Source organism: Crocuta crocuta, unplaced genomic scaffold (assembly GCF_008692635.1).
Source record: "Crocuta crocuta isolate KB4526 unplaced genomic scaffold, BGI_CrCroc_1.0 scaffold364, whole genome shotgun sequence".
Lineage (NCBI taxonomy): Eukaryota > Metazoa > Chordata > Mammalia > Carnivora > Hyaenidae > Crocuta > Crocuta crocuta.
In genome coordinates this window covers 1,633,673-1,704,801 of record NW_027532603.1, presented here as the reverse complement: position 1 = coordinate 1,704,801, position 71,129 = coordinate 1,633,673, and the positions used below count along the sequence as shown (strand labels likewise).

At 45.1% G+C, this 71,129-nt stretch overlaps 2 protein-coding genes, 1 long non-coding RNA gene and 1 other non-coding gene across 8 annotated transcripts; 1 reads left to right on the top strand and 3 right to left on the bottom strand.

The window, feature by feature from the left end:
* Window positions 1-17,360: 17,360 nt before the first annotated feature.
* On the bottom strand, window positions 17,361-30,203 carry PGLYRP3 (peptidoglycan recognition protein 3). The gene is made up of 8 exons (XM_077780161.1): window positions 30,155-30,203; window positions 28,910-29,017; window positions 27,874-28,075; window positions 25,390-25,508; window positions 23,827-23,979; window positions 22,421-22,619; window positions 18,834-18,952; window positions 17,361-18,154 (listed from the first exon to the last, which is right to left on the bottom strand). Exons 1-8 carry the CDS (start codon window positions 30,201-30,203, stop codon window positions 17,976-17,978), a joined length of 1,128 nt encoding a protein of 375 aa, XP_077636287.1. The 3' UTR covers window positions 17,361-17,975.
* An 8,145-nt stretch (window positions 30,204-38,348) lies between these two features.
* Window positions 38,349-58,609, bottom strand: LOC144244817 (peptidoglycan recognition protein 4-like). 5 transcript variants are annotated; one of them, XM_077780144.1, is made up of 15 exons: window positions 58,582-58,609; window positions 57,961-58,102; window positions 54,193-54,483; window positions 52,196-52,402; window positions 51,890-51,944; window positions 50,221-50,414; window positions 49,984-50,072; window positions 49,062-49,169; window positions 48,095-48,296; window positions 46,555-46,673; window positions 45,881-45,958; window positions 45,177-45,329; window positions 43,470-43,668; window positions 40,172-40,290; window positions 38,349-39,142 (listed from the first exon to the last, which is right to left on the bottom strand). In XM_077780144.1, exons 7-15 carry the CDS (start codon window positions 50,030-50,032, stop codon window positions 38,964-38,966), a joined length of 1,206 nt encoding a protein of 401 aa, XP_077636270.1. In that variant the 5' UTR covers window positions 50,033-50,072; window positions 50,221-50,414; window positions 51,890-51,944; window positions 52,196-52,402; window positions 54,193-54,483; window positions 57,961-58,102; window positions 58,582-58,609; the 3' UTR covers window positions 38,349-38,963. The 5 variants fall into 5 exon arrangements, with proteins under 5 accessions (XP_077636270.1, XP_077636271.1, XP_077636269.1 ...); XM_077780145.1 differs by lacking the exon at window positions 58,582-58,609 and adding an exon at window positions 58,257-58,323 and having other exon boundaries at window positions 50,209-50,414; XM_077780143.1 differs by lacking the exon at window positions 58,582-58,609 and adding an exon at window positions 58,257-58,323.
* A 715-nt stretch (window positions 58,610-59,324) lies between these two features.
* On the bottom strand, window positions 59,325-59,487 carry LOC144244853 (U1 spliceosomal RNA). Its single transcript, XR_013339085.1, has one exon. It is a non-coding gene; the product is annotated as a U1 spliceosomal RNA (small nuclear RNA).
* Window positions 59,488-59,819: 332 nt separating this feature from the next.
* LOC144244830 (uncharacterized) lies at window positions 59,820-61,382 on the top strand. Its single transcript, XR_013339081.1, has 2 exons — window positions 59,820-60,290; window positions 61,046-61,382. It is a non-coding gene; the product is annotated as an uncharacterized LOC144244830 (long non-coding RNA).
* Window positions 61,383-71,129: the final 9,747 nt, after the last annotated feature.

Sequence of the window (71,129 nt, the reverse complement as noted above, 5' to 3'; positions counted from 1 at the left end):
TGAGGTGCCTATAGGAAATGGCCTTCTGCGTGGTCCTAATATATTGTTGTTATCTTGACGCTAACCTAACCGCTAACACCGCAGGCCTTCCAGACTCTTTATCTCTCACACATGAGTTAATAATTACTATTTTATTGTTTCTTTCTGCACATCCATCATGTATGTAAGCTTTCATGATCCTCATAAGTATGGAGAAAGGAATCCTACTCAGGGCTCTTGTCTCCCCATAGACATTAGCCTCTCTCATATTCAATTCTGCGTCTGCTCTCTTGGTGGACAAGAGAGAACTCCAGACTAATAGTCTGCGATACAGCTCCTCTAGAAAGAATGTATGCCAATTCTTCCAATCCCCTGGGATTACTACTAACCCGTAATCGCTTTCAATTTTTTAATCACATTGATAGCATGCATTCAGATCACAAACTCACATGAATTCTAGCTGGTACTTACAAGTTCTGAAAGGAGTTTTCTTCTTGATACCTACTATGAATTTTCAATAAGATATTTTGTTCTCCTCTGCCGGATGGGTTTATTCCTCATTCACCTTTATACTGAAGGAGTAGTCCTTTGGGATCTATGCTAGTTAGTTTGAAGTATTTACTTGGCCATGCTATAGGATCCACTTATTTCATCAACCACTAATCTATGTATTGCTGGAAAGGTATTTCGTAGATATAGCCATCATCTAAAATCAATTGACTTAAAGTACAGGAGATCACCCTTGATAATGTGGGTGGGCCTTCTTGGGGATTTTTTTCTTTATTCTTAAAGATTCTTCCAGCTAGCCCAAGAATTAAATTAGTTATCTTAATAACTAGCAAGAGAAAAAAACCCACAAAGTTTAATTACATGTATGTGGAAACTAAATGATAAACTTGAGACCTAAAGAAATGACCAAGTCATGTAGCATTTATACATTTTAGACAAGAGACATAAGTCTCTGAAGAATTGACAGGACAAAGAAACCTTACATTTGGGAGCTTAAAATAGTAAGAAATCCTAAACAGGATTTGGGCCTGGGGTAGTAAATTAGTAAAAGTACAAAGTTTATTTAGAGGGCTTTCTTGGCCCTGTACCCCCTATTTCTGATGATCAGGATGTCTCTTTACCTTCTGTTACAGAAAGGGTACTTTTCATATGGGAGATCTATTTACTGCTTTTTGGAGACAAAGGAGGGCCAGAATGTTCTTCCTGCTCTGGCTGTTTCTTAAGTAACTTTAACTTAAAATAATCAATATGCCATTGTGTCCCTTCTCAGGGCAAGGTCCCCTAGGCCCCTAGAGCTCATACAATCAGTCAATTGAGCAAAAACTGAGATTTATTTGGAAAGAAGAAATCCTACCTTAAGATTGTAATGCAGCAATTCTGCCTGAATTTCCTGTCCTATAGATTTCACACTTATCAGCCCTTACAATCACATGAACTAATTTCTTAAGATAAATATTCCTCCCTCTACCCCCACCCACCTTTCTCACCTACTTGTTATCTTTCTCTGAAGAACCTTGATACATTTATGTTATCATCAAAGCAGATGCTCAGTACCTCCATCTTTGAGCAGAAACCCTTAAGGCAAAAGCTAGCCTTCTCACTCAGATTTCTCCCATTTACTGTTTTCACTTGACTTTTAATATTCTGCAGCTTTCTTGGTTTTGTACCTGTTCAAGGCTGTGCTTTGACAAGTTTTCCTTTTAATTGTTGCAAGCATTTTACTTGGTTCAGTTCAAAGGGTCATTCAGAGTATATAATCTGACATAGTGACAGATATATGGAAGCTTATTGGATGCTGTTATTATCTCCATTTTACAGGGAATCTGAGACTTAAAAGAGTAACTTGCCTAAATTCACATCCATAACCACTAAGCATATTTCCTCTGGTTGAGTAATTAAAAATACCAAAAAAATATGAGAAGACTTTGTCAAGGAGGAAGAATTCTTGCACCCTTCAAGGTCTCTCTAGCTGGACTAAAAATCAAATTGACGTGAGGCAGATTAATAGAAGAAAATCAAATGTAATATCATATGTACAGGGAATCCCATACTGACATGGAAATTCCAAAGATAGTCAGGCAAATTAAGGTATACATGTGATCTAAAGAGAAGGGGGTAAGGGTCTGTAACTTTTAACTTCAAAGGGAAGGAATGCAAAACACAGGACAACATAAAGAAGAGAATATGTTTAATAATTAGATGTTTGCCCTGCCATACAGTTGGGTCACTCAGATAAAATATACCTCTGGTAATGCCCATTATTCTGGAAAGACCCTCAATTTAGATTCTTCTATACAGCAAAAGTTTCTCTTGAGCCCACAGGGTCTTGATTGCCTTCAGTTCAAAATAATCTTTGCCCATCTTGGAACAGCCTGCCCTTGACCCCTACAACTTCTATCAGAATGAGTAGAAGGAAGGGAGGCATCCTAGATTTGTGGTTGGAGGTGATAGGTTCCAAATATAGCTCTGTCACTTATCCTCAATATCTTTATTATTGAAGAGTTGAAATATAGAGACCATGTTTGATACTATTTAATGCTTGTTTACTGAATGACATGAGGGCCTAAGGGTATCCTGTATTATTTTGAGAGAGTGGGAAAGATTATTGGAGGAGAAGATTCCTGTATACCCATCAATACTCAGTAGATTTTATTCTTCCAACCTTTCAAGGCAATGCCAATCCTCATTTAGAATTCTTCCTATCATTTGGTTAAAATAGCTTTCTTTTTTGAACCAGTGAGTTTCCTCTTAAAAATCATCTTCTGAGCTCTCTCACTACACTGACTATTGGAGTTAGAACTAAAGACTTTTAGGAAAACCTTTCCAAGAATTTGGTTCTTAGACAACATGGCTACTGGAGTTTTTCAATGCAGAGGAGAGGCTAACTTAGAAGTCTTTCCTGAACTGTGCTAATTCTACCCCACACTTCAATTCTAAAGCCACAGCCTCTGACTCCATTTGTTTTGCCTCCATTTTCTGCTGAAAGCAAAATCTATTTTCATTGACTATGGATAAAAGAGGATGAACACACAGACACATATACACACGCATTCACACAGCTCAAGTTCAGCTCTTCTTGTCATTTTCTTACTTCACTGTGTCTAAAAGCATTCACTTGGAATGCATTTATTTATTTATTTATTTATTTATTTGTCTGTCTACTTTTCTCTTGGTCTCTTGTGCTGTGTCCAGAGCTCTCATTTCAGATACACAATAATGTAATAACAACAATGTCAAGGGGCGCCTGGGTGGCTTAGTCGGTTAAGCGTCCGACTTTCGCTTAGGTCATGATCTCGCGCTTCGCGGGTTCAAGCCCCGCGTCGGGCTCTGTGCTGACTGCCAGCCCAGAGCCTGGAGCCTGTTTCAGTCTGTGACTCCCTCTCTCTCTGACCCTCCCCTGCTCACGCTGTCTCTCTCTCTCTCTCCTAGAAATAAATAAAAATATTAAAAAAAAAAAAAAAAAATGTCAATTTACAAAGTGCCTTCCATGGTTGCATCCTATTTGACTTTTCACTCCTGTGAAGTAGACAGAGTGGAAATTATGCCATCTTACCAATGAAGAAACTGAGACCCAGAATAGTTAAGCTCATTTAGCTAATGTCACTGCTCAGGGCCAGAGTCAAACCTAGAGCAGTGGGTGAGGTGATCTGGGAGACACAAATCTCAGTGCAAAGTTAAATGAAAGTCACATGTCCTCATACAACTTGCTTGGTGTCATCTCTGAACCTAAATGTCCTAGTTGTTAAAAAAAAAAAAAAAAAAGTCGGGGGTGGGGGAGTAAACTAATCAGTGCCCTCTAAATCTTTGTGTGCATATAAAAATTACCTGGAGTGCTAATTTTAGGTACATATTCCCAATTTTCACCTCTCAGAGAGTCTGTACACCTGAAATCGAACCTAGGAATTTACATTTTAATGATTACCCAAGGTATTTCTAATGCAGGTGGTCTAAAATGCATTCTTTGAAAAAAAGAATGATATTTTATCTGAGTCCCTCCAGCTCTGACAATAAGTTCTATGATATGACCATCACAGGGCAGGGCTATAAGTTGTACTAGTGTTTTGTGATTTGGTGGCCAGTTAGTCAGACACAGAGAACAGCACCCTGAACATACCAATTTCCCTAAATTCTATGTTTTCCTTTTTCACACACAAAATGTAGATAATATTCTTATGTGGGGACAGGGAGTGGGGTGGGGACTGAAAACTCCAACCCTCTGTAGCCACATGGTTTGTTTCCCTGGCAACCTGCCCCCATCCTCAGGTGCCTCCCAAATGTTGCCTCATTAACACATTACAAAAGACAACTTTATAGGTCTCTTCATAGTAAATTCCAAGAGTTTTAAGAGCTCTGTGCCAGAAAAAAGTATGAAGACCAAACATATATTACTTATAATTGACAACACCATAGAATATGACCTTATACTAATTGCCATCTAGACTGCTGTGGACTGAATTATATCCCTCCCAAATTCATATATTGAAGCCCTAGACCTCAGTATGATAATATTTAGAGTGGGGCCTTTGGGAGAGAATTAGATTTAGATGAGGTCATGAGAATGGGCCCTCATGATGGGATTAGTGCCCTTAAAAGAAGAGATATGTTCTCTTTCTCCCCGCTATGTGAAGACACAGCAAGAAGGAAGCTGCCTGAAAACCAGGAAGAGGCTCTCATCAGAACCCAACACTGCTGGCACCCTGATCTGACTGCCAGACTCCATAACTATGAGAAAATAACTATCTGTTGTTTAAGCCACACAGTCTATGATATTTAGCCCAAGATGACCAAGACATGGATTTTTTGACTACTCAGTAGATAACTAGCATATATTTGATTAAAAAAAAAAAAAAAGCCTTCTCTAAATTCTGCAACCAGACCCAGAAGAAGCAGCAGTGCCTGAACTGTTTCATTCAAAGTTGCTCTATCAATCCGTGAGCATGAAATGCTTTTCCATTCCTTTGTGTCCTCTTCAATTTCTTTCATAAATTTTCTATAGTTTTCAGAGAAAGATCCTTTACCTCGTTAGTTAAGTTTATTCCTAGGTATCTTGTTGTTATTGGTGCTATTGCAAATGGGATTAATTGCTTGATTTCTTTTTCTGCTGCTTCATTATTAGTGTATAGAAATGCAACAGATTTCTGCAAGTTGATTTTATATCCAGAGACTTTGCCGAATTCGTGTATTAATTCTAGCAATTTTTTGGTAGAGTATCTTGAGTATCATGTCATGGTTTAGAAGAACAAACATTGTTAAAATGTCTCTACTACCTAAAGTAATCTACACATTTAATGCAACCCCTATCAAAACAAAACCAGCATTTTTCACAGAGCTAGAACAAACAATCCTAGAATTTGTATACAATCACAAAAGACCCCAAATAGTCAAAGAAATTCTGAAAAACAGAACTGGAGGCATAATGGTTCCAGATTTCAAGCTATCTTAATGACATATGAATTTGGGAGGAATACAATTCAGTCCACAGCAGTCTGGATGCCAATTAGTATAGTTATATCTTGTGGTATATTACAAAGCCGTAGTCATCAAGTCAGTATGGTTCTGCCACAAACACAGACACATAGATCAACTGAACTGGATAGAAATCCCAGAAATGGACCCACCACTATATGGTCAACTCATCTTTGAAGAAGCAGGAAAGAATATCCAGTAGATAAAAGACAGTCTCTTCAACAAATGATGTTGGGAAAACTGGATGGTGACATGCAGAAGAATGAAACTGGACCACTTCCTCACACCATACCCAAAGATAAATTCAAAATGGATGAAAGAAGTAAATGTGAGACAGGAAACCATCAAATTCCTACAGGAGAAAACAAGCAATAACCCCTTTGATCTTGGCCAGAGCAACTTCTTATTAGACATGTCACTGACAGCAGGGGGAACAAAAGCAAATATGAACACTGGGACTTCCTCAAGATACAAAGCTTCTGCACAGCAAAGGAAACAATCAACAAAACTAAAAGGCAGCCTATGAAATGGGAGAAGATATTTGCAAATGACATCAGATAAAGGGTTAGTATCCAAAATATATAAAGAACTCATCAAATGCAACACCTAAAACCCAAATAATCTGGTTAAGAAAAGGGCAGAAGACATGAATAGACATTTTTCCAAAGAAGACATCCAGATGGCTAACAGACACATGAAAAGATGCTCAACATCATTCATTATCAAGGAAATACAAATAAAAACCACAATGAGATATCACCTCACACCTGTCAGAATGGCTAAAACTAACAACGCAAGCAACAACAGGTGCTGGTGAGAAAGGGGAACACTCTTGCACTGTTGGTGAGAATGTAGATTGGTGAAGCCACTTTGGAAAACAGTATGGAGGTTCCTCAAAAAAACTAAAAATAGAACTACCCTACAATCCAACAGTTGCACTATTAGGTATTTCCCCAAAGGATACAAAAGCACAAATTCAAAGGGGTACATGCTCCCCAATGTTTATGGAAGCACTATCAACAATAGCCGAACTATGGAGAGAGCCCAAAAGTTCATCAAATGATAAATGGGTAAAGAAGATGTGGTGTATATATATGTATGTGTGTGTATGCCATCAAAAAGAATGAAATCTTGCCATTTGCAACTACATGGACGGAGCTAGAATGTATTGTATTAAGCAAAACAAGTCAATCAGCGAAAGACAGATATCATATGATTTCACTCATATATGGAATTTAAGAAACAAGACAGATGAACATATGGGAGGGAGGGGAAAAAGAGAAGAGAAGGAAGCAAACCACAGAGACTTAGTGATAGAGAACAAATTGAGGGTTGATGGAAGGATATGGGTGGGAGATGGGCCAGATGGATGATGGGTATTAAAGAGGACACTTGTGATGAGCACTGGGTGTTTTATGTTAGGAATGAATCACTGAATTCTACTCCTAAAACCAATATTGCACTGTATGTTAACGAAAATTTAAATAAATTTAAAAACTGAAAACTTTAAGCCAAAAAACCCCTAAAATAAAATGAAATAGATAATTGTTTAAAAAAAAAAAACAAAAACTGCTCTCTCTGCCCCTGAAGAAAGAGTTCAAGATGGGAGTTCCTTGTTGCTGGGAAGTCTCATAATATTTGTGTGTGTGTGTGTGTGTGTGTGTGTGTGTGTGTGTTTAAAATTGTCTGACCTACCAGTGTGATGTGCCATAAAGAGCCCAAGAAGTGCAGTAAAATGGGTTTGGGGGCACAAGGTTTATAAGCATGTGTGACCTTAGATAGACCACTCGACCTATCTGAGTCTCTGTAAAATAGGGGCAATAAAGTCCATCTCATATGACTGCTGTGGCACTCACAGCTATAAATCCCCATCTAGAAGGGAGGAAGTCATTGTTGCTGCTTTATGATATCAACCTACTTGAGAGTCCCTGACTCAGTGTTCCTGCCTCCTGCATCCCACACTGGTGAGCACGAACAGACTCACCTGCCTCCTACTAGTAAGCAGCAGCCCTGCATTTTCTCTATATGTCATTTGGAGCCAAAGTTTGGAGGTTTCCTTCCTAGACCTGCAAGTGCTGCCTACATTCAACACTTTACAGGTACCCTTGTGGTATTTTCTGACAAGGGCTCACGGGTTTTTGTCATAGTTTCCACAAAAGTGGCAGAGTACCCCTGTATCTCTACTGGCCATCAGACTAGAAAAAAGTACACTGGCTTTGAAGTCAGATGAGCTTGTTTGCAGGCCCTAGCCTGTTCTCATACCAGCTGGGCCATCTTGGGCTCTTCATTGGCATTTATTGAGACCCACCACCTTTCTGAAGCCACTTGCTTTTTTAAGAAAATACCAAAATATCAAGAGAAGTAAAATGTGTTAATTAAGACCAACAAACGGTTTCATACTACTAAAAGGATTGTTATTCCATAACTGTTGTAAATAGAATGTATCTCCCAAAGCAACTATCTTATAGATACAGGTGAAGAAACAGAGGTTCCAAGAGATTAGTTAATCTCTCCTGAGTCACCAAGTTTATTTTTATTTCTATTATTTTTGTTGTCTATTTTAACATCACCTTAGAATCAAGGAAAAACCCATCATGATAGAGGAAGAATGGATGGGTGTAGGGACAGGGGTTAGAGGGAAAAACCAGGAAGTCATTCCCATGAACGAAGACAATTCTGCTTCAAGGAACCTCCAGCAGACTCCCAGATCTTTTGCTGGGATCTAACTCAGCCTGAGCCCCTCACACTCTAGAATCATTCATGCAATTGTAAGCTGAGGGCATCCTTTTGCCTTATTCATGGGCTCATTTTCTCAGTTTCCTGCTCACTCACACAAACTATTAAGCATATTCGGGAATGGGCTCAACCCTGAAGAAACAAAGGTAGATGGACACAGGTTCTAGCCCTCTGGAACCCAACTTCTAGTGGAAAAGCAAACAGATAACAATACCATTAGTTTATAAACCATGCCACAGATGTTTATTGATCCCTTATAAGCTGGAGGAGCATCTCAAAATATGACAGAATGTCAGCCTCCTCAAAGCCCACAACTTCACAGACAATATTGGGAAATAAGGCAAAATCCTAACACAAAATGAAAAGCAAGAGTTCCCAGGGTCTCAAATCAAGGACCTCTGTCTTAGAGGATGGAGGAAGGATAAACAAAAGACGTGATGTTTTTGCTGGGCTTTAAAGCACCATCAGGTTATCAGGCAGGGAAGGAACACCCAGGGAGATGGAACAGCGTGTTCAAAGGCAGATCTGAGAATGGGTCTGGTATATTCAGGGAATAGGTGTGTTGGCTCAGTCAAGAGAGAATCAAGGAGATGAAGAAGGATGGGAGGGATGTCTGAGCACAATGAAGTGCCTGATATCCCAAGATAAGAAGTTTTCATACCATCCTATGGGTAACATGAACCCAACAAAGACCTGACAGATCAGACTTGGTTTCTCGTTTGATTGATTGCTTTCTTTGTTTTAATAAAGGTTGCACCATAAGTACTATGAAAAATGAAGAGGCAATATTATGACTAATGAAGTACTTGGCTGAGAAATTATGGTATTAACTCAGGCGTGGGAAAGGAAAGGAGAGATTAGAATCAGGAGATATTTCTGAGCTCAAAACCAGAAGACTACATAGCAGCATTTTCAAAAACAGCCAAATCATGGAAAGAGCCTAAATGTCCATCACCTGATGAATGGATCAAGAAGATGTGGTTTATCTATACCATGGAATACTACATGGCAATGAGAAAGAATGAAATCTGGCCATGTGTAGCAACATGGATGGAATTCGAGGGTATTATGCTGAGTGAAATAAGTCAGGCAGAGAAAGACAGATACCATATGTTTTCACTCATATGTGGAACAGGAGAAACTTAACAGAGGACCATAGGGGAGGAGAAGGGGAGAAAAAATAGTTAAGGAGAGGAAGAGAGGCAAACCATAAGAGATTCTTAAATACTGAGAACAAACTGAGGGTTGATGGGGGAGTGGAAGAGGGGAAGAGGAGTGACGGGCATAGAGGAAGGCACTTGTTGGAATGAGCACTGGGTGTTATATGGAAACCAATTTGACAATAAACTATATTTTTAAAAAGTTATTTTCCCCCCAAAGATTATCTGGGATATTGTATTCAGAGTTTTTGACCAGTATGAACCTCCTATAATAAGAATTTCTGCCAAACCAATGAAATGTAATGTGTAGAGAGTCTTCAACATCTTATTAACCATTATTTTGTAAATATTAAAAAATAGCTTACAAGCCTCTATTACCAAGCTGCACGATTCTTAGACAGGTCTACAAGTATTTCATTGAGAAATTATCTGTATATGTGAAGCATTAATTGTGTGTGTGTGTATGTGTGTGTGTGTTTCCTGATCTTTTCACTTTCTTGCTTATGTCACTTTAATATTTTTCCAGTGCTCTTAGGTTACAGTTCATAAAACTTAATAATTCCTTTGATACCCATCATAATCTGGCTCCTACATACTTTTTCATTCCTTGCCAATTCTCCCCCACCTTCATTATGTTCCAATCACATCAGCCTTCTCTTACTTTGAACGTGCAAAGCACCTTCCATCTTGAGATCTCCATAGTGTTATTTTTTCTTTTCAGCAATTCCTTTCTCCATGAGTGTTCTCAATCAACTCCTATTGAATCTTTATATTTTGGTTTCAATGATTTAATATTACTTCATTCGGAGGTAATATTACTTCATTCATTACTTCATTTTTATCTTCACTGCCTACTTTGCCTCAAAATACCTTAATTTTTCTACATGTTGCTATAACAATGGAGATTTTTCCACTATAGCATATGAAATATGTGTTTCCCCGTTTCATATCTACCTTTATCCTGTATTAAAACTCCATGAAAGTAGAAATATAATGACTACTATATCACTGGCATCTATCATAGGGACCATCCATTAAAATGTCAATTTTATAAAAGAATAAATTAAAATATTTAAGTTTAAAAAATTAAATAAATAAAATGAAATAATGTCTGTGGGTGCTCCATAATGAAATGGACTAATTGATAGGAATGAACAGTGGCATTGTCACACCCCACACACACACTCACATACCACACACACCACACACATCTTCCACACAAACACCACACATACCCACACACACCCACATACCACCCACACATATACATCACACATACACCACACACACATACCACACAACACACACAACACAAACATACCATACACACATCACCATGCATACAACACACACACACAATATATACACACCACACACACACCATACACGTATGTACCACATACATGCTATACACACATATACACACACCACACACACCATACACACATATATACCACACACATCACATAAACATACACCACACACACACACAGACACCACACACACACACACCACACACCACACAGACACGACAAACAACACATACATACCATACACACAACACACATACATGCAAATACACACACTACACACATACGTGCCACACAGATACCATACACACATATACACCACACATACACATACCACACATACACTACACACACTATACACACATATATACCACACACACCATACACACATATGCACCACAAACATACCACATCCATCCATCCCCACACACACACTGCCCACACACACCACACAAGCCACACACAGCACACCACACACACACACACTTTAGGCACAATTTGTCTCTTCCTTCAGCACCTGCAGAATTGTAGGGAGTGAATGACCAATAGCACTTGCTATCATATTTGTAGTTTCTGCAACAAACAGCAGAGATTTGTGGCTGGCAGATGACTATCATCCTTGAGGTAAATTTCTGGAAAAACTATACAAGGTAGTGGAAGGAGAGGGGCCTCAATCTAGGTTCTTGACCACATCTCCTCAGTTACTCACCTGGAGACAGGAGCACAGTGCCCTCCTTGCACCATTCTGCAAAGGTCAAATGAGACAATGTATGTAGGAGTGCCTGGAGTTGGTTGCCCAATGCCTGTGGATGTCTGGGAGGTGAGGCAACCATAAAGAATTTGAATAAAATGCTGAAGATTGAGAAGGAACTATGGCTCATAGACAATGATGAAATAAAAAATCCAAAAGATTTCAGCAGATTTTGACTATAAGGAAATACTGCTATAACACTAAATCAAGATAAACTGGAGTCCCACACTAGGTTGAAAAATGGGCCTTGGGGGGGCATGAAGGGGTAAGAGGTGGTTAGTAGTAGTTGTGATGGAAAGATCCACTGGACCAGTGGGGCAGATGGTGTAACCAAAAGGCACTCTTGAATGCATTGCTAATATTATTTTTTATTGAAGTATAATTGACCTGCAATGCTATATTAGTTTCACATGTACAACATAGTGATTCAATAATTCTGTACATTACTCAGTGCTCCCCACAGTAAGTATAGTCAACATTTGTCACCACATGTTATTACAATATTACTGACTATATTCCTTATGCTGTATTCTCATCTCTGTGACTTATTTATTTTATAACAGGAAGTTTATACCTCTTAATCCCCTTTATCTATTTCACCCATCCTCCCCTCCCCCATTGACCTCCCTCTGGCAATTTTCTCTGTATATGAGTCTGTTTGTTTCTTTGTTTGTCATTGCTGTCACTATTACAACATGAATTCAGAACTACACCATTTACAGGGGATTTTGCAGGTATCACCTTATAAATTAAAGAATATTGTTGGATCAAGGGAAGTAACTGTTCCAGTGAACTTTGTCTGAGTAAGGGACCCCAGGGTATTTTTTCCACCCATTGTAAAAGGAATGTGAGCAATCTAGAGAACAGCCTGGAGAACAGAAACTCAGTGCTGGCATGCACTAGCTATGTGACCTTAAGAAGGTGACATAATCTCTCCAAGCCCAGACTGTTTCCTAAGCTTCAAAGAGCCCTACAGAGACATCTGGAAGATTAAATGAAATCACATATATCATGTGCCCAACAGAGTCTGCATGAAGACGACTGAACATTATGAGGCACTCAGCTAACTCAATTACCCACGTATCGGGGTCTACTCTGTGGGTCTGCTGTGATCTGATTTGACCCCAGGTCAGTTTCCTTCTGATCTCTCCATCTTTACACCAAAGGGCTCCTGGACACCCTGAGACGGAACCCCCAGCTCCCTACCATAGGGTGGCACTTCTTACTCTAGCCTCTGCAACTTCCACCTCTCTCACCCTCCATATGATGAGCCAGTGGGAGGGACCCATCCAGGACAGACCAGACAAACAAACTGCACTTGCTACTTGCTCCAAGACAAGTCATTAAACAAACAGCACTTGTTCCCCTTTGAAATTCTGAATGTCTAAAATGATTACCGAGGGGCGTCTGGGTGCCTTAGTCAGTTGAGTGCCTGACTTTGGCTCAGGTCATGATCTCACAGTTCGTGGGTTCAAGCCTTGCGTCGGGCTCTGTGCTGACAGCGCAGAGCCTGGAGCCTGCTTCAGATTCGTGTCTCCCTCTCTCTCTCTCTGCCCTTCCCTGCTCGTGCTATGTCTCTCTCTCAAGAATAAATAAAATCATTTTTTAAAAATGTTTACTGAGTACTTACTATGCACCAGGTATAGTGCATCAGTCAGACCATATAAAATATATATACACATGGGCACACACACAGATTTATAATTATGTAAAAAATAATTATAAAGGAACAGAGTGCCAAAGAAGAACTGAATAGGACAATCCTAACTTGGGGGCCTCAAGAGATGGATTCCTAGAAGAAGGAACATGAGCTGAGCCTGGAGGACGAGTTAAGAAATTTCCCAGCTCACCTCACATGCAGACAGCTGCATCACTCTTGGGTACCAAAGGGCTCCCGGGTTCCTGAGACGGAATCCCCAGCTCCCTACTGTGGGGAGGCACTTCTTACGCTAGCTTCTGCAGAAAGTCTCTCAGAAGTCCCTGCCACACCGAAAGGACCTCCCACCCCCACCTCCCACTCTCCCAGATAATAACACCTTCCCTTCTCTCCCAGCCAGCGTTTCTAATTAAGGCCTTGCCCTTGCTCAGCCCAGCCAGGCAGAACCTGCTGGGCCAGAAACACCTGTCCCACTTCTGCTTCTGTGTGGCTCTAAGCTCCGGAAAATGTGTGCCTTCCCCAGAGCCACCCCATCCTTGGCTGGTATCTTGGCAGCTCTGGGGCAGGATGGGCGAAGTGGCAGGGGTCTACAGTCTCAGACCCCTTTTGGCTGTTTCTTTCATGAGGCCGTATTCTGGATGCCGGAGAAAGCAAAAGAGAAAGGGCAAAATCAAGGCAGACACAGAAGCAGAAGGGCGGACAGAGACAGAAAATGAGACGCACTGAGGAGCAGAGGGGGAGGCAGCATGAGAGAAGGAAAAAAAGACAGGCAGGCAGAGGTGGGAGGAAGATAGATACTAAAGAGAGAGAGAGAAACAGACATAGTGGGGAAGAAAGAAGCCAAAGAGCTAGAGGAAGAGCCAGGGAGCACAGGTGGGGGCTAGGCAGGGGAGTGGCTACCCCCAACCGTGCCTGTGGCCTCCACAGTGAGAAGGTCACAGAAGCCTCCAAGAGTGGTAAGAGAACTTTGGTGGTGATGAACATCTTTCCCCAAATCTCACTGATGGGGATGGGGCACTGGAAGATGGGAGCAATGAATGGCCTGGAATGAAGATGGAATTAACCTAGGAGAAATCTGATGGGCTACAACAGTGGGAAGACATGGGGATTTTCCACTCTAACAAATACCTCAATCCCATCTGAGGGAAGAGCAGCCACCCTCCCAGGCGGGGAATGCTGCCTGTGTTCACCCAGCCATGCCCAGGTGTGGCTCCCGGCCTTCCATTGCACAGACACAAAGGTGCCCCAGGAGATCCTGAGCCCTGACTGGTGAGGCACAGCCTGGAGAGCCTAGGTTGAGAGGGAGACGGGAGCAGGCAGTGATGAGCCACCAAGGGGCCCAGGTAAAGTTCATGGGCACCTGGGGGAGGAAAGTGTGATTTCTGGTCTGAAGAAGCAAGAAGGCTTCTGGAAGAACTCGCCTGGATAAGTGTCTGAAAAGCTGGTGGAATTGCAGTAGTCAAGAGCAGGGCAGGGACAGTGTGGGCAAAGGCTCCAAGATGGGTCAGCCCAAAAAGCGAGCCCATACCTTGACCACTTGGGTTCATTCTATGGGAAAAAGTAACTTGGAGTGAGATCGTAAAAGGCCCTGGTTGTCATGCTGAGTTGTTTACTTCACTCTGTCAGAAAAGAGTGACCATCAAATCATTTTGACCAGAGGTGTGAAAGAAATGGTGCCACACTCCTTCCTTTCTGTAATTCACTGAGTGAACTTGAACAGGTCATCTGGCCCTTTGGGGTTCAGTTTTCAATAAAATGTGGGACGTTAACCAGATTAGTATTTTATTCTGGAATCAAAGAAAACTTAATTTGGCTTTTCCCCCCCAGCTTACAGTTGTTGAAAACAACTGACAAGATGAGCTTTAGAGCCCCTACAACCTGACAGCCAGGGACTGTGAAAAAGGTGTGTCCCTCCTTCACCATGGGCACCTTCAAACCTGCCAGGGCCTATGTGCCACAAGCTTCAGGCTGGCCTGCTCTCCTGGGGAACACCAAACTCCCAGGGTGCCCGGGCTGGTGCCTGCAAAGGCACATCCACATCCTTCCTGCGGCAAATAGGACTAATTGGTACTGAAGGAAAGAGTAAGTTCATCTCTACCCTCAAGGTCTTCACTGGACTAGGAATTATTTTTACATGACACACTAACAGTGGGGGAAAAAAAACCCAAAGTTTTATTAAGTGCACATGGAGGCCCAGGAATGGAATTAAGGCTAAAGAAGTGACCAGGCAGGCAGTTTTTATACGCTTCAGACAAATAGACAATCTGTGAGTTATTGACAGGACAAAGAAAACTTAACGTTGGGAGCTTCAATTCGTGAGGGATTCTAAACAGATTTGGGGCTGGGTGGTAAATTAGTAAAAAGAAACAAGGGGTGTTATACAGCCTCCTCTGCTCTAAATCTCCCACCTCTGGTGATAAGGGTGTCTCTTTCTCTCCTGCTACAGGGAGGGTACTGTTCACCAGAAAGATGTATTTATTCCTTCTCAGAAGGAAGGATCTAAGTGTCCTTCCTGCACAGGCTGTCTCTGAAGTGACTTTTTTAAATGTTTATTTATTTTTGAGAGAGAGAGAGCACAGAAGAGGATCCCGAGCAGGCTCCATGCAGACAGCAGAGAGACGGATGCCGGACTCAAACTGACCTGAGCGGAAGTCGGCCGCATAACACTGTCACCCAGGTGCCTCCTGATGTGACTTTCAGTTAAAATAATCAGTATGCCCAAGAGGCACACTTTGCGGCAGGCTGCTCTTGACCCCTACACGAGCTATTGCCTGGTGCAAAATCACACCAATAGCAACAAGAATAACCATACCTCCACAAATTTTAATGGAAACATTATCACATGCCAACCACAAAGTCTAAGACATAAACACATTTTAATTCACTTAATCACCACAACAACACTCAGATGTGGTGAGGGTACTATGAACCCTGCTTTACATGATTAAGGGGAGTTGGTAAGAATTGCTCGTTCTTTACTGAGGACTCAGAAGAGCCAACTGCACAGAATGAGCTGCCGCAGAATTTGCCTTTAAAAAAGCATTTGACAGCTGACTGCTCTGTTTCTACTCAGATTGTATCGGTAAGACCAAAAAAAGTAAACAATATGGAGGAGACAGTAATCCAGACCATGCAGTTTTGTTGACTTGAGGAGGCCTTGATGAGTGCTGGTAGAGATGGGGAAGTCTATAGCCCTGTTCACAGCCTGCCTGGGGTAGAGGCTATAGGAGGCCAATGAGAGTCTGAGGCCTGGGGACCAGGTTTGAATCAAAGAGACAAGACCCTTCCTCAATCAAAGGGAAGATTATAAGAAAAGTCAAGAAATTCGAAGGACAATTTTTATTGTGAGACAATTTTCAGCATCTTACATCCATCTTATTGGGTACTCTCTGTGTGAATGCCTGGGAAACTCATCCTCGATATTTTAAGAGACAGGGAAACATTAGGTTCCTCTGGGAAGTTGTGCTCCCAAGGAAGGAGCCTCTAGAAGAGAGAGCCCAGGGGATTCTCCTGGAGCTACCTCTGATGGCTGGATAAATCAGGAAGGGGCACTGGGCCTACTTGACCCTCCAGATAAATCACTCCTTCCTCTGCTAACATGCCAGGTGGTCTGAGAACAAATGACAAAAGGACAGCAAATCCAGTAAGATGACAGGGAGAGTTCTGAAAAGAAAAAGGGCTGTAAAATGAGAGACTGTTAAAACATGTCTTGTTAAAGAGACGTAAAACACTCTAAGGGCAAAGACACAGTAAAAATATCAAAGGTGCGGGGGGAGTCCCTATTTCTGGCTACTTCTATTTATCCCTCCCCTTCTTCTTCCTGTCCGTGCTGCCCCACCCCCTTGTTTCCAGATCAGGAGAAACAAGAGCCAGCTGATATACTTCCAGTGAACAGCAAAATACCATCTCCCCCAGATGTAAGTATCTGGCTTCCCTCTGGGCAGTGGGAGACCAGGCCAGGAGGGCTGCAGAGTCCCAGGCTCTGGGTCCCCACTGGGCCCCAAGGCCAGTGGGGACAGCTGGGCAAGGGAACGCTTCAGGCACAGGTGGCTTGCGTGGACACCGCCCCGCTGGGCCTGGAGGAGTACTGTCTCTGCCCTCGGGGAGCTTGGGGAGGACAGGACACAGGACCCTAGAGCCACAGCAACCATTCCAGTCAAGTGGCCAGAGCTGGCTCGGAGCCTCAGACTGGGAGGGGCAAGAACAGAGAAAATGGCAGGATGGGGAACAGCCCCAGAAGGTGTCCCCAAAGAGAGGGGATGGCGGAACAGACTGGAAAGAGAAGCAGGGACTCTACTCACACATTTGTTTATTCATCCACCTCTCCAACAAACATCTGTAGCACATACAAGACTCCAGACGCTGCTGAGGGATCAAGGACATGGGGGCACATGAACCCGGGAACCCTCACAATCCAGTGGAGAGAACAAGCACACCTGTAAGCAATGAGCCCTGAAATAAGGGCTGCGTTCACATGCCCACAAGCGGGTGTGTGAGCAGAGAGGGGTTTTGGGCCTTGACCTGGGTCCTGTGTGCGGCTTGGGGGCTGCTGGGAAGCTGGCAGGGGAAGGTACATGGGGCAGAGGGGCAGCCGGAAAGGGAAAGAGAAGCCAAACCAGGATCAGCCCATCTTCCCACCTGGCTTAGCAGCTGGGAGCCCAGGGGAGGGGAAGGGGAGGGGTGAGGACGGTGGGGCTCACTCAGAGGCCTGGCTATGCCCGGCTCCGGGGTTTGGGGCTGCTGGGGGGTGGTGCTAGCAGGAGAGGAGCATCCTAACCTGAGAAAGGAGGGACAGGATGGGGCTGACTTGGAGGGGACACCAGGTGTTGAGTCAGGATGGGGGGTGAGGACAGGGGAGGCCCAGCAGCCAGGCGGGAGAAGCAGTCTGAGAAGGAGCAGGGGCTCCTTCAGTGTTTGAAATGAGGCCAAGTCTTTATGATGTTGTACAAAGCTTGCCCAGGAGACAGTGTATTGACAATATCACTGTGCCCCACCAGCAGGTAGTTGGGAGTTAAATACCCCTTGTCCACTGCACACTGGATCAGGTTCTGGGCTGCCTCCAGGGCTGCGGCATTGGGCGGCTTTTCTGCAAAACACATTTTATCCATCAATTCGCAGAGTCTCAGTGTTACTTGCTTAGGGAAGGGACAAGCATGTAGATTCCAGTCTCCCTCTGTCCCCACCCCTACCACCACCACCAAATTCAGAGCCAACAAATTCATATTAATTGTGGCAGCCAAGCACAAAGAGAAAACAAAGTCATTTTGTTCTCTGATTCCTCCTTGCAAAGCTCTTTCCAGAAAGATCTAAACTGCGTTGGAAGAGACCTGCAGTACAATACAACACTCCTCAGCATGTACCGTGAGGCAGACTTGGCACCACTGGACCATCCACTATTTTCCCAGAGCAGGCAGTGGGGCTCCCCAACATTGCTTCCATGGTCACCAGGGAGGAGAATACATTTGCCAACTGACCCATAAAAATACCATGTTTGCAAAGGATGGTGTTCTTTCTTGCTTCATGCTTGCCTTGGGTATGGCTATAAAGACAGGGCTGAGTATGGGGACAGGTGGATTTGGGGAAAAGTTCTGCCTGGCAGGGACTCTGGGGGACCTGCATCCTATACTGAGAGTCCACTTTAAAGCTAAAATGTCCTAACCACGCTGCCAGGTACCATAATGTTGTCTTTTCCCCCATGCTTTCCAGACATTGTACATGAAACTTCTTCCCCCCAGAATGCTCTCTGCCCCATGCTCACCCCTTACCTACAAAGTTGCCTATGAAGGCAATTCCTAGGGCAATATCATTGTATCCATAGGTGTGAGAGCCTTGGATATGCCAGCCAACTCCTTCATACACACCACCATCCTGCCCCACCAGGAAGCTGTGGTTGGATAAAGGTAAATAGAGGAAGTCACTTCTGGAAGGAGAATTCGCTTCATTCACTCCTTGAATCATTAATTCATTCTTTCTTGCATTCATCAGGTATAGAGTGAACATGTCTTATGTGCCAGTGTATACAGAGACCAAACAACAACAGCAACAGCAGCAGCAGCAACAAAAACTTCATAGTTGCCGAACCTGAGAAGTAAAGATAATCAAAAGCAATAACAGCAACTTCAGTCCATTCCAACATGGCCTTTGTCCCCACAACTCCACGGAGTCTGACACCACCAAGGTGACCAGTGACTGTCTTGACACTAGAACAATGGAAACTTGTTTTTGTTCTGGTTACATTGACCCTGTTAGCCACTCTCTTTAAATGTTCTCTCCCCAGGGCTTCCAGGAGCCCACACCCTATTTTCCTCTGCTCTGCTGCTCCCCCCACCCAGGGTCCTCTGCCATCCACCTCCCTTTCCTCAAATATGGTGCTCCTCAGGACTCTGGCTTTCCCCTTCTCTCTTGTCACTCAGCATATTCGCCTGGGACAGTTTCCAAGTCCCATGGGCTTTAATTACTATCTATAAAAACTAACATGTCCAAATGAACCCATCTTCTTCTGCAATTTTCTCAGTCAAAATTGTGGACATCATCTGAATGACTCCACCTCTCTCTTTCTCTCCCAGTCCCATCCCATCATTGGTCATGTCTTATCATGATATGTGGCTATATCTCTGACCTTGATTCCTCCACTTCTCTCTACGCCAACTGCCACCTTGCTGTTCCAAGTCACCATCACCTGTTGTCTGGATTACGTCAATAACTCCCTGCCCAGTAGTTCACTTCCTTCTAATCCATTCCTGGAACAGCACCTCGAGTGCTTTTGCTAAAATACAAACCCAATCATGAGGCATGACTTCCAGCTGCCTTTCAGATAGAGTCAGTCTGTCAGGACGAACTCCAAGATCCTCTGATATGGTCCCTGTTGGCTTCTCCAGATTTGCCTCTTACCAGTCCCCTTGCTGAAATGTATTTGTAGTTATGAATTAAGCTCCTTTTAGTTCCTCAAGGATATGCCCTCTCTGGACCCCAGAGCCTAGTACATGCTGCTCCCCTAACCTGAAACACTCCTCACCCTTCTTTGCCTCACTAATCTCCACTCCTTACCCACATCGGAAACTTGATGCCCCTCCCTCTGGAAGCCTTTTCCTGTCACTGCCCACTCTACCAAAGTCTTGTTAGAGGATCATCCTCTGCGTATACTGTTCCTTATCTGTCACGGTGTCTAACACGAAGGATTGTCATTACTGTTCACTGTCTTCTCTGTACTACTCCATGAGGGAAGGAGCCATATCTATCTCGCCAAGCATCAAGCATATAACAGACACACAATAAATACTGGTTAAAATGTTAGCATATGGTGATCAAGAAGGACCTAACTGCAATAAACTATTTGTAAAAATAAAAAAATAAAAAAAAAAAATAAAAAGAAGGACCTAACTGGAGCCCATTCAATGTTAAAGATAACATACCATGAGGCTGGAGTGAAAGGGGGATACCATAAAATCAAGGAAAGAAGATGAAGTCCTTGAAGACTGAATGAAAAAGGAAAACTAACATTCCCTGAGCATCTGGTATTTTCCATTTGGAATTTCCAAATTTATGAACAACTCTCTCTTGTCTGTGCTAAATCATCATAGCAAGACTGTGGGAAATCCTGCAAAATGCAGCAACTATTTCTTTCTGTTTGCAAAGGCTGCTTTTAATTTTTTTAACTAAGTCTTTAATTTTAATTTTGGTATATTTAACATAGAGTGTGATATTAATTTCAGGTGTACAAAATAGTGATTCAACAATTCTATACATTACTCAGTGCTCATCGTAAGTGTACTCTTAATCCCCATCACCTATTTTACCCACCGCCCATCCACCTCCTCTCTGGTAACAAACCATCAGTTTGTTCTCAATAATTAAAAGTATGTTTCTTGGTTTATTTCTCTCTCTTCTTTTTCTTTTGATTATTTGTTATGTTTCTTAAATCCCACTCAAAATTGATTAAATACCTAAATGTGAGACTTGAAACCATAAAAATCCTAGAAGAGAGCATAGGCAGTAATTTCTCTGACATCAGCCATAGCAACATCTTTCTAGATATTGCCTCTCCTAGGGCAAGGAAAACAAAAGCAAAAATAAGCTGTTGGAACTACATCAAAATTAAAAGCTGCAGAACAAAGGAAACAATCAACAAAACTAAAAGACAACCTATGGAATGGAAGAGGATATTTGCAAATGACATATACAATAAATGGTTAGTATCCAAGGTATATAAAGAACTTACACAACTCAACACCAAAAAAAAAAATACATAATCCAATTTAAAATGGGCAGGAGATGTGAACAGACATTTCTTTAAAGAAGACACCCAGATGTCAAAGGCTGCTTTTAAAATGGGAGTTAAAAGGACAAAAGCAACCAGCCCAGAATGACACATATGCAAAGGACACATCTGTACCTGAGACTACAGTTTTATTGTATCAACTCATAGATGAGTAATCGAAATTTGTGATATGCTAAACCTAAATTCTTTCTATAAAAATTCCAAGGCACCTTCCAAGTGGCTTCTGCTATTCCACTAACTTAATGTGTTTCTTTATTATAGACCTGACATTAAAGGAACCAGAAAAGAACATTTTTATTTCACTTTATATCTTCAAATAGATAAGGTATTATTGTCCCTATTGCAGAAATGAGGCAAAAGAGGCCCAGGAAGGTGAAAAGTTTGTGTATCTATAAAATGGGGTAAATAATACCAGAGTTATTACAGGATTCTAACATCAGAGGGGGCAGGTTTGAGGTTGGACCAGACTAAGGATGGGGGTGAGCAAGGCCTGTGACCCTGAGTGGTTGGAGGGGATTGTATAAAAATGCACAATACTCTGATGGCTTTCCATAAGGATCTCATGGTCTTGCTTTATCATTATTGTCACTAATGTCTTTTCAGAGTCTTCCCAAACACTCATAGAGAATATGCACGGGAGAGATAACTAACCCTTAGCTATGGTCTGACTGATTCTCAGTCCAGAGCCTTGCTTGAATAAAATGTGATGTTTTATGTGAAGCACCCACTACTAAAGAAGGGCTCGATAAATATCAGTTCCTTCCCCAGCCTTCCTTCCTACAGTCCTGAAGAAAAGGAGAGCATATTTTCTTTTCTTTTTTTTTAATATTTTTATTTATTTATTTCTAGGAGAGAGAGAGAGACAGAGAGAGACAGCGTGAGCAGGGGAGGGTCAGAGAGAGAGGGAGACACAGACTCTGAAATAGGTCCAGGCTCTGAGCTGGCTGTCAGCACAGAGCCCGACGCGGGGCTCGAACCCACGAACCGCGAGATCATGACCTAAGCGAAAGTCGGAGCTTAACCGACTAAGCCACCCAGGCGCCCCAAGGAGAGCATATTTTCAATCCCACTTACTGATATCCAATGTCACAGAAGTGCTGGGTGTCCATGTGGAAGGACTGTATATCTCGGACACGAATACGGCAGTCCATGGATACATTGCACGTTGTAGCAGCGGTGTGGATGATAATGACATATTTGGCTGGGAGGGTCATTTTAGGGCAGTGTGTCTCTCTGGCTTCCCATACTGACCGCAAGATGATGTTGGGGCAACCTGTGGTAAGGTAAAAAAAAAAACCAAGAGCATGGGAACACACATTGGTCCACTATGGACAAACTCACAATCGCCCAACCTCTGGCACCCATTGCCACTTCCTGATGTGAGCTCTAGATGTGGAATTTAGAAAAGTCCAGATAGAGACTATCTGCGTTACGTGGCTGGAGCCAAGGGACAGAGGCAAAAATTTACAGTTTCTGATAACAACTGTGGAAATCATTATATGAAAAGAAGGGAAAGGACTGTTGATTGTACAGAGGAATGGCCATTTTATTCAAAAGACAAAGTATGCCTACCTGCTTGATGTATTGCAAATGTATGCAAGTGTGTGGACCTATGAAACAGGACAGTGTGCAGAAATCAGTTGTGTCTCTGAACTAATCATGTGTATATGGAAATAGTTCAAAATATATAAAAACTCTACAAATACTAAAAATATCATTATTGAAGACAGTATCCATCTGAAGGCCAGAAACACTTTATTTAAAAAAAAAAAAGGCTTAATAAAAATATCATTGAGTCCAAGAAAAGGCCCACCTCTAGCAGAGAGCTAGATAAATTGTAATGGTTTTAGGTCACTACTTGTCCACTCCAAAATAGCACATGATTTTCATTACCCAACTTCTTGGAATATTCATTCTGATGTCAGTGTTACCTGTTGACTTATTTTTCTCAGTGTTGTGGTCATGTTGCAGGATGGCTGGGTTTTGCACTTAGAATGCTCTGTGTGTGTGTGTGTGTGTGTGTGTGTGTGTAGCTTACCTGGTATACACAAACATGTATAAATGTTTGCCCCATCTCATTCCCATGTTTTCTTTTTCTCCATAACTTTGATGCAATCTGACATCATATGTAGTTTACTTGTTGAGCTCTTCATTTTCTGTCTTTCTTCACTGAAGTGTGCAAATTTGTATTTGTTCACAGCTGTATTCTCAGTTCCTAGAATAGTGCCTCATATTCGGTAAATATCTGTTGCTTGAATGAAAATGTGTGCACATATATATTGATATCAAGAATGGCCTCATGGCTATATCACTCTAGTGGGAAGGAGAGGGGGCCAGGAAGGTGGCCTGTCAGAAATTTTTGGATCTCAGCAGGAGGTGTTCTTGATCCAAGAAGCCAGTGAACACCAATAGGGCACAGCATTCTCTTATGTGGTTGAGCGGTAACTGGGAGGAAAGTGAGGCAAGATTAAGGATCTTACCTTTCCTAGGCATCACTGGCTTTTGAGGGGCCAGACAGACCTCTTCATTCAAGATGAGTGGCTGAATATACCTGGGTGACAGACGACCCTTCTGGATGGCATAGGAGATCAGGTTCTCTGCAGCTGATAAGGCAGCAGGGCTGAGACTGCTTCCTGAAAGAGGATAACATGGAACCAAGAACTGTCAGCAAGACATTCCAGCCTGACTTAGACCTGGGAGAGGATAAGATGTCACCTAACCCTGAATAACTGATAGATGGGAAGAGAGGAAACTAGTCCAGTAGCCAAAATGAGGCCTAAGAGAAAAGTACCTACTTGGACAGAGCTCTTGGAAGTCAGTCAAATTGGTCATCTCTCCCAATTGCCAAACTAGGACTTTATTTATGCTCCAATTCTAGGTGAAAGAGCTGGGCAGCAATTAAAGCTACATGCAAAGGAAGGCCAACTTGACTAAGTCAGGTATGCCCTAGCATGCAAGAAAAGGGAACAGAATTTAGGAGCTCCCACAATCAGGCATGTGGCAAGTGTACTTTATATCCATTAACTCATATACTTCTCACTGAAAACCTCCAAGATAAATGCTATTCCTAGCCTCAGTTGGAAAATGATGATCCTGGAAGGTACCAGTTATTCACCTACTAGCTCTTAACTCTGGTGTTTTTTTTTGTTTGTTTTGTTTTTTGTTTTTTCCTTCTTGAGCTCTCCTCTGTTTTGCAGGGGGCTAGAAACCTCAAGCCACATTTCCCAGAATTCCTTGCTGCCAGCTGTGGCTGGGTTCTGCCACTCCAGCAAGACAGAAGCCATGCTTTTCTGCCTCTGCCATCCATAGGTGTAGACTCAGTGTCATAAAACTTCAAACTCCAGAAGTAATGGTAAGAACTGAGAGCTTAAGCAGTGTCCTGCACACAGGAGTGCAGACCAGAGAGGAAGAAAAGAATAATAAAAATGCCATGTCATAGAATCCAAGAGAACTGATGGGGCATCTGGGTGACTCAGTTGGTTAAGCATCTGACTTTGGCTCAGGTCATGATCTCACAGTTCATGGGTTTGAGGCCCGCATCAGGCTCTGTCTGTGCTGGCAGCTCAGAGCCTGGAGCTTATTTCAGATTGTGTGTCTCCCTCTCTCTCTCTGTCCCTCCCCCAATCATGCTCTGTCTGTCTCTCAAAAGTAAACATTAAAAGAGAGAGAGAGAGGGGCGCCTGGGTGGCTTAGTCGGTTGAGCGTTCGACTTTCGCTTAGGTCATGATCTCACGTTTCGTGGGTTCGAGCCCCGCGTCGGGCTCTGTGCTGACTGCCAGCTCGGAGCCTGGAGCCTATTTCAGAGTCTGTGACTCCCTCTCTCTCTGACCCTCCCCTGCTCGTGCTGTCTCTCTCTCTCTCTCCTAGAAATAAACAAAACATTAAAAAAATTAAAAAAAAAAAAAAGAGAGAGAGAGAGAGAAGGGTGATGGTCAGAGAGGATGAATATGTTGTAGACTGGAGAAACAAGAGTGTGAAGATGAGGGAGTGAAGGAAGAGAGTGTGGAAAACTCTGGCAGAGGGTCTGAGGAGACAACCATTACCAATCTTATTGCCAAAGAAGGCGATTCCCAGGGAGATGTTGTTGTAGCCCTGGGTGTGCACGCCTTGGATGTCCCAGCCGACACCTTCATACACCCTGCCATCGTCTCCAACCAGGAAGCTGCAAGCAAGGGAACATGGATTTAATGTAAATTAAAGAAGACCTCTCACCCACCCTTACAGTGGAAAAGGGTTCTAGAGGCTCATCAATAAGTACTATGCTTTAAGTACCTAACATTGGGACATAAATAACCCTTTTAGATTTCTAAGAGATGTGGGAATATACTTTAAATTACGTTGTGACTTAACTTACATGTGTTTCCCAAAACCTCACTTTAAAAATACTTAGTTGGCAAACTGAGGGCAGATGGGGTGGGGGAGAGGGGAAGTGGGGTGATGGGCATAGAGGAGGGCACTTGTGGGGATGAGCACTGGGTGTTATTTGGAAACCAATTTGACAATGAACTATTAAAAATAATTATTGAATAGAGTTTACTGTGGGAAAATACAGTAGTTTTCAATAATTTGCTTTTTACCTCCTAAAATAATCTTGGAAAACCATGTACCTTCCAAGTTGACAAGTGCTTTTATTGTTATGTTTAAATTGTTGCAAAGGACAGAACTTCAAGTACGTTAAAAATATATAATTTAAAAATAAAACCCCTTTATATATATTTGATAAAATCTAAAAAATCTAAATAAATAAATAGATAAATAAAAATACTTAACTTGGTTCTGGGGCACCAGGGTGGCTCAGTCAGCTAAATGTCTGGCTTCGGCTCAGGCCATGATCTCATAGCTCATGGGTTCGAACCTGCATCTGTGCTGACAGCTCAGAGCCTGGAGCCTGCTTCAGGTTCTGTGTCTCCCTCCCTCTCTCTCTCTCTTTCTGCCCCTCCCCTACTCACGCTCTGTCTCTCTCAAAAGTAAATAGACATTTTTTAAAAATTAAAAAAAATAATAGGCTGGTTCAAAGTGGAAGTCAAATGTGTGACTCTTAAACACCTGAGGAAATTATTTCAACACTTTCCCAGGGCAATGAAAATTCATCTATCCTATTTTTAAATTACAGGAGAAAGCACATAAACACTTCAAATAAACAACTGGAATTCAGGAATCCCTTAATATTGGCTTTTCCTTCAGTTTCTCCTTAGGAATACCTGTAAGCTCTTCTTTATCACAAAAATTTGTTTAGAATATTCCTTTTTTCCAGTTTCTTTTAAAAACAATGTATCTATTCTTTTGTTCTACTTCCTCCCACCTTTCTGTCTCTCTATAATTTTCTTACCCTCCACTTCCCAACCACACTCCAGAAATTATGCTTTCACTGCTCTTGCCACATTCTAGTTTTCATAGACTGTGAGTTTCCACAGCACATGGAGCACAGAAAGAACACTTTCTCGAGGTTGCCTGAAGGCCCTGAATGAAAGTGAGCCCACCTCCTGCACTGCACTGATGTGGCCTGGGGGTCAGCTGGGGCCTCCGTATGCCCACTGATCTGGGCAGACTTTGCTGCCCAGACTTTCAGTAGGTGCGTCTGCCACTCTGCAGCAGCCTTTCATTAGTCTAATGTGAACAGCCACTTATGGCAACAGTACAAACTGGAGATTATGTGTGCCTATATACACGTCTTCCCTTAAAAATTTTTTGAAGTTTATTTTTATTTATTTTGAGGGAGAGTGTGTGTGTGCACGCATAGGGAGGGGCAGAGAGAGAGGAAGAGAGAGAATCTCAAGCAGGCTCCCCAATGACTCAAGGCTCCATCTCACAAACCATGAGATCATGACCTGAGCTGAAAACAAGTCAGATGCTGAACTGCCACCCAGGTGCTCCTATCCTCATTATTAAGGGGAAAAGAAGAGGTTCTGGGTCTCCACTAATAATTCTAAGGACCTCTCCATACCCCACACTTGTTTTAACATGGGGTTCTCCCCTCTCAGTCCCCACCATGATCGATCGGACCTCAGTGGGAGGTGGCTTTCCAAGGAAGGAACCCCGTGGGAGAGTGCTGCTCACTGCCTGCGTGTAGACTGCTGGAGCAGCAGGCACTCTGTGAACAGTTCTAGTTCCACACTCCCTAATGGAACAAATTCTCTGCGTTGTCTAATCATGGCACCCTTACCTTTGACACGGGGGTGGTGATGTTTCTCATTCCTCAGAGTGGATGGGAGGGCCTAGGTAATGCTTATGAAGATCTTTGTAAACTGTGATGTTCTGGGGCCTCCGAGAGCAACTGTAGTTACTACACAACCTCCCTTACGTGTTCTGGGGCCCCTCCGGTGTCCAAGGCCACCTGTGAATAAATGGCTCAGAGCCAACCCTCCTAAATGCCTCTGAGGATTCTGGATTTTGTTCATTTGTTTTAACCTTTTTTACTCATTATAAGAACAACACGAGTGGGATGGTGGGAAACTAGACAAGGGAAATTGAGTGGCCCCCTCAGAGGTCGACTGGAATGTGGTTTGAGGACCCACCCATTCTCTTACTTGTAGGCCACATCGCACCAGCCTCTGGTGTAGACAGAATGGGACTGAAGGCCCCGAAGCCTCTGGCTGCAAACATCCTGCTCCTGGCACTCCATCCCTGTGAGCTGGTTTGTGATGACATAGGCCACAGGTGGGGTCAGCTGGGCCCTGCAGGTCAGTGACCTTGCTCCCCACTCCTTGCGGGAGACAATGGTGGGAGCTTCTGCAAGGGGACCACAGGATGCATACATATAGCAGGAACTATTATTCCTTCTGCAGGCCTGGGAGAGTCCCCTGGAGGCCATCACCACCCCCAGCCTGCCCTCTCCATGTCCATACCCTGTTCTGGCTAAAACCAGTCCCCATGCAGACTCTACCAGCCTCAAAGGTAAAGCTGTCTTGTTTTTCATATACTCCCTCATTGTATATCCTAAAGGACAAATCCCCCTCGGCCCCACCCTGGCCTGCTGCGCACTCCTCACCTCCTGAAGGCAGCCCCTGTGACACTCTGTGCTAATGGGGGCTCTGGGCTGCCATCTCTTAACGCACCTCAGTATGAATGCATTGTCCTCACTGGCACTTGCCCTGGGTCTCTGACCTGTCTTTTGTCTGGACCTCCCCTCAGAATGGCGACTCTCTGAGGAAAGCTCTGCCTCACTCCTCAGATTAGAGCCCTTAGGAAGTTCCCTGAGTGTCAAGGTACCTGTCTTTCTTCCATGTGAAAATGCACTGTGGGCAGGGCTGAGAGACCCACACAGGACCCCAGGACCCCTGAGGGCTCATTTACTATCTTCATGTTGGAAGCACCTGGGAGCTTTCTGAGGGATAGGGTGTCTCTATTCTTCTACTGATAGCTGGGGACTGGGGGCCTTGTTCTTGGTCCCTGGGTTTTCCCTCCTTCCTGAAATCCACCTTTGCCTGAGGAGTCAGGACGATCTATGGGAGTCATTGACAGATGAGCCTTGTGGGATTCAATGCCACCTACCAACCCAGCCCAGGCATAATTAAGTCCTGAGAAACACTGCTGGCCACCGGAGCTAACCCCAAAACACCTCACCATTTCGACTCTTGTGAATGAGCTGAGAGATGCCAACAAACAAGTCCAGAAGCCCCTCTGACAATCCGCTGGCTTGGGTTTCATTCCAGGAGAACAGTGGGGAATCCCCTGCAAAGGAAAATTGCACTTAGTGCTGGACCTCGGAAAATACCTCGACCAGTGAAGAAGCATGGACTTGACATCCCCACCCCAAAGCCCACAGCCTCTCTACTCCCCCAAGTTCCCTGACATCTTCTAGGATTCAACACAAACGAGAACTACAGATGCTTCTGGCTTCACCCCACCTCTCCCTCTCACATCTGTCCCAGTGAGGCCTTTATCCCCTCCCAAATTCCCTCCATTCCAGGGCCACTGCCATCTCTCCTGCCCCCTCGTCTGAGCAGCTCTAGTTCTCCTGGCTCACCTACATACCTATGCTCAGATCAGAGGGTCACATAACAAGGTGGTCATCATTATTTGGTGGTAACATGTACACATGTATCAAGCATGTATTGATCCAGATAAGGTTCTTGAAATACAGAAATTTGCAGATTGTTGTGACTGTCCTAACAAACTAGATTTTTGAGATAAGATTAATTAAGGATTAGTCATCATCAACATGCTTCTTCTGCCTGTTCAGAACCAGAGATCATAGGAGCAAAATCTATAGCAGCAGTGTCACCTACATCACCTCCCACAGGCCAGCTCTCTAGTTTACAAAGCACTTTCAAGAGTCTTATCAGATTTGTGGCTTAAAACAAGTATATGTGATAGGCAAAGAAAATTAACTACTCCCTCAACACAAAGGAGAAACTAAGGCTCAGAGAGGTTAAGTTACTTGTCTAAGATGATATGCGGTTAAGCCATGGACTTGGATTCAAACCTAGGTTGTCTGACCCAAGCTGCATTCACTGCCACTATACTCAGTGGCATCCCCAAAGCTGTCAGATGACCTTGGATAAGTCACTGCTGCAATGGAGCCCAGCTTGTATCTTTGTCTATAAGTCAAGGTCACTAAGGGTCTCCATTCTGTCCTTCTGTGAAATCAACAGGAGCAAATTATGACCATGACACTAAGACCAAGGTGTGCTAGGCAGGCTGGGGAGACTACTGAGGACTGGAGCCACTCTCAGCAGGGCAGGGGACACCTGAGCTAGGCACTAATGGGGAGAAAGGACTGGCCAGAAGGAGCAATCAATGAGCGATGAAGAGGATAACTTACAAATAGTACCAAAAGCACTTCTGACCCAATGAAAGAAAACTCACCCCCGACCCGGAAATCCTGAGCAGAGAAGATAAGAAGCAACAGCAGCATCCTCATCCTCATGTGGTTCCAGGGTGCCAACAGGGTTAGTGTGGAGCTTGGCCCTGGGAAAGATGCTGACAGTTAACCCAGCTATGCTCACTACTCAGACAGGGCACTGCATGGCACCTCTGCCTGCTTCTCTACCAAACTGAGAGCCAGCACCTGCCTAGGGGTCTCAGGGTCTCCAGCACAGAGGCTGACCCTCAACAGGTGCTCAGTAAAGGTGAGGGTGCTAACAGCTCTTGCCCAAAGTTACCCAACCAGTAGTGGCAGATCAGGATTCATACCCAGATATGACTCCACAGCTTCTGCCTGGAATTTCCCCACAGTCTATCCAAGTTTCTGATGCTGGAGATTCTCAACATGGGCCCAAGAGGTTAAACCCCAGGATCTCTGTGGTCCTTTCTGACTGCAGGAATCTTTCTGGATCTCTTGGGAAGGAATGAATTGCTTGTTTATGCTCAATCAAAATGAAATACCAGTTCCCTAAGATGACAACCAAAACATCAACTTTTCTCCTGGTTATCCTACTGAGAAATGATAGAGGGAATTTTCAGATAAAATGAGGTATAGCATTACCCTCCAGAGTTTTCATATTATAATCAATAGTCCCCAGATGGAAAATGTTTAGAACCATAGTTTAAGACCTGAGCATATAGAAGCTTCCTGGATAAGATCAAGCAATCTCTTGGTGAGTAACACCCAGGACTCCATTCGTTTGGGAAAAACTGTCACTGAGGATGAAATGAGCCCACTGCAGATGACAGCAGGTACCTAATAAGCATGTGGGAAAGTGTTCAGCCTTCCTTTTTAGCCAAATGAGAAGTAAGGATTAATTTGTCCAGTATGGAAGCCCTGTGGCTGGCCTCCCAGAAAACAAGTTGGCCTTTTGCAAAGCTATTTAGAAACCAGCAATCAATTCTGGTCAACAGGAGCTTTGGATCCTGGTCCCTTGCTCATTGTACTTTCCCAACCATGAGTGTTTAAGTGGCAAATGCTGTCCTGAGCATGTCATATCACACAGCTGAAATTGCAAGGCTTGAGCCCAGCCCCTCATCACACCGGGGCAGAGACTAGTGGCACCTCCCGCCCCTATCTCCAATCACAAACACTGAGATGGCAGGATTGCCTGGTGTCAGGGTTCATCGGCCTTGGTTCACACTGCTCTGCATTCTGTATCCTTAAAATAAAGATGCAATAGAACAGGGGCCAAGTGAGACATAACCAATAGGGATTCAGAGCTAGACAGAAAGGAAAGAAATTGAGTAGAGTTAACTCCAGGACCCACAACCTTGGCAAGAAAGACCCAGGCATGGTTGAACTAAACTCATTTAGTAGAATTTAAAATAGAAATTTTTTTATTTGGGGGAAGAGTTCAAGAAGGAAGATCAAGGAACTTTCTCTACATTGTTAACATTTTAACTAGATAGAGTCTAGTCCCTTCCAAGGGAGAGGGCTTCTCGACAAGAGACACACTCACACCCACACTCAGAAATACCTGTGGGTCCCGTGCTGTCCCAGCTCCACAGGTCAGGGTGCAGGTGGCCCCCACTTTATTAGCTGGCAATTCCTTCCTTCAGACTTGGCTTCTGGCCCTGCCCTCCTTCTCCAGCTGCCACCTCCCAGGCCTTCAGGATGCCTCTCACCAGAGGGCACTCCCTCCCTGTAAGGGAGCAGTTGGGCCCTGGCTTTCTGGAGAAAAGAAGAACACCTAGATTCCTAATAGAAGGTGGAGAGAGGGCAGAGTTCTGAGGCTCTCAGCAGAACTGAGAAGCAGGGCAACCAAAGTAATTGGGAGAGACCAGACTCAAGCTGAGAGCAAGGCCTCACCCTGTGAATAAACCCAAGTACCGCCTCCCTGGGAAAGGACATGATTGCCCAAGGCTCCCTGAGCTTGTTTCCTAATCCCCAGACTCTGGAAAGCCCAGCCAACCCATCATCTGCGGACTTTTTTACCTTGGAGGCAGATCTGCTCCAGGAGTGTCAAGGCTGTAGATGGAAGTCATTCAACAACACCCCACCCTATCCTGCCTATACCACCTGGGCCACCAGCAGGGGTAGGATGGGGGCAAAGAAATAAAAAGCTACGTTCCAGGAGGCAGTGCATAATGTGCCATCATTATTAGACCTTCTTTGACTCTGTGGCCAGGTGGGCCATGCATCCACTACCTCCACCTCAGTATCAAACTGAAACAAATACCTTAAGAAGCATCCTGTAAATCAAAGCTCTCCACCTCTTCACTCACTCCAGACAGTCATCTCAGTCTTCAGCTCTGGTCTCCAAGAATCCCCTTCTCTGAGGAGAGATCTTCTCTGAAGAGGTCTGTAGATAAGACTTTCCTGTCATTCTCTGCCAAGAGTACTTGAGTTGCAGTCACCTGAAATGTGACTACTCAGACCAGAGATCTTGAAAAGCACACTGCCCACTTGAGATTCTACTTGGATAGCCACTATGTTCTACACACTGGGCTCTGTTAAAAAAAAAAAAAATTCATCTGAGTACACTTGAAGACCTAACTGGCTTTATTAAATGATCCTCAAATCAGGTAGCATTCCATCTAGCAAGAAGAGGGGAACTCTAAGGACTTGTACAAAATGAAAGGTAGATGTTACATTCTTAATATAAAAAAATATTAGGGCTATCAAAAGAGATTTCAGATCATTCATGACTACCAAGTTTAAAGGTTTCAGAGAAAAAGTACCACAGAATTTGCTAGAAAAAATATTAGTATCTTTTGAGGAGAACTCTTAAGTATTCTATATGTATTTGCAGCATTATTGTATTTTGGCTATGTCACACCTTCAAATCAAAATCATCTTATTGGGGTGCCTGACTGACTCAGTTGGTAGAGCATGGGACTCATGATTTTGAGTAGAGTTTACCTGGGGGTAGAGTTTACTTTAAAAAAAAAAACTAAAAATTAAAAAAAATCACATTCATTCAATTAATTTGCACACAATTATAAGGAATTTACTCTAGGTAAAAATCATTATCCAAGTATAGTTAAAACAAGAATCAAATTCACTTTCAAGGAGTTAATAATATAGTGTGGGACACTGACTCAAACACCAATAATAATGATGACAATGAGGTGAAATATGAAGATCCATCTTGACTGTAAAGTGATATATAAGTTAGGGAATTACAAGGAGGAATGAGGAGGCCAGGAATGGGTTATTATGTCAGGAACTGAAATTAAAATTAAAATATTAAATAAGCTAAAAACTATATCCCTGTAGTTTCATGCTTAGGCTCAACAATGTAATGAAATGTTGGGAAAGGGAATTGTTAGAAGTACCAGAGATCAGGAATATAAAAGGAATTGTCAGGACTCTCAATTTGGCAGTGGATGTAGTCCCCGGAGATGAGGAGCTCTGTGACTAGTGAGAAATGGGGTGAAATCAGGAGAAGGCATGTGGAGTTGATAAGGTTTAAGAAAGCAAGACAACAGAAGTGTTCTCAGCATGAATGTCAAAGCAGCCTGGAGGCCACAGGGATAATCAGATCTTGATCTGGACGGAGCCCAAAGGGTAGGACCCTGGTCTGAAGACACCTTTAGGTCATGAAGAGTATGCTGAGACCTTGGGATAAACAAAAGACAAGGCAGAATGTATAGACAGTGATGGTGTTGGACAGTGTCATGGAGTTTGCAGATAATCATAACAGATAATATATTGAGGTTACAGAAAGTACTCTGGAAGCAGACATGGGATGAAGGGAGAGCATGAAGAGGCAGAGGGTTGGAATTTATTCTTCATCAGGCTAGACTTAAGATCCACCCCTGACAGCCTGTAACTCTTCTCCAGCCTGTAACTCTTCTCCAGCCATGGATCCTCTGTGCAGGAGAGGGGAGGTCAATGTACACAGACAGGATCGGGGTGTCTTCTGCTGGTAGTAGCAAGTAAACCTGAACTCATAAAATGGTAAAGAGATAACAGCACAGAATACTTCAAGGTTCACAGTGCCATGACCAGTGGAGTCCAGAATATCTTGTGGTCTGGCCCCCATGGCTGGGTCTCTCCTCATGAGAAGTCAGGGGACTGAGTCAATCATCTGTCTCTTTCTCCTCACTCCATGACCTCTAGAGATAAAAACTGAATTTTTTGCCTCTCCAAAAGCAAAATGCTCACCTTTAAGTAAAGACATTTTGACATTTTGATTCGTTAGTTTGTTTTCAGTGTCCTAAGTTTTTATTTGCAATGAAAATTCTCATCCCTTCTCAAACTACCCAAGCCCCAAGGTGTCCTATTATCATCTTCACTTGACATATAAGTGAACTGAGAGAATTAATGTGTGAATTTAGCCTCAGGAACCAGGATCTAAACAATTCTCCCACACTGTCTGAAGTGATGGGCACACTCTGAGCTGCCTATAGGTCTCAGACCCTTCTCCCATCATGGGTAACCCATGTCCAGCAGCGTCCTTTATGTAATCACACTGAAAGGTCAGTGCTAAAGAACGCTATGTGGGTCAATAACTGGCTTGTGTCTTATAGGTCACCAAATGCCAGAAAATTCACACCTGACATGGGAACAAAACTAACAAGACCATCTTGGTTTAGTTTCTTTACTATTTGGTCATTCATTCCTATTCTTTGTATAGGAAGAGCAGAATAGGTCCTTTATTTCTCTCTCTCTCTCTCTCTTTTTACAGGTTTTCAAATAAAGACATGGATTCACAGAAACAGGCCCATAAATACAGAGCACAAAGTGGTGGTCATCAGAAGAGAGGGGGTGGGGGATGGGCAAATTAGGTGAAGAAGATTAAGAGGTATACACTTCCAATTATAAAATAAATGAGTCACAGGACGAAAAATACAGCACAGAGAATACTGTAATCACACTGTATGGTGATAGATGATAACTACTTATCAGGATGAGCACAACATAATGTATAGAATTATCAAATTGCCATATTAAATACCTGAAACTAATATAATACTATATGTCAATAATACATCAATTAGAAGAGAAAGTGAATACAGATGGTCTTCTGGGATTTTTCAAAGATAACCAGTTAGGCCTTTTGAATCATAATGAATTTGTGGATTTAAAATTAAGAAGCCCAGACGCATTGCAGTAACTGTTGCTGTCAATTCTCAAATCATCCCACTGAGTAGATATTATTCAAATTCTCTCATCAAGCAGTGGGTATCTCTCAAAATTTTTTGACCCAATCTGAGAAACATTTTATTGTTTTATCACTATCTGATATGAGAAAATATATATTTCCTATCCCAGACTTGGAACCAGTCATTTCTCCAAGAAACTTTGATTTCTTTTATTGGAAAATAGTACTTTAAGCTCAGAGTCAGGATGCTAACATATTGCTACTTGATCATTTTCTAGGCATCTTCAGCGGGCAATGGCAAAGAAAAATTTTAAGATGAAACACCTCATAGGTTTACCAGTACTTCATGAGCTTATCCAGATGTTTTCTTTTTTCAGTGGGCATTGGTGGTATAGTATTGAGCATAGCTGCCTTCCAGATGTTTTTTTTAATGTTAATAGTGTGCATTTTATATTTATGAATTGATTTAAAAATGTCTATATTCGATCCATTAAAATTTACCCTAATGAGCAAATTTCATACAAAAAAAAAAACTTTCGATTTTTNGTTGATGGACACTTAGGTTCTTTCCATGTTTTGGCTACTGTTGAGAGAGCATTTGGGTCCATGTGCCCGTATGCATCAGTACTCCTGTATCCCCTGGGTAAATTCCTAGCAGTGTTATTGCTGGGTCATAGGGGAGTTATGTTGTTAGTTTTCTGAGGAACCTCCACACTGTTTTCCAGAGGGGTTGCACCAGTTTACATTCCCACCAACAGTGTAGGAGGGTGCCCATTTCTCCACATCCTCACCAGCATCTAGAGTCTCCTGATTTGTTCATTTTAGCCACTCTGACCAGCGTCAGGTGGTATCTCACTGTGGTTTTGATTTGTATTTCCCTGATGATGAGGGACACTGAGCATCGTTTCATGTGTCTGTTGGCCATCTGGATGTCCTCTTTGGAGAAGTGTCTGTTCATGTCTTCTGCCCATTTCTTCACTGAATTACCAAAGCAATCTACATACACATTCAATGCAATCCCAATCAAAATTGCACCAGCATTCTTCTCAAAACTAGAACAAACTATCCTAAAATTTGTATGGAACCACAAAAGACCCTGAATAGCCAAAGTAATATTGAAGAAGAAAACCAAAACGGGAGGAGGCATCACCATCCTAGACTTTAGCCTCTACTACAAAGCTGTCTTTATCAAGACAGTATGGTATACTGGTATATGGTCTATACAGACACATAGACCAACGGAATAGAATAGAGAACTCAGAATTGAACCCACAAATGTATGGCCAACTAATCTTTGACAAAGCGGGAAAGAGTATCCAATGGAAAAAAGACAGCCTCTTTAACAGATGGTGTTGGGAGAACTGGACAGCAACAGGCAGAAGAATGAAACTAGATCATTTTCTCACAGCATACACAAAAATAAACTCAAAATGGATAAAGGACCTGAATGTGAGACAGGAAGCCATCAAAATCCCAGAAGAGAAAGGAAAAAAACTCCTTGACCTCAACCGCAGCAATTTCTTCCTTGACACATCCCCAAAGGCAAGGAATCAAGAGCAAAAATGAACTATTGGGACCTCATCAAGATAAAAAGCTTCTGCACAGCAAAGGATAATCAATAATAGGAAATCACTAAAGGACACTAATAGGCAACTGACGGAATGGGAAAAGATAGTTGCAAATGACATATCAGATAAAGGGCTAGTATCCAATATCTATAAGGAACTCCTCATCCAGATGTTTTCAATTCAAATACAAGGCTATGGTATATTACTTAACTTCTTCTGTGTTAACATATGCCGCCTTTCCCTACCGTGGTATCTTGCTTTCAAAAATACTGGGGATGGTGGAATTACAAGATCACATAATTACTCATTTTTTTGAACCCCACATCTCACAGTAAGCTTTCTGAAAAGAGTACCAATAATAGCACCAATGATATAATCGCTAAAATAGTTTGGAAACAAATTTGCAGATGACCTCCTTATTTTCTCACTTTTTTGCACTTCTGTCATATATGCTCCTTGCAGCTCAAACACATGAAAAACTGTCCTGGCTCTCTAATAATCCTCCAGTAGTCCTCACTTATAAATCCATATGCATTAGATGCTTAGCTCTGGCTGTTACCCCTGTGTCTTATTTTGGTTATTGGAGGCCATTCTCTTGGAGATTCCTAAGGAAGGACTAATGGGATGGTATCCCGAGAGTTCTTATGTGTTGATGAGCTGTCTGTGACCTTTGTACTTGAAAGTCAATTTGGTTGAATATAAAATCCCTGGGTCATCCCACATTTCTCTCCTATTATTGAAATGTTATTGGGGCACCTAGGACCTACATCAGGTTCTGTGCTTACAGCTCAGAGCCTGGAGCCTTCTTTAGATTCTGTGTCTCCCTCTCTCTCTGCCCCTCCCCCTCTTGAATGCTCTCTCTCTCTCTCTCTGAAATAAAATAAAAACATTAAAAAATAAAAAATAAAATATCGTTCTATTTTTTCCTAGCCTAAAGTGTTGTTCAAAAGTTTGATGACCTGCTTCTTTCTCTTATTAATCACTTTTTTCTTTTTTTTCTCTGAATGGCCAAAGCAAAGTTTTCTCCTTAAAATCCATTCCTTTAATACACCTCAGCATTCATCATTTAACTGATCATTTCTGAAATGGAAATTCTGAATTATTGTAGTTCTTATTCTCTCCTGAGTTCTATTGACTGATTTTATACTTTTATACTTCTAATTAATTCATTCCATATCTTACATCATTATCTTGATATTTTTAGCATGGGGTTTGAGATATTAGTTTACAGTTTTCATCCATGAGCATCGGTTTAAGGTGCAGGCGCAGGTGGCTTGTGTGGACACCGCCACGCTGGGCCTGGAGGAGTACTGTCTCTGCCCTCGGGGAGCTTGGGGAGGACAGGACACAGGACCCTAGAGCCACAGCAACCATTCCAGTCAAGTGGCCAGAGCTGGCTCGGAGCCTCAGACTGGGAGGGGCAAGAACAGAGAAAATGGCAGGATGGGGAACAGCCCCAGAAGGTGTCCCCAAAGAGAGGGGATGGCGGAACAGACTGGAAAGAGAAGCAGGGACTCTACTCACACATTTGTTTATTCATCCACCTCTCCAACAAACATCTGTAGCACATACAAGACTCCAGACGCTGCTGAGGGATCAAGGACATGGGGGCACATGAACCCGGGAACCCTCACAATCCAGTGGAGAGAACAAGCACACCTGTAAGCAATGAGCCCTGAAATAAGGGCTGCGTTCACATGCCCACAAGCGGGTGTGTGAGCAGAGAGGGGTTTTGGGCCTTGACCTGGGTCCTGTGTGCGGCTTGGGGGCTGCTGGGAAGCTGGCAGGGGAAGGTACATGGGGCAGAGGGGCAGCCGGAAAGGGAAAGAGAAGCCAAACCAGGATCAGCCCATCTTCCCACCTGGCTTAGCAGCTGGGAGCCCAGGGGAGGGGAAGGGGAGGGGTGAGGACGGTGGGGCTCACTCAGAGGCCTGGCTATGCCCGGCTCCGGGGTTTGGGGCTGCTGGGGGGTGGTGCTAGCAGGAGAGGAGCATCCTAACCTGAGAAAGGAGGGACAGGATGGGGCTGACTTGGAGGGGACACCAGGTGTTGAGTCAGGATGGGGGGTGAGGACAGGGGAGGCCCAGCAGCCAGGCGGGAGAAGCAGTCTGAGAAGGAGCAGGGGCTCCTTCAGTGTTTGAAATGAGGCCAAGTCTTTATGATGTTGTACAAAGCTTGCCCAGGAGACAGTGTATTGACAATATCACTGTGCCCCACCAGCAGGTAGTTGGGAGTTAAATACCCCTTGTCCACTGCACACTGGATCAGGTTCTGGGCTGCCTCCAGGGCTGCGGCATTCGGTGGGGTACCTACAAAACAGAATTAGCCATCTGTTCTAGAATTCCAAGGCATCCTTTCTAGGGAAGACCCATTCCTGGATACCCTACAACCAAGATAATATATTCCACTATTGACACCCGATAGACAGAAAACCAAGACTCAGATTCCTCAGCACCAGAGTTCTTTCCAAATGACGGTAGCAGAGCCTGGGATAAAATATACAATTGTTTGGGGATGTACAGAGCCTTTGTCTGCTGTATATATTTAGCCTGATAGTTCCCTACTGGGGAAATTTAGTCTCCCATAGGATATTTAGCACTATGTAGAGACATTTTTTGGTTGTCATAGCTAGGCAAATAGTGATATAAGCATCTGGTGGTAGAAGCCAGGGATGCTGCTAAATGTCCTACAATGCACACGACAGCCCCTCTACAAAGAATGACCTGATCTAAGATGTCAATAGTGCTGAGACTGAGAAACCTTGCTTTGGCCACAGCTATGCTTCCGGCACCTTCACATGCCCAGCCCCATCTATAGGTACCTTCCTGGGTCACCCCTCACCCCACTCAATGTCCATTTTAGTATCAGCCTCAATTAGTCCCTAGTGACATGGTCTCCTCTTCCCAGATGTTCAGCAAAAGCTGAGTCTAAACAAACTCTGGTCAAGAGCTCTGAGCAATGACAATTCTTAGTGTATACTTTGGATGCAGAGACAGTGACTCATTCAGGGCTGTGGCAAGTAAGACAAGGGTCGCCACATTGTTGCCATCGTAAAAACTTCGCAAAAAATATGCACAAAGGTATTTTCCCCTTGTCTTATATATACCTTTGATGTCAGAAGAGAGAGGCATTTGGTTGGGTGTGTGTGGGCATTATGGCTGGGGAGGTCATTCCTGGTCAAATTTAGCTTTGTCAAACCTCAAATCTGAAGCATGGGAAGTCCAGCATACACAGAGTCTGAAGTGATGCCTGAGCTTGATGCTGTTGTCTTCCATATGAGATGCACTCTTTCAGACACCATACGATGAGAGGTCATTGTCACTGCCCAAAGCACTTACCCAAGAAGGTGCCCATGAAGGCAATGCCCAGCGCAATGTCATTGTATCCGGGAGCACGGGAGCCTTGGACATTCCAGCCCACTCCTTCATAAATGACACCATCCTGCCCTACAAGAAAGCTAAAGGACCATAATGGGAGAAGGAGATCAGCATGATAGACAGGCATTCTGGGATTGTTTCATTTATTCATTCACTCATTCATTTGATCACTCATGCCTCTACTTAGCAGACACTTATTAGTCATTAAATTCTAAGCACTGAGTTACAAAAAAGACAGTCTTTGTCAGAGGTGGTGGTAAACCAGCTTTCATCAGAAAGGGTGAAGGGCAGGAAGCCCTGATTATTCCCTTTATTGATTCTGTGGTGTAAAGCTCCTACCATGGCTGATTTTAATCCACCAGTGATTTAACAAAGGTTCACAAAATTTCTGACTCTCCAACGATCCCCTCTCATGAGCCCATCCAGCTCTAGCACACTGCTGCTGCCCCAAGGAGCTCACAGTCTAGGAAGAGTGACAGCTGCCATCCCTGCAACCTGCTTTCCTCATACCTTGCCAATGACAATGTTTCCCCAGAGGTGATCTGTGGCCACCTTACCACTACAGACAAAGTACACTTCTCCAGCCCTGCCTTGCCTGATCCTTCTGCACCCCATTCTCTCCCCTTTACTTCCATCGCACCCCACTCTCCCGGTGGTCTTCTGTGGCTGCCTCTCATTCCTCTGTACCTCATCTCCCTGTGTCCTTTCCTTAAATGTGGGGTTCCTCAGGATGCTGCCCAAGACAAGGCCATTACCTCCTTATCTTCAACTGCCATCTAGGAAAATGTATGTGTCCACACCCGGACCACCTTCTTCCCCACCAGTTCTCCTTTCCAGGCTCCCCACTTAGTGAAAGGTACCACCATCCATCCTCACACAGGTCCCAGGCAGGAAGGTGAGCGTGAGTCCACTGCTTCACCCCTCAGTTAACCATGGCTTCTCCACTGCCTCTCCCGACCACTGTCCTTGATCAACCCTGGCATCCTCATCACCCACCACTAATCTCTACTGACCTCTTAGATCTCTCTGCTTCTCCCCATGACAGCCACGTCACCACCCTGGTCTTCTTTCAATTGATCTCGCCACCTGCAGATTTGCCCTTTTCTGTTCAATTCCTGAAGTTGTGAGTGGACTTCCTGATACAAATCTTATCTCAAACCTACTTTTAGGCCCTTCGCACACAGTCCAAACTCCGCAGCTCAAGTGACAAGATCCCTCATAATGCGCGCCCTTGTCTGCCTCCTTACCTTCCACCATCCCTCTCTTTGGCATCTGTTTTTATCATTTTTTAATTTTTTAATGTTTATTTTTGAGAGAGTGAGAATGCAAGCAGAGGAGGGGCAGAGAGAGAGGGAGAGAGAAAGGAAGCAGGCTCTGCGCTGATGGCAGCAAGCCCAATGCAGGGCTTGAACTCACAAACTGCAAGATGGTGATCTGAGCCAAAGTCTGACACTCTGACTGAACCACCAAGGCATCCAAGCATCTATTTTTATTATGATAAACTTCTCTCAGTTTCTCAAAGACACCATTCTCAGGTTGGCATCCAGGACCCTCCACAGAGGTCCTTTCTCTCTGCCCAAAACACTCTTCCCCCTCCTCTGTCAAGCTCACTCATTTCTTAGGTCCCAGTTGATGTTACCTCTTGAGTAGTGTGTCCCCACACCCAATCCCCCAGGAAGCTAACAAAAGGTGCTAACACTCTGCACCCTCTATCATAACACTTAATGTACTCTATTGGGCTTTATTCATTTAATTATCTTTCTCCTTCAGCAGTGCTATCTCCATCAAGTCAAGAACCATATCTGTGCTACATTTGCTAGTGTCCCCAGAGCATAGCCTCATGCCACACAGAGTAGGCACTCAATCGTGTTCTCAGTGAATTAATTTATAGCAAGTGGGTGTTTACTCCTGACTACAGATTATCTCAAGATGACCAAGTGCTAGGGTCATGAAAGTTATGGCACAGGGTATACAATAAAGGTCAAAGCCAAGGGACAGGAAACTGGCTACTGAAACCTGAATGGGAAAAGGGAAAGGTCTTCTCTCAGCACACATCATTTTCCAGTTTAGTTTCAAAATAAAGTCAATATTCAGGTATCTATTATAATCAAAGAGAACAGCCTGTGAATAACACTGCACTGCAGGATCTAGAAAAGCACTTGGCAAATCTTCATAGGCGAAAGGTGTCAGAGGAAGCTTTCTCCTATCTTGAAAGAGATGCATCTATAACAGGATGGAGGAAGGAGAGGCCATCACCCCATAATTACATATTAAGTAATGGTAAATCTAGCTAAGGCAGGGCCATTGCACACAGCTACGTTTCTTGCACCCTGCACAGAGTGCCTGGCCAGGATGCAAGGAAGGACTAAAATCCAGCTCCACTAGCTAATCCATGAAGCCTCTAGAGGAAGGGCTTCTTTGATTAATGTGTACAAATATGCTATCTAGGCTAGTGGTTCATCATGCTAGTCTCAGGTGGTTCATCCTGAGACTTAACACTCAGTGTGATTATTTCTGATGGATATGAGACGGTGTCTAACCCCATACATCTATCTTATCTGTGAACTTGGAGAGCATGCTGCAAGAAGTTTCTATTCTCCCATTAGGTCAGTGTGCTCTTTATTAAAGGATTATAGACCTTGGCATTAGAGCAATCAGAGAATATTATCTTGTGCCTCCCCCTGCCTTCAGACAGGGAAGATATTCTCTACAGGCTTCACAATCTTGCATGTGTATGGCTTTCTCTAATATCTTTCCAGCAGTCTTGACCTCCACTGTATCTATATACAGTCTTTAAAAACAACACATTTTGAGGGGCACCTGGGTAGCTCAGTTGGTGAGGTATCAGACTCTTGATTTCAGCTCAGGTCATGATCTCATGGTTCATGGGATCCAGCCCCTTGATGGGCTCTGCTGACAGTGGAAAGCCTGCTTGAGATTCTTTCTCCCTCTCTCTCTGCCCCTCCCCCACTTGCACTCATGCTTGCTCTCTCACTCTCTCGCTCACTCTCTCTCTCTTTCAAAATATATAAATAAACTTAAAAAAGACACATTTTGAGAATATGTTCAAGGAGAACAACCACCCCCTTATCTATATCCTAAGTAAGGCTCACCTAGGGTTGTGTGAAAGATCAACATGTTCATACGTGGAGTACCTCTCCTATAGCAGGCAATCAGTAAACATTCCTTTCTTTGCCATTCAAAGGTTCAGAGTCTGCTCTGAGGTGAAAGAAGCCCACATGTCCTCAGGTCCACTTACTTATACCCAATGTCACACAAATTCAATCTGTCTATGAAGAAGGACTGGATATCTTGGACCAGCAGGCGGCACTCATCAGACATGATGCAGGTTCTCCCAGCGGTGTGGAAGATGACAACGTACTTAGCCGGGAGGTTCATCTTGGGGCAATGGGTCTTCCTGGCCTCCCATGCAGATCGACGGACAATGTCAGAGCAAGCTGAGGAGGGAAGCAAAAAAAACATCGACGGGTGGACTCATTGTGCCCACTCATGCCAACCACCTCACTACTGAACATCCCCATGCCCTCTGGGCATTTTGACCTGACCCTGACTGTGGAACTCAGGAGAGCCTACCTGGTAGTGAGTATATCTGCATGGTAGGATTAGATTCAAGAGGCAGGAATCATAGAGCCATGGGATCTAACCCCAAAACAGAACCCAGAGGACAGTGGGAATGTTGATCTTAAGCGTACATGGATACTTAGGATTCCCAAGAACAAAGGGTACTTATTTATCTGAATGATTGTCTTGTACATATGTGTATGTACATGCATAACAGGGCCGTTTGGACAAATCAGCTGAATTTTCATCTGAAAGCATGTCTTTGAGACTCACTTATAATCCCTAAAACTCTCTGTCAGTGTAAGAAATTATTAATATTAGCAGATGGCTAATCCAAAGACAGAGATCAGATTTACTCAGAGCTTTCATATAATAGAGCTAATATTAAGTCCAAGAAGAGGCCAAAAGTGGTTAACTACACTGTCAGTTTTGGGTTTCTTTGAGAGAGAGAGACAGAGAGCAAGCTAGCACACACTCTTGCACAGCATGAGCAAGGAAGAGACAGAGGGACAGAGAGAGGGAGAGGGAGAGGGAGAGAGAGAGAATCTTAAACAGGGTACATGCCCAGTGTGGAGCCTGATAGGGGGCTCAATCTCATGACCATGAGATCAGGACCTCAGCCTAAATCAAGAGTCAGATGCTTAACCAAATGAGCCACATAAGCGTCCCTATTTTTTTTAAGTAAACTCTACTGCCAACATGGGGCTGCAACTCATGACCCCAAGATCAAGAGTTGCATGCTCTACCAGCCAGGTGCTCCTTAACTATACTGGTTTTGATGTTGCTGTTTGTTAAATCCCAAATCTACCTTTTATCTAGTGTTTATTACCTAAATTATACTAACCCCTTCCTCTGAAGTCAGTATAGGTGGTGACTTAGGCACTTCAATCAATCAACGTTCTTCTGGTTCTTATATTCAGAAAGATGTGCATTTGTGCTTTTGTGCTTATCTGTGATAGATGCCTATCCCTCTCCATGTTTTCTTCCTCCACAGCTCTTTTCACCTTATAAATATCAAATATTTTACTTGTTTATTTGCTTATTGTATTTTTCTACTCCCTAGTTTGAAACTTTATAAAGCCGTTTATGTGTTTTATTCCATAATATATCTTCAGTGACTAATTGTTGACTGACTCAAGAAATATATTACACCAGGCTAATGCCATAGCTCTATCATTCTAGGAGTCTGAGGTATGACCTGGAGGGTCTGTCTCAAGTTGTACCAGCCTCAAAGTTTCAGAGAGTTGGGTGACCAGTTGCCCATCAGAAGGCTTCCAATGAAAGCTTTATTGAAAATGTCACTCTCAATGGCATTTGGAAGTTATCAGGGCATAGGATGGGTAGGTAGGTCTAAAGGGAGGCCAAGTAGGGATGAAAGTCTTACCTTTCTTGGGACTTGCTTCCTGCAGAGGAGCCAGGCAGTTTTCACCTTTCACAAGAAGTGGCTGAACATACATGGAGGACAGGTGGCCCTTCTGGATGGCATAGGAGATCAGACCCTCCATGGCTGACAGGGCAGCAGGGCTGGGACTGTGGCCTGAAAGAGAGCCATCTGTGTGGACCTGGATCGGGCCTGGGTTTCAAGGCATTGTGGGAGAAGGATGAGAGGCCCTGCCAGCCCCTACAAAGCTGTTGGAGGGGAACTGGCTCATCCCCCAGGTTGGAAAGCCTGAAAGTCAAGGATCCACCTGGCCCAGGATGAAGACCTTTCCCAGTGACCTGCTATGACTTCATTTATTGCTCTTTCTCCATGGAAGAGCTGGGAGGCAGCACCATACTCCGGAATGCTCAGCTGGCCGGGCCAGGGTTTCCCATTGGCAAGCACCCTTCCAGGCATGTGCCAGCCTCTTTACCGTCATTAACTTCTTTGAATCCTCACCACAAACCTCTGAGGTGGATGCTATTATTAGGCTCATATTTATAGAGAGGAACTTGAGGCTCTAAAAAGTAATGTGCTCAAGACCCCAGAGCTAACAGGGTGGCACTCAGGTAGCATTAAGTGGTCACAAAAACAAACCAAGCTGAACACACAGTCTTCTGGCATGCTGGAAACCACCCTGGAATTAGGAACGAAAAGTGTGGGCTTGCCTTCTGATTCTTCTCCTTGGGTCACTTCTTCTCTGGAGCTCAGGCTGTACTTTGTGTAACAGCAATCAGGAAACTTGTCTGGATTTTCTCACAGAGTATTGGGGAGGGACAGTGAGAAACTAGATGAGCAAGAATTGTAACAAACTCAATGGAATGGTCCTGGAGCATGTATGCTAGGATGTTGGCTGGGGGAATGGGCAGCAGTAAGAATAAAAGTGGAAGGGACTCAGGAATTGGAAGGCTCAGAGTGGTTTTAAAAATTATACAGAAAATCTTGGGGTGAGAGAGATAGGAGGAGGAGGTTCCCGACAGGAAATAGGAAACAGGGCCTGGCACTGCAGAAGGGTGAGAGCCAGAGAGGAAGATGTGAGTCACTGATAGAAGAGAGCAGAAGCCCACATTCCTCCATGATGAGTGTATAATGGTGACAAGGCTGCAGAGAGAAGGCTGGACGGCACCTCCACTGTGAGACTGTCAGCGGGAAAGGAGCCAACTCAGAGACTGAGAAGGAAACCAGAGCAGGAAGAAGAGAACTAATATCATTCATTCATGGAGGCCAAAGGAGAGGCGAACTCCAGAAGAGTGAATCATTGGGGAAGTAGGAGGTCGAGGAGTCGATGTGGAAACAAAGAAGTAGGTAACCCTCTGGAGAAGGACACTGGGATAACCATTACCTTCCTTGGTGCCGAAGAAAGCAAAGCCCAGGGAGATGTTGTTGTAGCCCTGGGTGTGCCTGCCTTGGATGTTCCAGCCGACACCTTCATACACCCTGCCGTCGTCTCCAACCAGGAAGCTGTGAAGCAGAGAGACACAGGCTGAGTAGCTGGCACTATGGCGTATCCCCACAAGAGGAACCACTTACCAGCCTCCAAGGGGAGAAGTGCTCAAGCTGTGCTCACTATGGGGAATTTGCATGGACTTGTCCGAGACAGTGGATAGACAAAGTCATTGACATTCTCTTAGAATTCAGAAGCTACCCCCACACTCCCTACCTTCTTTGTTCAAATGCCCAGGTTTTATGTAAATCATCGTACACACTCAGAAGGAGGAGAAGTCCTGGTACCACCACAGTTGCTAACACAAACTCAAATACACTGTGAGATTCTTCTCAGCTTCTATATTGCCTCAAACATGGCTTTCCTCTCTCCAAAATGCATGCTACCTGTGTCATCTCCATGCAAGCTGCTCATGTGATTTCTCCCTGCCAGGTAACTATCTTACATAATTTCTCAGAAAGTATCTCCTCAGACAAGGACATGGACACAGGCAGTTTATTTGAGAAGGGATCCCAAAAGCCAGAGTGAGGGAGCAAAGAGAGAAAATCAGAAGCAAGAAACCCAACAAAGCGTGTGCAATGCAATTAGGCTGGCTTCACAATGGCCACCTGGGGCTTAGAATCATTACCCGCTTCCCATCACCCAGCACCAGACAGGGTGAACTTCCAAGGAACTGAGTACATGGACCTAATGATTGTCCCTGAGAAAGGCCAGGGACTGAGGAACTTATTTACAACCCCTGCCTGCCAGGGGGGTATTAACTTGCCTTCACCATCAGGGATGGTGAAAATCTGAAGTGGAAAAGCAGAGAGATGCAGAGGATACTGGAAGTGAGAAGCCATTACCATGCATAGGAAATGTCCATAACTGGGTGAGGTCAGAGGTAAGCCAAGGTCACGCGGTCCTGGGCACTGAAAGGGTCCACTAGAGTGACCACTAGGGTAAGAGATGCCTCACAAAGTGAGAGCCCCCTGAATGTGGTGCGGCAGGACACGCAGTGGGCAAAGAGCCGGTTCTGAGCCACTCTGGGCTCCACAACCTTGCAGTTGTGTGACTGAGGAAATCAAACAACATCCCTGCTTTGGTCCCTCACCTGGACCATGGAGAAACTAATGCATGCCTGACCAACCTTACATGCTGTTGATGGAGCAAATGAATTCATGCATGTAGTAGTCATTTGTAACTGTTAATGTGCTATGTGAAGCAGGTTTGCAGGGGAATAGGAGTATAGTTATTACTTAACCTTCTTGCTTTCTTTTAGGAGATCTCACAGAAAATTCAAAAGCATTTGGAATTTTTTAGGGGTTATATATTTTACTCATTATTAACCCAACGTAACTCCGACCTGGGAAATGGACAGCAGAGATGAGTAAGGGCAAGAGAAGTGCCCGAAGGAGCAGCATTGGCCACGTACCCTCACGTATCCCTCGCCCCTTACTTGTAGGCCACGTCACACCAGCTGTTGTTGTGCACATGATGCGCCCACAGTTCCCACAGCCTCTGACTACATACAGTCCGGTTGTGACACTCCAGTCCAGGGACATGGTGAGTGACAAAGAAATCCACAGGCCTGGTCAGTGGGGTGTTGCAGCCAACAGCTTCTGCCCCCCACTCCTTGTGAGAGACCACTGTGGAGACAGCTGTGGGGTAGCCACACAGGTGAGGAGGATATCACTCAGCACACCCTGCCCCAGCACTCCCTCACTACCGCCTCAGGCCATGGGCGCCATTCTGGGCTGAGTCTGCCCCTTGGGTGTAGAAGACCCCTGAGAGGAGGCCTTCAGCAGACAGGCACACCCTCTCCTTCTCACCTCCACATCCCTTCCACTGTCCCCAGTGCAGAGTATGGACCTGTCCAGAGAAGCCCCGATGCTCTGCTCATCCAGGGCGTCCTCACCTGGGACAGACTCCACCCTGCAGCTCCTGCCCTGCTCTGCTCCAGGACCCCTGCTTTCAGGAAGCAGCTCCTTCCCACTGCTTCCCTGGGGAAAGCCTGAGAGGCCCTTGTGGGCAGCACTAATGCCCCCTGTGCACACTCTGCTCATTGACAGTTTGCTCTGTGGCTCTGATTTTGTCCTGTTTTGAGTGCTTCTTGAAGGGACTACATCATCTCCTCAAGGTATGGCCTGGCTCTTCCCTTCAGTTTGACGACTCCCTGAGGGCAGGGTGTGGGTCTCCATCCTCAGGCTAGGGGCCTCTCAATGAAGAGACTGAATCTCCCTGTCCTGGTTTCTGCCCTCTCCCAATACCACCCAGACCCCCAAGGCCTGTGTCATCCCAGCAGGTGGACTGCTAATGCTTCACTCTCTCAGCCCCATCCACCCTCATGCCAGCCACAAAGGGAAGTGCAGGCCTCTAGAAGCACTGGTCACAGCAAACACCCAGCAGTCCTTAAGCCTCCTCACCATTGAGACCAAGTCTTCCTTGATCAATGAGCTGAGAGATGTTGTGAAACAGGTCTTGAAGGCCCTCTGAAATACGTTTGGCTTGTGTTTCATTCCAGGAGAAATCACCTGCAGAGGAACATTTCATGTTGCATTGGTCCTCAGAGAGCCCCAGTACCAGGCATCTCAGTGACAGACTCAGGCCAGATCACTGCGGCCCTTCCAGGAGACCCCTCTAGGCGAACAGGAAGACTACCTCCAATAGCAACATGTGCATGCTTTTCTCCAACACCAACTCTAGGGAATCTCCCAGAACATAGTTAAATAGCCAAGGGCAGGAAGGCGGAAATATATCCATTTCTCATGAGATGCATCTATACACAATTGGGGGAAAAATACAACGTGGAAATGTATCCAAGCATCTCAAAAGAACAAGGTCCTCTTTTACTGAATAGAAACAAGGAGAAGGGATTAGAATTACCTGCACAAAACAAGTCAGTTCCTCCAGGGCTGATCTGGTGGCATGCCCCAAGCTCCTGTGTGTAGAACTGACATCCCTATCTCCAAGGAACTTTCTCTTATTGACAAGCATAAACCCCTGATTGACTCTGACTGACATAGAAAATCACACAGAAAGAACCATTGCTCCCATTGTGTAAGTGCAAAGTCCTTCATATACATTCTCATTCAATCCTCGAAAAGTTTGGGAAACCATAACATTATCTCAAATATCAAGTGGGAAAATTAAGGTTTTAAGGGCTGAATAATTTGCTTAAAATTGTTGCTGGAGGCAGGCCAAGGATTTGAAATAGGTTACAGAGTCCAAATTCTGTGTTCTAAATGCAAAGTTATTCTTTCTCCCTAAGGAGAAAGCACATTTCTCTGCTTTGAGAGTAGACTGATCCTTCTTCGTTACCCTCTGATCCAGTAAATGAAAACTCACTCCAGGTCCCAAGACCCAGCAAGACAGGAAGCCACAGCAGCACCCTCATGTGGTCCCAGGACACGGATGGGAAAATGTGGACCTTGACCCTGGAAGAGACACCGACAGTTAACCCAACCATGCTTCACTCCCTAAACAGGGCACCCACCCCTCTACCAACTGTCCTCTACCAGTCCGGTCTTTTCCAAGAGAGAGGGCTTCTCAACAAAAAACACTCACACTCACACTCAAAAATACCTGTGGGTCCTGTGCTGTCCCAGTTCCACAGGTCAGGGTGCAGGTGGCCCCCCCTTCATTAGCTGGCAATTCCTTCCTTCAGACTTGGCTTCTGGCCCTGCCCTCCTTCTCCAGCTGCCACCTCTCAGGCCTTCAGGATGCCTCTCCCCAGAGGGCACTCCCTCCCTGTAAGGGAGCACTTGAGCCCTAGCTTTCTGGAGAGAAGAGGAACACGTGGATTCCTAACAGAAAGTGGAGAGGGGGCAGAGTTCTAAAGCTCCCAGGAGGCTTTGTCCAGGGCACCCAGAGTTAAGTGGGAGAGACCAGACTCAAGCTGAGAGCAAGGCCTCACCCTATGAATAAGCTCAGGTACCGCCTCCCTGGGAAAAGGCATGATTGCCCAAGGCTCCCTGAGCTCCTTTCTCATCCCCAGCCTCTGGGAAGCCCAGCCAACCCAACATCTGGGGACTTCTTGGCCTTGAAGGGGGTCAAACTTTGCCACCCCAAGATATGCCTCTTTGGCATATCGATTATTCCAAGCTGGTTATTTTTTAAGGAAATACACAAGAGCTATAAGAAGCAATGGAAACCAAGAAGTCACCCTTTTGTAAGAGCCCCTTACATGAATAGGGGAAATCTTCACTTGTAAGGGTGTCTCCTTCAGCAGCAGGACGAGTGTGTAACTGTCAGTCTCCAGAAACTGCTATCAATAGAGAAAGCAATAACTTTGCCCTTGTTTGCTGTGCTTTTTTCGGGGGACCTCCCACAACTGACCCCCTGTCCCCAACATCGTTTGTCTTTAGCTGACAATGGTATTTAAGGTGATGGCTCTGGCCATTTCAGGGAGTTACTCAGTTTTCCTGGGTCTCTGCCATATATGTATTGAAGTATACAATTTCTTAAGCTTTCCTTGATTTTCTCCTGTTATTCTGTCTCATGTTAATTTAATTTTTAGTTCATCTAATGAACTTTGAAGGGCAGAGGAAAACTGTTTTCATCCTCAACAAGACAGATCTGCTCAAGGAGTGTCAAGGCTGTGGATGGGGGCCACTGACCAATACCCCCCACCCCCACACCTTCTTTCCACCAGGGCCACCTGCACAGGTAGCTTGGAGGCAAAGAACAGAAAGGTGCACTCCAAAAGGCAGCACACAATGTGCTATCATCGCTAGTACTTATTCTGGCCCATGCATCCACCACCCCCACCAAGATGCCTGGCCCCTCACCCACTCCAAGCTGAGAGGGGAGTATCTCCACAAGGGGAGTACTCCATGAGGGGAGTATCTCCACAAAGACCAGCATGGCTCTCACCTCTCAAGGGGGTGGAGGTAGCCTTCTGAGACTGCAGAAAGGACCCGTCTGAGGGAATGCCCCAAATCCATACAGGGGGCCCTTAGTGGGGCTAGTCTTACCCTAGGCCTGCAGGACCCAAAAAAGCCCCCTCCAGGGGGCCCCACAAATGTACCAGTTCCAACTACTGTTCTCCCCATTTAACTGACCAGACCCAGGGCTGGGGAGAAAGGCCCCAGGAGCAGTGTGAAGGAGAGCAGGGGGCTGCTTTAGCTGTAGTCTGGTATCAATACTGTAGGGACCCTATCAATTCCCAAACTTTGCTGACTTGTTGTTTCTCCTTGCCTCTGCTGTATCCCCACCATGACTAGTAATAAAGTTCTTGCAATGAGAAGCTCACCTCCTGCACATCTAGTTCCACAGTTGAAGACAATGGTCCGCTTCTGCAGGTGGGTCTACAATTGAGAAATTCAGGGATGAGATTCGAACCCTGGGATGTGAGGGATAGGAATACTTGGCAGTGGCAGCCAAGAGGTAGCAAGTAGCAACCAGGCAGTGAATTCTTAGGGCTAAGGGGCCCATTCTGTATGATGGCATCAGGCAGGAGGAAGAATATAGGCTGTCCCTCTCTGGTTCTGTGTACTTAGGATGAAAATGCTAAGTTCTTAATGAGCCAGCCCCAGTCACCCTCCCCAGCCATACTTACCTCTCTTGGCCAGAGCAGCTCCTTTCCTGAATGTTCTCTCAACATGGTCGTCTCAGGGAAAAGTGCTTGTGTGACTGCATGGTGAGCTGAACTAGCCACTTTTTTTCATGTAGCACCATTTCAAGTATATTGAAAGAACAATGAACAGCTAAACCATGGAGATAGATATATATCTCAGACATCTTCTCAAAAACGGACAGAGTGTACCTTTTACTTCAAGGAAAACAACCAATGAGATTTATTAGCAATAATGAAATTGGAGCTTTCAAACAAAAATTAGAATTTTGGAAAATTTGTGTTGGCTACCATGAGTTTGACAGTTTCTCAATACTTTAAGACGTTTCTGATAAGATCAGTGATGATATTAATTTATCTGATTTATATATGTACATATTAAGTATTGAAATGGGTCAGCATTTGCAAGGTGTGGATAACTCAGTGAATCAATATTTTTCAATGACCAATATATGAACTTACAAAATGATGCCTGAATAAAAGACCCATTCAAATTTCACAATAGACATAGGATTTTAATGTAACAGAATACAAAGGGCTCACTGATATGGTTTCAAATTCTACAGCTAACCTTAAGAAACCTCTACTTGTTGAGTTTTGATGACTTATCAAAGAAAAATATCCGTACTTATTTTTAAAGGCTATTAATATATTCCTCCCCTTTCCAACTACTTATCTGTGTGAGGTTGGATTTTCTTCTGATCTCCAACCAAAACAACATAGAAAACACACTGAATGCAGAAATGGATATGAGAATCCAGGGAGGTCTTCTTTTAACCCATGCATTAAAGAGGTGTACAAAAATGTAAAAACTGATATCACTTATTTGCTTTAAAAAATAGTAATTTTCATTTAAAGATGTGTTAATATGGGCTTACTAATACTAGTTTAAGTGAATCAGTATTTTAACTTTAAAATTTCTAATATTATACATATTAACACACATAACCCACATAAACAAAAGCTCTTTGGTATCTTCAATAATTTTTCTAGTGTACAAGGGTCTTGAGAGCCAAAAGTGTAAGAAATGGGATCCAAGCAATGTCATGGGCTGTCCTGTAGCTGGTAGGCCACAAGGGGGCAGCATGCTGCCCAGTAATAATCCACAGGGTCTCCCCACATCCCTGTCCACTGCACCTCCCACTTCTTTTCTTTCCTTCTCTGCACTCTCTTGGGAGGCACAACCTCTCAATTACAGGAAGTAATCTTCTAAGTGTGGGTTCCGTCATAACAAAGGCAGGCACGTATTATTCTGCAAATGTTTATCAGATGTCTCAAATGCAAAGCTTATCATCCAGGACTGGCTAAGCATGAGAACCCCTGCTCTGGAGGAGTTAATAATCTTGTGGGTGAGGCGGGGTCATAGGATCAGTGCCTAGGGTGATAAGGGATATGCCTAATCTCAATGCATAATCCACATAAACGAGCATATTTTTCTTGAAGGCAAAGCTGGAAGATACTGGACTGTATTTCCAGGGTAGTACAGGTCAGCTGGGCAGTGATTCTTCTAATAAGAGACCCCTGGGTTCTCTGATTCAGAGGAGTCCTTGACCTGATCAGGCAATGCGTCCAAGTACGGCAGACTATCGCCAATTCGCAGCTGCTGCCTCAGGGTGATTTTCAGGGAGTGACCTGGGACTGAGAACCAAAATCCTGGGCCCAAGGCCCTCCCTATCTCGCAAGCCCTCTGAGCTGTCTTGCAAGCAGGTGAGCTCCAAGTGAGGCCAGCAGCCTCTCAGTGCTGAAGTCACGCATTTCCCATTCTTGGTCAGCTTCATCCATTTTTTGTGCACAGCAAGTCTCCCCAAGTTGGAGTGCATGGACTCCATAGTGGAAAGGAACTAACCAGCTGTGCCCCCACTGCACCACCCTTAGGCCTCCAGAGGAGGCTCCATGATGCAAGGACCTAGGGTCTGCTCACCATGCAGCCAGGGCAGGGCCTGTCACCAAGCAGGCACCCATAAACTCTCCACAAAGGATACATTCTGCCACGGGGTCGGGGTGGGGTACTAAGCTCTACTGCAGACTCTTCGGTCTTCAGTCCTGGAGGAACCCTGGAATGGAGCTGGGTAAAAGTTTTTCAAATGGGCTGTTCTTGGGGCACCTGGGTGGCTCAGCGGTTGAGTGCCCAACTTTGGCGCAGGTCATGACCTCGCAGTTGGTGGGTTTGAGCCCCACGACGGGTTCTGTCCTGGCAGCTCAGAGCCTGGAGCCTGTTTTGGATTCCGTGTCTCTCTCACTCTCTCTGCCCTTCCCCCATTCATGCTCTGTCTCTGTCTCAAAAAAAATAAATAAATAAACTATATTTTAAAAAAGGGGGGGCTGTTCTTAACAGTCTTTATTCTAGCAGCTGTTTAGAACCAGGTAAAAGTTCTACAGATGTCTAGAGGGCCTTACCTAGAAAGACACTGGGCTTCCCACTCCACCCACAGCAGTGCAGCAGCCTCAGTCTGAGTGTGCTGGTGGCAGGGAGAGGGGTAAAAGGGAAAGTTGAAGAGAAAGAAGGTGAGGGTAGGCAAGCATGTGTAGGAGGGAGAGGGAGAGCAAGGAAGGGAGTGCAAGGGAGGGAGAGAAAGGGCAGAGTGAAGAAAGGAGGGAAGGAGGAGAGAAAGACGAAGGAAGGGAGAGAGGGAGAGATTAGTTCAATTCTAGCTGCTACTAACCTCAAATGCTGAGACTCAACTGTATAGCACCACAGGTCATGGGGGCCACACAGCGGTCATGCTGCAGCTGGTAGGGGGTTTCGAACCTTGGTAGCTTGGGTTTGAATTCAAATTATAACAGAGAAAGTGCTCCCTCTGCAAGCGTGTGTGGCTCTGCCTTTTGGGCTTGGCAGCTTCCCCTTTCTGACACTAAATAAGGCACACACACAGAGTTGTGTCTTTCTACAACGTCAGCTGTATTCGATCATAAAGCAAAGTTAATCACAATTATAAAGCAGGCTTCCAAATTCAGTGAAATTTCACCATGTGATTAAACTTGGCTTCTTACCCAGCACACAGAGCAGAACATAAGACAAACCGTACAACAAACAAGCTAACGGAAGGTGTAGAAGTCAGTCTGTGGGCACGCAGTCCCGGCCTTGGTCTGGGCCAGGACAGCTGGTGGCACTTACTGCTTATTACGTTTAAGCAGTGAAGGATCTCAGTTCTGTTCAGGGATCAGCTGGGCAGAGCCTTCGGCAAGCAGCTGCCTTTTGAAGTGGTCAGACATAGAGAGGCCACCTCTGAAGAGTCTGACAGTTTGCTGCAGAAATCCTCTCCTTTTTAAAGGGATTTACAGTCTTGGCCCCCTCCTCTGTTTCTGATTATTGTCAGTTCTGGGGTGTCAGCTGATGCTGGTCCTTGGCAGTACCTCCTAGCTGCAATATCTTTAACTGCTTGCGTTATTGCTTGACCCAGGCCCCTGCTTGAATGAGAGAGTCCATTTTGCTCTCCACACGTGGAATGAGGCACAGCTTTCAGGGGCCCCTAAGGCCTGGAATCAACAGCCACCCCACCCCTTCCCCTTTCTGACTTCTCACTTCTGGGCCATTCCCAGGTGGGGGAGGGGCAGGAACCCTCCCTAAAGGGGCCTCCAAGGGTCTTCTGGTCCTTTCCATTTGAGATGGTTGTAAAGAACGAGGACTCCTGCTGGCCCCTATCTCCCTGGCCAGGCTGTGTGTGCTCATCCAGGGCCCCAGGCAGGCAACCTCCCGTCACTGCTCATCTCTGACCCAAAAATCCAGGCACAGCCTGTGGCAGGTGCAGGCTTCCACATCCAGCCCAAATATCTTTCAAAATTGAAGCTGACCAAACACAGTGTGGAAAGGAATAAATAAAAGTATCTCTATTTGTGGATGGCATCCTCCTATCTAGAGAAAAAGCCCAAGTACTTCGCAAACAAAAATACTAGAGTCAATAAACTAATTCTGTAAAGTTGCAGAGGACGAGATAGACAAAAGTCAACTGTATTTCCCTATACTAACAAAGACCAATCTGAAAAGGAAATTAAGAAAACAACTGCACTTACAGTAGCAACCAAAACAATAAAATATCTAGAAATGAACTAATTCAAGGAGGCAAAGGCCTTTACACAGAAAACTACACAACATTGCTGTAAGAGATTAGGGAAAACTAAAGAAATTTCAAGACATCCTATGATCATGGATTAGATTTTATGGAGTGAAGGGGGCAATACTAACCAAAGGGATCTGCAAATTCAAGACAAATCCTATGAAATGTTTTTCTCCTGCATTTTCTATTGCTGTCAACCCCTTGTAGTACACTTCCTTTCAGACACTGTGGTTTTCATCACCTAAGGTGAGATTGGGGCTTTTTCACATTTTCCATTTATCTGCTGAACTCATGGAATACAGTTATAAGAAACACCTTAATGTCCTCCTCTGGTGATTCTCACATCTGTGTCAGCTTTGGGTCATTTTCACATGATTGATCTGTCTCCTCATTAAGGGCTGAAGAGCCTAAGTAACGTCATTTTAAAATTAAGGCCTCCATTAAGAGCAACCTCGGGCTGCACGTAGCCCCAGTTCCTCAGATTGCTCAAGGCTAAAGCCATCCTCGGACCGCCCTCAGGTCAGCTAATCAAAAACATTCCTGTGGTCTAATTCAAGGCTGGGAACTGCAGTTATTCTGTACAAACTAGCCAATTTCTCACCGCTTGCCTGAACCCCACGTGGGACCTTTGAACTCACCTCATAATTGGTCATTTTCAAAGGATCCTCAAAAGTCATGATTGGGTCCCACCAAATGTAATGAACACCTCACAGATACTGAATGGTCAAAGCTGTTACCATGGGTGCTGCTGTACAATTGTAATTGGTGCTTATGTGATGATGCCATATGTACAATGTGTGCACTGTAACACTCCCATCCCTTACCCCTTAAAAACCCTGCTCACTATTGTTCGGGGCTTCACCTTCTGCCACGACACCGGTAGGCAGGTGAGCCCCTGCTCAAGCTTGTAATAAAGACCCTTTTGTACTTGCATCGGTGCCGGCTCCTTGGGGGTTTCAGGGGACTAGCGAATCGGGCACAACAGGGTCATTTCCCCTGCTGCTCTGCGTACTNTGCTCAAGCTTGTAATAAAGACCCTTTTGTACTTGCATCGGTGCCGGCTCCTTGGGGGTCTCAGGGGACTCGCGAATCGGGCACAACAGGGTCATTTCCCCTGCTGCTCTGCATACCTCAACATCTTGGATGAAATGGCCAGTGTGAATTTACCTTGTGTGGTTGCTGGATATCTTTGTGTTTTGTTCGGGGATGCATTTAAGTTACTTGGAAACAGTTTGATCACTTCTGGTGTCGCTTTAATGGTTTGTTAAGTGGTCCTGAGCAGTGCTCAGCAGAGGGCTAATTAGGAGTTCTCAGCACTGTGGCCAGTCCTCCACCCTATGCCTGGTGAGTTAGGGGGGTTACTTTTTTTCAGTCTATCTGTTGGCAACAGGCTGTATTCCCAGCGCCGAGGGGGCAGGCCCTCTTCCCTCTAACCCTTTCACACGATTGCCCCCTCACTTGCTGGAGTTGTCCCCCACGGAGACACAGAGCAGGACTGTGCTGCACACTTGGTGCCCCCCAACAGCTCTTGCTGACTTTCCACAGCTCTGTCCTCCCTGCCACACTGTCCTGTGGACTCTCAGCTCAGTGTCCCCAACTCCACAAGGTCCACTGGGCTCCTCTTCAGTTTCCCCCGCCCGCCCCTTGCTTGGAAACTGTCCAGGCAGCACGTATGTCGTGTAGGGCTTGGCTCACCTGTGTGTTCCCAAGTGTCCAGAATTGCTGTCCTCTTTTGCCCGGTATCTTGGAAATCTGCATTTTGTATATCTTGTGCGTTTTGTTTTGTTCCAGAAAGAGAGTACACCCAGTTCCTGTGAGTCCCTAATGGTGCGCTCCCCTAAGTGAAAACCAAAGTTGGAAAACATCAATGTAAATTCTGAAGAGAAACTTTTACAAAGTAAAGAGCCACAGCCCCAATGAAAACATAGAAGCAGAAAAACCTTAAAACATGAATTTACAAATCAACACAGGGTTGTAAGGACAGTTTATACCTGAGCCTGAGAGCAAGCACAGGGCCCACCAGCTTCTGTCCCCACGCTGACCTCATGACTCTCAATCTTTCCTAAGGAAGGCCCAATACGAATGCAGTGGTCTGAGGAATTGTTAGGATTAGAGTTAGTACAAACCAAATAACACAAACTGATCACACTTCATAAAGTCCACAACGAAACTGCCCCTTTTCGGGCAAACCATTTTCCATACCTAGCTAATATAACCTCAACCGCCTCCCACCACCATAGCTTCACAGAGGTAAGGTCACTTGCCTCCCCGCATCCCAGAACCCTCTGCACCCACTCCTATCTCAACCATGCTTACCCCACACACACGTCTTCCTCAGACAAACCAGGCAGCAGCTCTGGGACTTCCACAGCACGGGGAATTCCACCGCCNGCAGAGATGACGCTATGCCAGGGGGAAATTGAGGTCCGACCTTCACGTGGCGCACACTCTAGGCGGCGGGCCCTTGAGCGTGGAGATGAAGCCTGACCTGCAGCCTCCATGCGCTCTCCACTGCACTGCTGGGGGTTCAGTGCCTGGAGCCTCCTGGGACCAAACCCTAACCCTGGCCAGGGTTCTGGCCCTAAGTGGGCCCACTATGGACGTCTGAAAGAAAGGGGGCATGGGGCAATGACCCATGGGGAAGATCACGTGGAAGCCACACTATCGCTATGACATTTCTACGGCCACCACCGAGATGGAGCTGATGTAGCTGATGNGAAGCACTGCCCTTAGCTCCGAGGCAACCCTGCTGCAGTGAGAGCGCGGAGGCCTTGAAAACTAAGTGCAGAAACGAGGGGCGGCTGGAGGGTCGGTCAGCTGAGCATTAGACTTAGAGCATCACAAGCATGTGAGTTGCACCCAACTATGTCCCAGATCAGGACTCGGACTGGCCATGGGTGAGAAGAGCCTGGAAATTTGGATTCTTATCTCCTTGTGCGCTTACGTCTCCCACGAGTATTCAGTTCTAACTAGTTTCAAAACGTAGAAGGAAAACAAAAAAAGCGAACATAGTACCACGGACGAAAGCAAGTATGTCTAATCTTTAGAACACCAGTAACCAGGGGAGAGCGCGCACGCAGTCCCCGCTACCACAAATTCCGCAGTCGAGTTTCCCACATGTGGGGAAATCGCAGGGGTCAGCGCGCCCGCAGTGCAATGGGCTCGCCTCGCCCTGGGAGAACCACCTGCCTGATCATGGTGTCTCCCCTGCCAGGTAAGTATGACCGCCACACCCGCCGCCCCAACGCAGCCTCACACGCCTCACACTCTACACACACGGTCACTCGCCGCCCCGCACCCCACAACCCTCGGCACCCGCTCCTGTCTCTACGCGCCTCACCGCCCCCCACACACGTCTCCCGAGACGATCCGAGCCGCGGCTCTGGGATTCCACAGCCCCGGGATTCTACCGCCCGCGACGGCCCCCGCCGCTGCCTCATTTACATAGGCCACGCCCCGTGCCGGGTCCAGACGCAAACGGCCTCTCCCCACTCACCCCCGCCACGCCGCCCGCTCGCCGAGGCCGGTCTCCGGCGCCCCGGTCCCCTCCCACGTCGGAGCTCAGCTGGGACGCCCCTCGTCCTCCCCCTCTTCCCGACCCGCTTCCTTCCTCTCCTTCCGTCTCCTGGGTCTTCTCGCCTCCACAGTGATTTGGTCACCGCTCGGCTTCCCTGTCCCTGCAGCTCCCGCCCCGCCCCCTCCGCCCGTCGGGGCGCACGCAGGGCGGTCAGCGCCCGGCCCGCTGCGCCACCTGAGAGGAACCCGAGGGCGGACTTGCCCCAGCCGGAGCAGCGCCCACACCTCGCTCTCTTTCTCGCCGTCCCTCTCTGCTCAGAGCCTGGGTTGGAGGAGACAGTACGATGGCGCCACCTGAGGGGCTCAGCCCCAGGCCAGTCCCCGTATCCCCCGGGCCTGGACACCCGCGCAGGGGCACCAAACGCCTGGAAGCTCTGGGCGCTCGGGCCCCCACCTGCGCGCCAGATCGCTCCCTGCTGAGAACAGCTCGTGCCCCCGCTTCTGCACAGGTGCGTTCCCAAGGCGGGGCCGCGGCGCCCCCTCGTGGCCGCCGGGGAAGGCGCACCTGGATCCCAGCTGAGGCGGGGGCGGATCCCTTTCAACTGCTCACTCAGACCCAGCTCAGAGTTCACAGCAGGGGGTTGGTGGAGTCCCAAGCACCCCACTCTGCCTTCACCTTCCTTTCCTCCACCACAGCAAGCTTCCCCCGTGGAGAACATTTCCGCCAGCAAAGTCCGCCTAAAGTGGCGAAAAGCCAGGTCTGGGAAACAAACCTACTCGGAAGAGACTAGTACTTGGGCACCGTTATGGTCCTCTCCCGCGCGCTCTGGTTTCTGATTTGCCTTTGTGTAGATTGCATCTTGAGGTGTGTTTGACTTTTACCAAACCCCTGAAATTAGAAAAGGGCCCTGACTGGCGCAGTTAGTTAAGTGTTGGACTCTTGTTTGGGGCTCAGGTCATGATCTCACGGTTTTGTGAGTCTGAGTCCCGCATCCGGCTCTGTACTGACAGTGTGGAGCCTGTTTAGGATTCTCTGTCTCCCTGTCTCTCTGCCCCTTCCCTACTCGTGCTGTCTCTGTTTCTCTCAAAAGTAAATAAGAAATTTTTAAAAACATAAATTAAAAAAAAAGATTTTGGGGTAGGGGGCATCCAACATTAGTTGTCACTTGAGTTAATAATAGGGTGGTGGTTGGCAAAATGATGCCCCCTGCCTAGGAGGTCCCCAGTCTAATCCCAGGGCCTGTGAATATGTTACATCATACAGCAAAAGGGACTCTGCAGAGATGCTTATGTGAAGGACCTTGAGATGGGAAGATCATCCTGGATTATCTGGGCAGCCCCCTGGAGGGGGCCTTAAAACTGAAGGAGGCAGAAAAGAAGGTCTCTACCTGCTGTTGCTACTGCTGAAGATGGAGGAAGGGGCCACCAGCCAGGAATGTAAAGGGTCTGTAAAAGCTGGAAAAGGGAAAAAAACAGATTGTCCCTTAGAGCTTCCAGAAGGGAGGCAGCCTGGTTGACACCTTGATTTTAGTCTCATGAAATCCTTGTTGGACTCCTAACCCATAGAACTGTAAGATAATAAATGTGTGTTATTTTTGTTTAATTTTTATTTTAATTCCAATTAGTTAACATGTAGTATAATACTAGATTCTGGTGTACAATGATTCCACACTTTCATGCAACACCCGATGCTCATCATGACAGATGCACTCCTTAATGCCCATCATCTATTTAACACATCTCTCCACCAACCATCCCTCTGATAACTATCAGTGTGTGCTCTATAGTTAAAAGTCTGGGGTTTTGTTTTGTTTTGTTTTTGACTTTATTTTGAGAAAGAGAGAGCAGGATCGGGGAAAGGGCAGAGAGAGAGAGGGAGAGAGAATCCTAATCATGCTCTGCGCTGTCAACATGGAGTCAGATGTGGAGTTTGATCCCACAAACTGACATCATGACCAGAGTGGAAGTCAATAGTCAGACATTTAACCAACTGAGCCACCCAGGCATTCTAAGAGTCTGCTTTTTGGTTTTGATTTTGGTTTTGGGTTTTTTGTTTTGTTTTGGTTTTGGTTTTTGTTTGGTTTGGTTTGGTCTTGACTGTTTCTTTCCTTCTTTCTTTCTTTCCTTATTTTTTATTTCTTTTCTTACCATTTGTGCCCTTATTTTGTTCCTTAAATTCAACATATGAGTAAAATCATGTGGTATTTGTATTTCTCTGACTCACTTATTTTGCTTAGAATAATAACTCTAGTTCTATCTACATACACATACACACACACACCTATATACACACACACACCTATATATACGAAATACATACACCAAACCTTTTTTCCCCCTCAGAACTAGGATTAGGTTTCAGATTAGGGCTAGAATAAGGATTACAGTTAGTGGTTAGTGATTAGTGGTTATGTGTTGGGTTAGGATTAAATTTAGAGCTAGGATTAGGGTTATATGCCTCCTATTCTTCAGTTAAGAGACCTCTCCAGAAGTTAGGTTTAGGATTAGGGTTAGGGATAAAGTTAGGGGTTACCAGTTAAGGGTAGGTTTAAGGCTTAGGATCAGGATTAAGTTTAAGGTTAGGGTTAGGGTTTGTGCTTGTACAGTTCAGAGACCTCTATAGAGAATAAAACCTTAGACCTCCATTGGAGTAAGAATACACATGGCAATCATCCACTGATCTGAGGTGAAGGGGATTTGATGCTCTAAGTCTAGTTATTTATTTTAATTTTATAGAACATACAGGGCAATATTTGTTTCAGGAGTAGAATTCAGTGATTCATCACTTACATACAACACCTAGTGTTCATCCTAAGTGCCCTCCTTTATACCTATCATCCATCTATCCCATCTCCCACCCACCTCCCTTCATCAACCCTGTTTGTTTTCTATTAAAAGTCTCTTGTGGCTTGTTTCTTTTTCTTCTCTTCCTTGCCTCCCATATGTTTCTGTTTTGTCTCAAATTACACATATGATTCAAATCATTTGGTATTTGCCTTTCTCTCATTGATTTATTTCACTTAGCTTCATCCACGTTGTAACAATGGGCAAGATTTCATTCTTTTTGATGACTGACTAATATTTCACTGTACCATTGTACCACATCTTCTTTAGCCATTTATCAGTCGATGGACATTTGGGCTCTCTCCATAGTTTGGCTATTGTTAATAATGCTGCCATAAACATCGGGGTGCATGTACCCCTTCAAATCTGTAATTTTGTATCCTTTGGGTAAATACCTAATAGCGCAATTGCTGAATCAGAGGGTAGCTCTATTTTTTATGTTTTGAGGGACCTCCATACTGGTTTCCAGAAAGGCTGCACCAGCTTACATTGCACCAACAGTGCAAGAGGATTCCGCTTTCTCCTCAGCCTCACCAACACCTGTTGTGTCTTGTGTTGTTAAGTTTACCCATTTGTTTACCCAAAACAAATCATGTTTTGATTTGTATTTCCCTAATAATGAGTGATGTTGATGTGTCTGTTACCCTTCTGGATGTCGTCTTTGGAAAGGTGTCTATTCATATGCATGTTTTGCTCATGGCTCGATTAACTGGCTGATGGTGCTCTGTTGGTGCTCCTTCACTGCAGGAGAGGCTCTCTGCCTTTTGCCCTCCTGCCCCTGGCCACGCCTCTGGCTCCTTCTGGACCCTCCAGCAGGTGTGGAGGAGGGGGCCCAGGTCTCCTCAGCAGATTGGGAGCTGCACCCCAGGGCGGCGACGGGCCCCTCCTTCCTGCTGCTTAATGGATCTCTGGAGGCTCCTCCTGCGTGGCTCCTGGAAGGCAAGGGTCCCCAGACTGGGGTGCCTGGCAGAGCCCTCAGGGACTTTACCTGGAGACAAAAAAATGCAACAGGGTGAGAGTTCACTGTCAGACCCTGCGGGTGGCTCCCTGAGCTGCAGTGAGTGCTGGGTGGTGACAGAGCCAGGAGCTCAGTGATAGCCTGTCAGGAGGATGAGCTGAGAGAGGGGCTGCCGTCCTGAGGAGACTCTGGTGCCACCAGGTGAGAGGGAAAGCTTCCCCACCCTCTCGGGTGGTGCTGTCCCTGCTCGAAGCCCAGCATCTCCCACCTTAACAGTGACTATCTGGATCAGTACTGGGTGGCTGGCTGGCATTTCCTCTAATAACTGACACCTGGGACCAGATCAGGCTGAAGGTCCAAACGGGGACTGACTGGCAAATTTGCAGTTTCACTGCCTCAGAAAAATTTTTGGGAGGTGAGCTCCCACTACACTGAAGACTATGCAAGCGTTTGGATTCAAGCCCTGGATGCACAGAAGAGGAGTGGAGGACCTTACTTAGCCAAGACCTCCTGAAGGAATCTGGACAGAGCATGGTGCTTTCTGCAGGTCTGGGTTGCCAGGCAGCTGGGACAGGGCAAGAGTCTGCAGATCGCAGGTCACAGGAGATGGCTTTTGGAGAACAAAGGGTATGCCCATTCACAAGCCCTAGCATGGACAAGTGTGCACATATCCCCCCTAGGCAAAGCTGGAGGATAGTGGAACTGTTGACCTCAAAGGATCAGGGAGCCACGGCGGCGAAGGAACCGAGAAAAAGAGATGACAGTATAGCGAGGCACAGGGGAACCCGAGCTGACGGCCGAGGTCCAGAACTTTATTTTGCTTCACAGAGATGTGAATCAACAATGATTAACTACAAGAGCTGAGTGAAGTGTGGCAACAATGTACATCTGGTAAACACCGTGCAGGAGTGGTATCCGCAGAAAAACAAGACACATTAGGAATGTTTATGACAAGATGAAATGCAAGGACAGGAGTGAACTACTGTGCTACCTACTGCTGGCTTCCCTCAGGCAAAACATCCCTATCTGTGTACTGAAGAACAGGCCACATTCCCAAGGACATTTCACTCAAGTCCTCTCGGGTTATTTTTAACCCTGTGATCTTGAGTTTTCTCAGAGATCTTGGACCCTGAACGAATACGTGCCTGTGGTCATGATGCTGCTCTGTTTACGACAGTGGCCTTCTTAGTTAATGTGAGGAAGGAATCCTCTTGGTGAATCCTCCAATAAGAGACACTTGCAACCTGAACAGGACTGACTGTCACAAATTTACAGCTGCTGCCTGAGTGATTTGGGGGGCTGGACTTCCACCACCCTATGGGCTATGCAGTCATTTGGGGCCAGGCCTCAACTCCATAGGCGTGGAGGTCCTCAGTTTCCAAGACCTGCTGCAGGAGTGTATACTGGGCATAAGGGTTGGCAGGGATCGGGAACAGGTGAGGGTCTATAGAGGCCTCAGGATCCAGCTCTTGCAAGGCCAAGAGTGTGCCTAACTGCAAGCTCTACTCTCCACACATGTGCATAATATCCCTGAAGGCTGAGATGGAGGAAATTGTACTGCCTTGCCAGCATCAGCCCAGCTGGTTAGCTGGATCATCCATTATTAAGGCACACCAGAGAGACTTGATTACTGGTAAGCCCAGGACGCCATCAGGCAGCCAGTCCAAATGGGTACTGACAGGGGCGCCTGGGTGGCTTAGTTGGTTAAGTGTCCGACTTTCGCTTAGGTCATGATCTCGCGGTTCGTGGGTTCGGGCCCCGCGTCGGGCTCTGTGCTGACTGCCAGCTCAGAGCCTGGAGCCTATTTCAGAGTCTGTATCTCCCTCTCTCTCTGACCCTCCCCTGCTCACACTGTCTCTCTCTCTCTCTCCTAGAAATAAATAAAAACCTTAAAAATTAAAAAAAAAAAAAAGGGGGGTACTGACAGTCTCCAGTTTAAAGCTGCCCCCTTAGGAAGATTTTTGAGGAGTGGGCACTGTCCACCCTGAATGATACACAAGTTTTGGGGACCAGCCTTAGCCCAACAGATCTGGAGGGCCCCAGGAGGTCAGGAGAATCTGGGATCTGAACCAGGGCATCTGTAGGGAGAGGCTGGGTTCCATTAGTGGGCTACTTGGGGTACCTGACTACTGCCTAATTCTGAGTGCTCATCTGCACAAATGTGCATATTGCCCCTGAAGAGACAACCGGAGGAATATGGACTGCCTTCTTAGGGCAGGGCAGTGTGAGATGGATTGAGATACCTTCTGGTAACAGATACCTGACAGCCTTGATTACTGGGAAGCCTGGGACCCCATCAGGCAGCCAGTCCAAGTGAGGGGATAACTGTGTCAGTTTAAAGCTGCCCCATTTCAGAAGGATTTTCAGGGTCTGGGCACTGTCCACTGTGGGGGCTCTACAGGTTTGGGAGTCTGGCCTGAGCCCAGCAGGTCTGAAGGGCACAGCAGAAATTTTCTGCTGGCTGACACAATGCAGGCAATCTTGGAGCACACTACTTGTCTCTTCCTGGTTTAGCATCTGAGAGGGCTGACTGAACTTTTTTTTTCCTCAGTTTATTGTCAAGTTGGTTTCCATGTAATACCCACTGCTTATCCCCACAAGTGCCCTCCTCCATGCCCATCACCACCCTTCCCCTCTTCTCCACCCCCATCTGCCCTCAGTTTTTTCTCAACATTCAAGAGTCTCTCATGGTTTGCCTCTCTCTCTCTCCCCAACTATTTTTCCCCTTCTTCTCCCCCATGGTCCTCCGTTAAGTTTCTCCTAATCCTCCTATACGTGCAAACATATGATATCTGTCCTTCTCTGCCTGACTTATTTCACTCAGCATAACACCCTCTAGTTCCATCCATGTTGCTACACATGCCAGATTTCACTCTTTCTCATTGCCATGTAGTATTCCATTGTATAGATAAACCACATCTTCTTGATCCATTCGTCTGTTGATGGACACTTAGGCTCTTTCCATGTTTTGGTTATTGTTGAGAGTGCTGCTATGAACATTGGGGTCCATGTGCCCCTATGCATCAGCACTCCTGTATCCCTTGGGTAAATTCCTAGCAGTGCTATTGCTGGGTCATAGGGGAGTTCTGTTGTTAGTTTCCTGAGGAACCTCCACACTGTTTTGCAGAGGGGCTGCACCCGTTTACATTCCCACCAACAGTGTAGGAGGGTGCCCGTTTCTCCACATCCTTGCCAGCATCTAGAGTCCTCTGATTTGTTCATTTTAGCCACTCTAACCAGTGTGAGGTGGTATCTTAGTGTGGTTTGGATTTGTATTTCCCTGATGATGTAGGATGCTGAGCATCATTTCATATGTCTGTTGACCATCTGGATGTCCTGTTTGGAGAAGTGTCTGTTCATGTCTCCTACCCATTTCTTCACTGGTTTATTTGTTTTTTGATGTATAGAGTTTGGTGAGTTCCTTATAGATTTTGGATACTAGCCCTTCATCTGATATGTCATTTGCAACTATCTTTTCCCATTCCATCGGTTGCCTATTAGTTTTATGGATTGTTTCCTTTGCCATGCAGAAGCTTTTAATCATGATGAGGTCCCAGTAGTTCATTTTTGCTCTTGATTCCCCTGCCTTTAGGGATGTGTCAAGTAAGAAATTCCTGTGGTTGAGGTCAAGGAGGTTGTTTCCGGCTTTCTTCTCTAGGCTTTTGATGGTTTCCTGTCTCACGTTCAGGTCCCTTATCCATTGTGAGATTATTTTTGTGTGTGATTTAAGAAAGTGATCTAGTTTCATTCTTTTGCACGTTGCTGTCCAGTTTTCCTAGCGCCATCTGTTACAGAAAATGTCTTTTTTCCATTGGATACTCTCTCCCGCTTTGTCAAAGATTAGTTGGCCTTACATTTGTGTGTCCAATTCTGAGTTCTCTATTCTATTCCATTGGTCTGTGTGTCTGTTTTTGTGCCAATACCATACTGTCTTGATGATGACAGCTTTGTAGTAGAGGCTAAAGTCTGGGATGGTGATGCCTCCCATTTTGGTTTTCTTCTTCAATATTACTTTGGCTATTCGGGGTCTTTTGTGGTTCCATACAAATTTTAGGATAGTTTGTTCTAGCTTTGAGAAGAATGCTGGTGCAATTTTCATTGGGATTGCATTTGAATGTGTAGATTGCTTTGGGTAGTACTGACATTTTAACAATATTTATTCTGGGGCGCCTGGGTGGCTTAGTCGGTTAAGTGACCAACTTTCGCTTGGGTCATGATCTCGCGGTTCGTGGGTTCGAGCCCCGCGTCGGGCTCTGTGCTGACTGCCAGCTCAGAGCCTGGAGCCTGTTTCAGAGTCTGTGTCTCCCTCTCTCTCTGACCCTCCCCTGCTCACGCTGTCTCTCTCTCTCCTAGAAATAAATAAAACATTAAAAAAAGAAACAATATTTATTCTTCCGATCCATGAGCATTGACTATTTTTCCATTTCTTTGTGTCTTCTTCAATTCCCTTCATAAGCTTTCTATAGTTTTCATCATACAGAANATTCTGATGCCTTTGATTTCCTTTTGTTGTCTGATGGCTGATGCTAGGACTTCCAGCACTATGTTAAACAACAGTGGTGAGAGTGGACATCCCTGTCGTGTTCCTGATCTCAGGGGGAAAGCTCTCAGTTTTTCCCCGTTGAGGATGATGTCAGCTGAAGGCTTCTCATAGATGGCTTTTATGATGTTTAAGTAAGTTCCTTCTATCCCGACTGTCTCGAGGGTCTTTAATAAGAAGGATGTTGTATTTTGTCAAATGCTTTTTCTGCATATATCAATCATATGATTTTTATCTTTTCTTTTGTTGATGTGATGTATCACATTGATTGATTTGCGAATATAGAACCAGCCCTGTAACCCAGGAGAATCCCACTTATCATGGTGGATAATTCTTTTATGTGCTGTTGAAAATTGATTTGCAAGTATCTTGTTGAGGATTTTTACATCCATATTCATCAAGCGTTTTGGCCTGGACAGCAACATGCAGAAGAATGAAAACTAGATCATTTTCTCACACCATACACAAAAATAAACTCAAAATGGATAAAAGGCCTGAACGTGAGACAGGAAACCATCAAAACCCTACAGAAGAAAGCAGGAAATAACCTCCTTGACCTTAACCGCAGCAATTTCTTACTTGACACATCCCCAAAGGCAAGGGAATCAAGAGCAAAAATGAACTATTGGGACCTCATCAAGATTAAAAGCTTCTGCATGGCAAAGGAAACAATCCATAAAACTAGTAGGCAACTGACAGAATGGAAAAGATAGTTGCAAATGACATATCAGATAAAGGGCTAGTATCCAAAATCTATAAGGACCTCACCAAACTCCACACCCATAAACCAAACAATCCAGTGAAGAAATGGGCAGTAGATATGAACAGACACTTCTCCAAAGAAGACATCCAGATGGCCAACAGACAGATGAAACAATGCTCAGCGTCCTTCATCATCAGGGAAATACAAACCAAAACCACACTGTGATACCACCTCATGCTAGTCAGAGTGGCTAAAATGAGCAAATCAGAGGACTCTAGATGCTGGCGAGGATGTGGAGAAACAGGCACCCTCCTACACTGTTGGTGGGAATGTAAACTGGTACAGCCCCTCTGGAAAACAGTGTGGAGGTTCCTCAGGAAACTAACAATAGAACTCCCCTATGACCCAGCAATAGCACTGCTAGGAATTTACCCAAGGGATACAGAAATGCTGATGCATAGGAGCACATGTACCCCAATGTTCATAGCAGCACTCTCCACAATAGCCAAAACATGGAAAGAGCCTAAGTGTCCATCAACAGACGAATGGATCAAGAAGATGTGGTTTATCTATACAATGGAATACTACATGGCAATGAGAAACAATGAAATCTGGCCATGTGTAGCAACATGGATGGACCTTGAGGGTGTTATGCTGAGCGAAATAAGTCAGGCAGAGAAGGACAGATATCATATGTTTGCACGTATAGGAGGATTAGGAGAAACTTAACGGAGGACCATGGGGGAGAAGGGGAAAAATTGTAGGGGGAGAGAGTGGGAAGCAAACCATGAGAGACTCTTGAATGCTGAGAACAAACTGAGGGCTAATGGGGGTGTGGGGGATGGGCAGGGGGGTGTGGGCATGGAGGAGGGCATCTGTGGGGATGAGCACTGGGTGTTATATGGAAACCACCTTGACAATAAACTATTAATAAAAACTTAAAAAAAAAAAAAAAAAAAGAAGAGACCAAACAGTGAAATGAGATGCAGGCTCAGCTCCATCAGGTAGAGAGAGATTCTTTGTACATACAAAGGATTTGCTTGAAGCTTTTGCCTTCCAGGCAATGTCCATGGGGCAATGTCCTTCCACCAACCCACCCAAGATGCCATAAAATGGTACTGGGAAAAGTGTAATCATCTTCAGGAGTGGGTGAATGTCATGAATTACAATTTACATGGGTGTTCAGCCAATAATTTCAAATGAGCATTTAAATAAATAGAGAAATGATCCCTGAGCGATAATGAAGCACATTGTGGCTTGTAGTTACAACTGCGTCTGATGATTCCTGATATTTCCTGATGGGAGTGGAGGGGTCTCCATGGATCTGAGAAAGTGTCGGTGAACTATTGGGAGCTGACTCTGAGCACAATTTGCCTGCCTCAATCAACATTGTCCCACATATTGACTTCTAGAACTCAAGGACAGCTGTTGACGTCAGCTCCTTTCTGAAAGAAAGGAAAAGAGAAGCAGTATGTCTCTACAAAGGTGTTTCTCCATAAAGTATTTCTGGCCTCAGACATCCTAGCCAGACTGTTGCTACATGTGAGATTGGTCCCTAATGTGAAGCCTACAAACTCAGCCACCACTGCATGTATTTCTCCTCTTCAGTTTGCTGTCTCATGCAGTCTTTGGAAGAGAAAATGTGACAGGAGCAGGGAATGAGAGTGCAGGGAGGTCAGAGGTAATTGACCATTTCCTATCTCTGCTTGAGGTGGTGTGGGAAATAGAAAAATGTGTGAGGGGCTATGATTGTGGGCTGTGTTCTGACAAAAGAAACACTGAAGGAATTGGGGACACGTGTAGGATCCAAATGGTGTGCTTCAGATGCAGTACTGTGGGGGGCAGATTAAGGCAGAGTGTGAATGAAGTGGGAACAAGTGCACCTTGGAGATTATAGGGTGTGCATGGCCATGAAGGAACAAGGCCCCTCTCAAGAGGCGGAGCTGAGATTCTTTGATGAATTGGACACTGAGTGTTAGAAGGGAGTTGGAGGTTAAGATTGCAGGCTCTGCCCCTCTTGGAAAATGGTCCCATGTACCTTCAGGGATGTGGGTGGAAGCCCAGGTGAAGTGGAGATCCCAGTGAGGTGGGTCCCATCAGTGGCTCCAGAGAAGGTGCAGGGAAAGAGCCTAGTCCCTTGGTACTGGTTGGAGCTCAAGGCAATGTGCTCTTAGCACCTGGGTATAACTGATGTGATCCATGAGGAAGTCAGCTCTTGGGGGTGGAACATGAACTTCAGGTGGACATAGGAAGTAGGAGGCTTGATCCTCTATGATGGAGGGTGCCTGAGCTGTTCTGAGGGC

What these genes read in the sequence shown, in the direction of transcription:
- LOC144244817 (XM_077780144.1), bottom strand. Translation starts at nt 50,032, where the DNA reads ATGAGGGTGCTGCTGTGGCTTCCTGTCTTGCTGGGTCTTGGGACCTGG. An exon ending in GCTGGGTCTTGGGACCTGGA is followed by an intron (nt 49,170 to 49,983) that starts GTGAGTTTTCAT and finishes GTTCCTCTGCAG; the next exon opens with GTGATTTCTCCTGGAATGAA. An exon ending in TTGTGTGACATTGGGTATAA is followed by an intron (nt 40,291 to 43,469) that starts GTAAGTGGACCT and finishes ATGGTCCTTTAG; the next exon opens with CTTTCTTGTAGGGCAGGATG.
- PGLYRP3 (XM_077780161.1), bottom strand. Translation starts at nt 30,203, where the DNA reads ATGCTGCTGTTGCTTCTTATCTTCTCTGCTCAGGATTTCCGGGTCGGG. An exon ending in TCAGGATTTCCGGGTCGGGG is followed by an intron (nt 29,018 to 30,154) that starts GTGAGTTTTCTT and finishes TTTCCTTTGCAG; the next exon opens with GGGATTCCCCACTGTTCTCC. An exon ending in TGGTGCGATGTGGCCTACAA is followed by an intron (nt 25,509 to 27,873) that starts GTAAGAGAATGG and finishes CCTTGCTTGCAG; the next exon opens with CTTCCTGGTTGGAGACGATG.